The 60,948-nt window shown below is 31.4% G+C and overlaps 8 protein-coding genes and 2 non-coding genes across 11 annotated transcripts in view; 5 read left to right on the top strand and 5 right to left on the bottom strand.

Moving 5' to 3' along the window:
- Positions 1 to 1,458: 1,458 nt before the first annotated feature.
- Positions 1,459 to 2,166, top strand: LOC124942918 (uncharacterized GPI-anchored protein At3g06035-like). The gene is made up of 2 exons (XM_047483490.1): positions 1,459 to 1,582; positions 1,664 to 2,166. Exons 1-2 carry the CDS (start codon positions 1,486 to 1,488, stop codon positions 2,149 to 2,151), a joined length of 585 nt encoding a protein of 194 aa, XP_047339446.1. The 5' UTR covers positions 1,459 to 1,485; the 3' UTR covers positions 2,152 to 2,166.
- Positions 2,167 to 7,365: 5,199 nt separating this feature from the next.
- Positions 7,366 to 8,868, top strand: LOC124943686 (protein TIFY 6B-like). The gene is made up of 6 exons (XM_047484162.1): positions 7,366 to 7,497; positions 7,587 to 7,711; positions 7,797 to 7,890; positions 8,213 to 8,450; positions 8,557 to 8,617; positions 8,766 to 8,868. The coding sequence occupies exons 1-6, from the start codon at positions 7,366 to 7,368 to the stop codon at positions 8,866 to 8,868; spliced, it is 753 nt and encodes a 250-aa protein (XP_047340118.1).
- An 863-nt stretch (positions 8,869 to 9,731) lies between these two features.
- On the bottom strand, positions 9,732 to 13,869 carry LOC124944069 (ABC transporter G family member STR-like). Its single transcript, XM_047484528.1, has 4 exons — positions 13,516 to 13,869; positions 12,188 to 12,367; positions 11,832 to 12,100; positions 9,732 to 11,394 (listed from the first exon to the last, which is right to left on the bottom strand). Exons 1-4 carry the CDS (start codon positions 13,867 to 13,869, stop codon positions 9,732 to 9,734), a joined length of 2,466 nt encoding a protein of 821 aa, XP_047340484.1.
- Positions 13,870 to 16,245: 2,376 nt separating this feature from the next.
- LOC124943685 (phosphopantetheine adenylyltransferase-like) lies at positions 16,246 to 17,096 on the top strand. Its single transcript, XM_047484161.1, has 5 exons — positions 16,246 to 16,258; positions 16,481 to 16,545; positions 16,652 to 16,672; positions 16,758 to 16,837; positions 16,922 to 17,096. The coding sequence occupies exons 1-5, from the start codon at positions 16,246 to 16,248 to the stop codon at positions 17,094 to 17,096; spliced, it is 354 nt and encodes a 117-aa protein (XP_047340117.1).
- Positions 17,097 to 18,763: 1,667 nt separating this feature from the next.
- On the bottom strand, positions 18,764 to 18,995 carry LOC124944201. The gene has a single exon (XR_007099849.1). It is a non-coding gene; the product is annotated as a small nucleolar RNA U3 (small nucleolar RNA).
- Positions 18,996 to 19,983: 988 nt separating this feature from the next.
- Positions 19,984 to 20,222, bottom strand: LOC124944206. Its single transcript, XR_007099852.1, has one exon. It is a non-coding gene; the product is annotated as a small nucleolar RNA U3 (small nucleolar RNA).
- Positions 20,223 to 26,745: 6,523 nt separating this feature from the next.
- LOC124941849 (geranylgeranyl transferase type-2 subunit beta 1) lies at positions 26,746 to 30,819 on the top strand. The gene is made up of 10 exons (XM_047482210.1): positions 26,746 to 27,033; positions 28,146 to 28,200; positions 28,280 to 28,430; positions 28,521 to 28,637; positions 29,035 to 29,101; positions 29,189 to 29,337; positions 29,711 to 29,844; positions 30,046 to 30,144; positions 30,222 to 30,297; positions 30,473 to 30,819. Exons 2-10 carry the CDS (start codon positions 28,147 to 28,149, stop codon positions 30,559 to 30,561), a joined length of 936 nt encoding a protein of 311 aa, XP_047338166.1. The 5' UTR covers positions 26,746 to 27,033; position 28,146; the 3' UTR covers positions 30,562 to 30,819.
- Positions 30,820 to 39,024: 8,205 nt separating this feature from the next.
- LOC124941687 (ribonucleoside-diphosphate reductase large subunit-like) lies at positions 39,025 to 45,483 on the bottom strand. Its single transcript, XM_047482034.1, has 17 exons — positions 45,179 to 45,483; positions 45,039 to 45,100; positions 44,871 to 44,958; positions 44,377 to 44,640; positions 43,870 to 44,110; positions 43,310 to 43,386; positions 43,010 to 43,180; positions 42,484 to 42,576; positions 42,242 to 42,391; positions 41,787 to 41,873; positions 41,532 to 41,696; positions 41,314 to 41,433; positions 40,358 to 40,560; positions 40,133 to 40,282; positions 39,746 to 39,893; positions 39,452 to 39,538; positions 39,025 to 39,369 (listed from the first exon to the last, which is right to left on the bottom strand). Exons 1-17 carry the CDS (start codon positions 45,404 to 45,406, stop codon positions 39,241 to 39,243), a joined length of 2,463 nt encoding a protein of 820 aa, XP_047337990.1. The 5' UTR covers positions 45,407 to 45,483; the 3' UTR covers positions 39,025 to 39,240.
- A 7,639-nt stretch (positions 45,484 to 53,122) lies between these two features.
- LOC124941474 (surfeit locus protein 1) lies at positions 53,123 to 58,602 on the top strand. Its single transcript, XM_047481810.1, has 6 exons — positions 53,123 to 53,397; positions 53,483 to 53,583; positions 53,681 to 53,919; positions 56,519 to 56,696; positions 56,798 to 57,081; positions 58,238 to 58,602. The coding sequence occupies exons 1-6, from the start codon at positions 53,169 to 53,171 to the stop codon at positions 58,305 to 58,307; spliced, it is 1,101 nt and encodes a 366-aa protein (XP_047337766.1). The 5' UTR covers positions 53,123 to 53,168; the 3' UTR covers positions 58,308 to 58,602.
- Positions 58,603 to 59,903: 1,301 nt separating this feature from the next.
- LOC124943993 (serine/threonine-protein kinase 11-interacting protein-like) overlaps positions 59,904 to 60,948 on the bottom strand; it is a 6,568-nt gene continuing 5,523 nt past the window's right edge. For both annotated transcript variants that reach the window (XM_047484451.1, XM_047484452.1), the window contains exon 7: positions 59,904 to 60,948. This exon is cut by the window's right edge and continues 352 nt beyond it. The gene's annotated coding sequence lies outside the window, so the exon portion shown is untranslated.

Raw genomic sequence — 60,948 nt, 5'->3', positions numbered from 1 at the left:
AATCCGTACACTTTAAAAATTAAGCATTATATATATATATAGATTAGTTAGTTAAAAAGTTGAACTTATATTGTTAAAATGTCACACGTTTATCAAATTTTGAGTTGAATTTAAAATATAAAGTGTTATTAGCCTAGTTGATTGAAATGTTGGACTTGTTTTTGTTAGGTTACAAGTTCAAACCATACTTATAACATTTTTAACCGTTTTAAGTTTATGGGCGGGTCAACCCACAATCCGACCCAAGTATCCATTTACTCTCACATATGTCCAAATTAATCACAGCTCTTAAGCCGGTAATCCGGACACTTTAAAAATTAAGCATCATTATATATATATATATAGATAATAGATATCATTACAGAACCTAACAAAAAAAAAAAATAGATATTCAAGAAACTTTATTACAATTCTTAATATTTTAACTTGATATATATTTTTTTGAATTGATATAATATTATATAATAGTTTTTTTAATTATAATTAGCAAAATTAATCCATCTAATTGGTAGAGTTCAAATCTTATATATGAAGTTATTTATTTTATTTGTAAGAAGAATTATCCTATTCAAGGCTTGATCTATTAGATACTTTAGACCACCCTTAAAAAAACAAATATGAGGGTGAAGGAATTTGAAAAAGGAAATGATAGGTTGAAAAAAGAATAAAGGGTGATGAAAAAAAGAAGAGAGAATTTTTTTTTTTGATCAATTAGATTGCGCCACGTCATTCCCTTCTCATTTTCATTCCCTCTCCCAATCATTTCTCAAAAAAATAATAATAACAATATTTTCGGTACAAATTTGAAATTACTCCTAATTTTAAAAATTTTAATTTAATACACTATTTTTTAATTTTTTTTTAAAAAAAAGACAAAACTTACTTATATTCATTCTCGTTTTATACATAATTTTATCGTTATTTTTTTAAGTTCACTCCAACTCAACTCGAATTCTTGTATACGTCCCTGATTCTACCTAACTTGTTTCACCATAAACTTGTAAGTATTTAAAAAATGTGGCACAAATGGTTAAACATGTAACCCGCAAATAGACTTAACCATTTAATCAAATACAGAATTTGCCGTCTGACAAGTTCGAACTATGACCTCTAAAGGAGTTGAAAATATCCGATAAAAATTATGACCAGTTTAACTCTTATTGTTTAAGAATAATTATTTACAAACAAATTAAACCAGTTAATCAATAAATATATCAAAATTTGAGATTTTCTCAAACCGACATGTACATTTTACATTTATATATAAAAAGTTCATTTAAGAAAGAAATGGACAGGTGGTGGATAAGCACAAAGACAAAGGGAGTGCATGCATTTTGATATTGCTTTCTTCTTGCATGGCCGCGACGTGTACTTCGATCCATATTTTTACCATTTAATTATTAAACACATTCAATTCATATATAGTTTCATATGAATTCAAGTTCTTGAAGTAGAAGAAGAAGAATAAGAAAGAAATAAGCAAAAATGGTATCTTTAATCAATCTCCATTCATGGTTTCTCCTCTGTTTCACCCTGTTTCTTGTTTCATCTCTTTTGTTACCTCAATCTGTCACATGCAAGGGTAAGTTTTGCGATCATTCCTTTCTTTCATTCATCTCTTTTACAAAAATGGTATACAATTGATCTTCTTGTTAACATGTAGATAGCGACGAGGACGATGTTCTTCAAGGAATCAACAATTATCGACAATCACTTCAACTTCCCGAACTAACAAAGAACAAGAAAGCCGGTTGTCTAGCCGACGAAATCGCCGACCAAATGGATAAGAAACCGTGTCCATCTATAGTCACAATCACGGGTCAATCGCCGCTATCAACATACTCGACACTTGTGAACAAGTGCAAAATCGAACCTAGTTCCGCGACGGATGGCATTGTGTTGCCTGTTTGCGTGCCGAAACTCACATCCACACTTGTTTTGAGTAACTATACGCGATCGCCTTTCGCGAGGTATTTGAATGATAGTAAGTATACCGGAGCGGGGATGGGGTCGAAGGATGATTGGATGATTATGGTTTTGACGACGAATACTCAAAGTGGGAGTTTTGAGAGTGGGGTTGGTTGTTTGGGGTATTCGAAAGTTGGGTTGGTTATGATGTTTTTCTTGGTGGGTGGTTTGTTTATTAACTAGGGTTTGTGTTTATTTGGACTTGTAATGTTTGGTATTTTTATTTTGAGGATGTTTTAAGGTTGACACATTTTGTGTGGTTGTTTTGTTTGTTGGGAAGTATGTATTTTAAGATTTTAATAGATGATGTGAAAGTTTGGTGTCACAAAAGAAAAACTAACCTATTTAAATTATAAAACAAAAGAGCAAACGTCTCATTTTTTTTTTTTAACTATCTTGAAACATATTTAAACTATTATCTTCAAAATTTAATCCATAGTAATGAGATGAAATGAGTGAGGAAGTTATAGTATATGTGTAGCTTAAATAATCATTTTTTTAGTTTATTTAAGAAAAAGTTTTACAATATCAATACTTTACTCTACCATTCTTAAATGAAACCTTAAATAATAAGAGATATAGTTTGACTATGCAACTTTCAAAAGAAAATTTTAGAGAGAATTTTAAAAATAAATTGTGTATTTTTTTTTCTTATTTACATTTCAATTTATTTTTTTAAATATTCCTAAATCATTTATCTCTTAATTATTACATTTGTTATATATTTTCAATATTTAGTAAGTAGATAAGTAATTGAATATGTCTACAATTTTATTTTATATGTATTTAATCGGGCATACCTATAAGGGGATTCAGTACTCGATGTCTATACCCGAGTTTGAAGGAAGGATAGCCGAACTCAGAGTCGATGTCTATACCCGAGTTTGAAGGAAGGTCGATGTCTATACCCGAGTTTGAAGGAAGGATACCCGAGTTTGAAGGAAGGTCGATATCTATACCCGAGTTTGAAGGAAGGATAGTCGACCCTGAGTTTTGAAATGCACTAACCCCAAGTAAAAAGCAATGAAAAAAATTGGTTGCCCTAGTTCTAGTTTAAAAAAAATGTTTAAAGAAAAAATGAATTTTCATCTTCAACTACTATTCTAACTTTTTTTAGGTTTAAAAAAATAATTATTTTACTTAAATATTTTTTTTATTATTAAATGAGTTGCCTTAAAGGGTGGGCTGTCCTAGCCCATGAGTTTGCTGGGCTTACTCAGAGTCGTTCCTATGTGAACCTAGAGCTGACCCCGAGTTTTGTTGTTGCCTTAGGTATGGTTTAAAATATTGATAAAATAATTTGTTTTTAATGATAATTAAACTTATAACCAAATAAAATTTTAAGTTTATATTTTGAACCATTAAGATGCAACATTTTATGTTTAAAATCATAAATTTATATTAATATCTTATATGTTTTATTAAAGAGAAATGATTAAGTGAGGGAATTTGGCGAGGGAATTTGGTGAGGGAATGTCGTGGCATAATCTTATTCGCTGAAAAAATTAAATAATTTCTCTATTTTCTCTCTTTCCTCCCACTTTTACATTTTTTAACCAATGAAGGTGATGCCACGTCATTCCCTCACCAAATTCCCTCCCTCTATCACTCCTCTTTATTAAATAAGTTACCTTTAGAATCGACTAGTTTTTTTATTAAGACATTATGATAAGATAAGCTATAAATAACTTGTTAATATTTGTTGATATAAAAAAAGAAGAAAAAAAAAACTTTTTGAGACCCATTAATCCTTTATTGGTATTCAAACCATGTTGGTCAAATCGGTCAGGCTCAATTTGAGCGGTTCAGTGTTAATTTGTCCGGTTCTATTTTTCTAACTCTAATAAATATGAATAACATTCATGATAACTTATTCTATTTACATGTGGGGATTGTTTTTTCAGAAAAATAAACCTAAACTATTTATATTCCTCTTTTTATAGTTACCCTTTAATTTATTTATATTATTCATTAAATATAACTATTATCATATTAAGGTCAAACTTGTTAATTTTAGACAATCTTGTGTTAGTGCATGAACCTTCCTTTTTTATAACATGCGCCATGGGGGAGTACCTAATATTCTATTCTTTTGCCTTTTGAATTACTTTTTCAAAAATAAAAATTCAAATTAAAAAATAAATTACATGTACATATTGTGATTTAAGAGAATGTTCCATTTTTGAATGAGCCGAGAATATCGACTGAATTTGATTTATAATTTTATTTTTGGTTTTCGAATTAAATTTTAAACTAATTCGAATTTAAATATGGTTTTCGGTTTGATTTCGAGTTAGAGTTTCAACTCGAAAAACAAACCAAAAGCCGAATTCATTTTTTATTATTTATTTTAATTATATATTTTATTATATATATTAAATTATTTAAGTCGTTAACCCTTCTAAATCTATAAAACTCTATTCTCTAAAATTTGTTGACAGTAAATAAAAAATGTGTAGGTGCAATTATTATAATAAAGAGTACAATTGTGTAGGTGTATTACCGAATGTCCGACCCAATTTGAATTCACCAAATTCGAATTTTAATATACGGTTTGATTTTATTGAATTTTGCTTAAAAACAATAAAAATTCGAAAAACTCTAATTGAGTAACTCGAATAATACGAAACCGAATGGATGAATACCCATATTTAAGAGGTTTCATACCAAAAAAATTATAGTTATGATTTTCATTTTAAATATATTTTTTTTTAAAAGTAAAATTGAATATTTCTTAAATAAAACTCTTTTTATTAAATATAATTTGTGTGAAACTAATTATTTTATTTAATATTTTTAATTTAAATATTCATATTTTCAATAACCCAAAATCATTAAAGATTTTAACTAAAGGATGTCATTTTAAAAAATATATATTGCAACTAGTCCTGGCAGGCACGACAGATGTCTCCAGCATTTCTATATTAAACAAATAAGAAAATGACAATATAAAAAACCTTAATTGTTTGATTAATTTTTTATTTAGTTTGACCTGATGGTACAATCAATTCATTTTTTTATAATATATAGTCCCACAACCCACTAAATAATAAATTAATATTACATTAGGTTATTTAAAAACAATTTAAAATGAAGCATATTTAAATTAAAAATACACAAGTGGCTCATTAAAAACAACTAAAGATATAATTTATTTACATTTTAACAATGCATCATTTATAGAATTTCAAAATAACACCAATCTTTTTGCACAATTAATTTTTTTAAAATTAATTTATGTATATTAAATTTTGATAAAAATTGCTTAAACACAACAACAAAAATATTAAATAAAAAATCACAACATAGGAATATAAGAAAATAATATAAAAATGTTGTCTAAATATTATTGAGCTGGTGTTATAAAAATTTAGAGTTTTAGACGCAATGAGTAGATGACAATGATTACCCTACCCATCTTGTAATAAAGTACTCATCTCTAAACCTGATTTCTATTTTAATATTCGATCCCGATAGGTATCTTTATTACTATCATCATTCCTGATTCGTCAGATACCTGATACTCAATGGTAATTCAATACCCAATTAAATACTTATGAAATTATAAATTTAAGAAATAGAAACATAACAAAGATGTTGAAGAAGATAAAGAGACCTAACATACATGATTGCTTACATAAATTATTTAGTAGATATTGAAAAATATAACAATTTTGTTATTATTATAGTTGAAAGAAAATTTATGATTAAGGTTGAAGAAAAAAAGTTGTTAAATAACGTTTTGTTATTAAAAAAAAGTTGAAAATAGAAAAAAATAATGATTATTGAGAGAAGAATAATTGGAAATATTAAAAAATAAAGTTAGATATTTGTTTTGATATGATATGTGAAATGTAAAAAATGAGCCTTAATAAAAAAATATATTTTATTTATAATCTTAATATAATCAAGTATCAATTTTCGGATTTGAATTCTGCACACTCTTCGTCTCTATCTTAATTTCAATCGAGTACTTTCTCCTCTTATCTATGTCTGACCTCGAACCCGATTTAAAATAACTCATTGAGTACCTACGAATATCAAATATATCGTACTATTATCATTTATATAGTTAACGAACCATTTACATTTTATAAAATTAATATTGTTCAAAATTAATTGGCAAGTACTTGTTATTAAATCTAAAACTCTCAATCTTCATAATAACAACTATGACTTTAATAACTAAACTAACTGGATATTTAATTAATTAAATTGTTTTCAAGAATATCAATTTTTATATAAATAATATTTTTGTAAGTTGAAAAATAGACGAAAAAATGCAAACACCTATGTAAACAATTAAATATATTATTTGAATGTATCATAGACATTGATTTAAATGAGTGTCATGTGAACTTAAATTGTTGTGTGAGTTACATGTAAACTAATTTAGTTACAAAAAATTATATATAATATTTACAAATAGCAGTCAATATATATGTTACCCAAAATAAATAAATAATGATATTAAATAATATGCATCAGGTTCAATGTTTAATAATAAATAATTTAAAAGTTGTTCCACCATGTTTATCTCCTTTTCAACAGCTACATTTAGGGTTAGATTAGACCATATGAATTTTAAATTAAATTTTGCCTTCCAATAATTAATTCTTCTTAGATAATATTTTAAAAAACAACTTGTAAAAAACCGTGGGCATCTGATATAAAATAACATTTCTTATTTAAATTATTTAATTTATTAATTAAAATATTTTTCCTTTTTAATTTTTATAAAATTATAAAATATTAAAGTTAGCATATTTTTATCATTTTATTCGAATAACTTTGTTTGACATCAAATAAGATTTGTTTTTTCTTTCAAATAACCATAATTAATCAAATAACCTCAAGCTCACTAACTAATTCAAGGATCTTTGCAAAATGATGATTAAGGTTCATTTTAATTATACCATTTTGATTTATATCTTTCCCTCTTAATATGATAAATATTTATACTCCCTTTTAAAAATTAAAAATTCAACCCTCTTCGTATGATGGAAATATTAATACTCCTTTTATAAAATTAATTTTTTTTGAATAAAAGAAAATTAGTATAACACCCCACCGATGACCCCGCATAAACTCAAAACGTTTAAAAATTAAATTATTGTTTTCACTCTAAAAAATGGATCACCACATCACAGATATTATAAATAATAATTCAGATTTGATTAAACATGAGAAAAAATTTACTTAAAAAATGCATATAAAATAAAATAAAAGTCTTTAAATTTGGTTAGTGGTCCAATTCTATTATTTTATGCATATATACTTTGTTTTGTCAAATCAATAAATAACATTAATAATTCTCTTATCTTTAGTCTCTTATAAGTAATTCTTAGATCTTAGAGATCCTTAGATCTTAGAAATAATCTATCAACTAATTTAGCTATGGAATGGTCCTTCTCAACCAAGCCCTTCTTTAAGCCTTCACCTCAAGATGAAGGCTCTCGAAAGACAGGTTTTGAGTCTCTTCCCGGAGCCGAAATCTTGACGGTTTCGAGCCCCCAAGGATTTGTTCAGGTTTGTTTGTTCTTCGTCGTGGTTTCTTATAATGCGTATTCTAATCCAAACCCTAAACTTTTTAACTATATCATTGTTGTTTATTATAGAAGAAGTTTAGTGGAATCAATTATACGATTGAATCATATCCTATTCATAGTGGCGGCGATAACAAAGAAATCTCGAGCCAATTAAACCGAACATTTCTCCCAATTGTGGGTACTACTGATTTAAGGTTGTAAGAATAAAAAATCATACTATGTTATTTTCATTTATGAGAAAATAAATAGTCGATAACTCAGATTAATCTATTTTTTCAGGCATGATTTTAGGACTACCTCTAAAGTTCCGGCTCAATTGACCATCTTCTACAATGGCCAAGTGTATGTTTTTGATGACATATCACCCGAAAAGGTATTAATTACAAAATGAAATTGTTTTTAGCGACATTTTCTTACAACTAGTTTTATGTGTCGCTAAATTTAGTTGTAAATTTCATTGGAATTTACCATTAATAAAGTAACTATTTTTTCAAACCATTTTGCAACAAAAGTTTCTGTCCACATGCAATACTTGATGCAATTTGCAGTTTTTATTATTTTCAAATACTATTTTATGTTAAAATCTACAACTAAATTTTAAAAGTTTAAAACTAAAGTTGTTAAGTACATAACAAATTTTGTTTATTTTGGAAAAATAAGACATTTTCTAGGCTAACATAGTATACCTTTCTCAGGCTCGGGCCATCATGTTATTGGCTGGGAATGGTCATTCTATTTCCAATAAAATCGATATGCAAAAGATCCCCAAGTCGTCGCACTTCGATAATTGTGTAAAAGGCCAGACGCTCAATGTTTCAATACCATTCTGGAAAGAAATTGAAAATCGACAAAAATCTGTAGTCAATCTTCCTTTGATGTCTCCTAATGTCAAATTGGAGCCTACTAAAGGAAGCCAATCCCATGTTCCAATGGGTACTTAAATATGAATTTCTTTTTCATATTGATTTTTCAGTTTGCAAAAAATATGAAAAATATTCGATGAATAATTTAAGATAATTTTGTTTTTGTTTCTTGGTAGTAGCGGTTCCACAGGCTAGGAAAGCCTCCTTGGCGCGGTTCTTGGAGAAGCGCAAAGAGAGGTAATTTTTATTTTTGTTTTAAGTTGTGGATTCGTTAAATCTGTTAATTTATTACGTTGTTTCTACACAAATTTTATGCTCTTTAATCATAATTATTAGCTATAATATATTTTCATAAAGTCAAAAAATAAAATCTTCTTGTTTTTAGGGTACTGAATGCTGCATCCCCATACATCAAGAAATCTCAAGAATTTGTGTCTGAAGGCAAAAGCTTGTCTATGAACTCTTCATGGAATTCAACTAAGAGCTAGCTATGGAAAATAAAGGAAAATTGAATTGAAAATGATGAATAATTGTATAATCATTTTCAATTGGATTATTTCGAATTTTGATTATAAAGATAATTATGTTATTTATTTGTTCAATAGTGGAATCCTCTTTTTTTCTTTTTATTTAAATATGATTACATTAATTTAACTTTTCTATAAGTATTTTATATATTTTTATTATTATTTTTGAAATTATGTAATTTTTCTTCCCAAAACTTTGGTTTTAGCACAAATAGGAACAATGAAATATGAGTGTATGTGTTTGAGTCATTCTTGTTTGCTATTTAAAAACAAGAAAATGATTTAGGTTTGAATAAAAAAAAAGTTAATTTATTTAAAAAAATTGTTTTTTATAAATTTTTCATTTGAATATATTTAAATGAAACAATATTTTAAATTGTATATATATATATAGTAAAAAATTTAATAAACCCAACTCCAAAGTGGCTAGTCTCACCTATCTTTTTATGTATGATATTCTAATTTATTATATTAGTATTATTTTAACCATCAAAATGTTTATTTTTTTTTTCATAGAATATTTTTAGTTTACTTTTATTAATTTAAATATAAAAATGTTTTATTAATTTTAAAACTCTCAAATAACCCACTTTTTATTAAAATATTTAAAAAAACCCAAAATCAGACAAGCTCCTATAGTTAAAAAGAACAATTTATTCTCTTATGTTTTAAATAAAGCAAAAGAACTCAATTTACTAAAAACAATATTAAATATCATTGCTTTGAGTTTATCTTAAGAAAGAAAACACACACATATATGTAAAATTTCACAAACATCTATAAGCTAGATAAGTCCCTTCTCCCCAAATAAAATTATTCAAGTTTTATTTCCTCTCATTCTTAGAGTAAAATCTAAGAATCAAGTAGAAGATAAAACGATAAAATACACCCCATGCAAGCAATATGGCAATATCATACCATATGTTCTCCATCTTAATGCCCATTGTGGATAATATGTCTTCTCCAATCAACATGCATGCTTCCGGAAGATCATTCGCCTCGATATGCAGCTTGCTAATGCTAATGTCGCCTAAAGGCCCCGGTTGGAGCTCCGATGGACTCCCATTGTAGCAAGTTCCCTTCCCCTTGAACTCGTTCGTAAGCAATGCATCGAATGGGTATTTCATAGCCGAAATGTAATGCAACCACTTCCAATAAATGGGTATTTTTGATGCCTTGAGGAAGAAGCCACATGTGAGAAAGAAGAGAGCTGTGGTCGCGATGACAACCGCGTAGCCCGTGATGTAGCTTGGTACTAGAGCGCTTATGAGCATCACGTAAGCGTTGGTTGTGATGAGGGAAGCGTAGAGGATTAGCCAAAAGTAGAGGATGTTGCTCCTAAGATTAAGAATGTATTTGGTTATGGCTGCGAAAGTGAAACCTTGGATCGCGAAGAAAGGAAGGTAAACTATGAGGGACGAGATGACGTAGGATGATGCTCGGTAAGCGTTGTGGGAGGTCTCGCGAATGAAGATGAACCGCTCTTGGATGAAAGCTGGCACGGCGTCGTTTGAAGAGAAGAATATGAGGCTCAATGAGAATATGTAGAAGTTTAGAAGTTGGTTGATGTTTTTGAAAGTTGGTTGGTGGAGATTTTTGAAAAGGGAGGAAAGAATGAGACCCATCACGATTAAAGTAATCTCTCGAGAGAGGAAGAGTTCTGGCGTGCGAATCACGTTAAGTAAGTTACGCCATGAGAGAACCATGACTTCCCTTATCCAAGGATTCGCAAATTTCGACTCATGGTCGTAGGGTTCATCGAGTATTTCCATTTCAATATCCTCATAATAAGAAGACTCGTATTGATCTATTGAAGGGCTAAATATAGGTTCCGGAGTCTTCGAAGCTCTCTGAGGCGGTTGACGTGGCGTAGGGTTATAATGACCACTCCTTATTGCCGACATGGAAACCGACGTCATAGGAGTGCGTCCGGGTGTCATAGTCGGGGTCCACGATGGCGCACGTCGTGGCGTCCCTATGACACCGTTGTACATCCAAACGGAAAAGTCCTTGTAGAAATGGGACGCCAAACGTTGGTTATAAACACCACTATGCATGTTATTCCTCGGCGTGCGGGATACCTTTGACTTTCTTTCTAAAGAGTTGTCGAAATCTTCGTCGTCATCGTCGTCATAATTACTAAATTGTCCTGATTGTGATGTCTGAGGTGTTGTGCCACCGACAGATGAGTGGTGGCTACGGAGGTCCAAATGGTTTGGTACCGGAGTTTTTCCATAAGAGGCAACCGGAGTTCTTCCATAAGATGAGCGAGGGGTCTTTGGAACGGGAGTCATTGCAACTAGATTGGGCTTGATCCGATCACGTTGGTACAAGACTAGCGGATCAAGCCCAATCGTAGATTGATCGTATTCTTTAATCACGTCTAAGAGATATTCGAGACTATTCTCTCCATTAGGAACTGCCCTTCCAAACCCTGAAAGATGAGCCGGAAGAGCTGTCGGGCTTCCCATGTATATCAATCTTCCCCTACATAAGATATTAACTTAACAAGTCAAGACACAATGTCACATTTATTGCACCATTTATTGCACGATACAAACAATTACAAACCAAAATGATTATTAATGTAATTTTAGACTAAATATCTCGGGTTAAATTCTCATTAGAAACACTAATCATTATTATAAATGTCACGTTATTTACTTCCAAGACTACTAACATGTCACAAAAAAAGTATCAGGAGTTGAAATTCTTTATGTACCAAATATAAATGTTACAATAAGACCAAAAAATAATAATTCATTACACTTCTATCTAGCTAACTATCACAAGCCTAACATTCATGATTAGATTTATGAAAATCTCATAATAAAAATGAACTTGATGGAAGCAAAATCAAAACCCATTTAAAACAAATATGTATGATGAATGTTGAAAAGTAAATAAGGTGAGATCTAACAAACCTGGCAAGAACACTTATGCGGTCAAGAAGCATTTGAATCCTAAAGGAAGGTTGATGGATGGTCATAAGAACAATGCTTCCACCTCGGGCGATTTCCTTCACCTTCTCCACCACACTATAAGCGCTAGTTGAGTCCAACCCCGAGGTTGGTTCATCGAGGAACAACAAGGATGGTTTGTGGATTATATCGATCCCTATCGACACTCTCCTTCTTTCTCCTCCCGATACTCCCCTTCTTCCTTCGTCCCCAATGTATGTGTGTGTTGTACTCTATAATTTAGTTACCAAAACAAAGCCATAGTTAGCTATGTGATTTGTGTTGTTCTTTCTTGATGGTGAGTATAAATTTATATGTACCTGCAAGCCAAGTTGGTCAAGAAGTTCATAGACTCGCTGTCTCTTCTCGGGCCTCGAAATGGAAGGTGGCAGCCTAACTTCGGCAGCGAACATGAAGGTTTCAAAGACTGTGAGCATGGGGAAGAGTTGGTCGTCTTGCATCACATAGGATGATATCATCTTCATATAACTAGCCGTCACCTTTAATTTTAGTTTGAAAAGTGAGAAACTTTTTATTCATAAAAGGATGCATGAATTCACACTTTCCTATTTGCTTTGCATTACATGCATAGGATGATATCATTTAAGTTGATCTCAGTACATTGAGAACCTTGATCTAGGATCTTGATGTGTTTTGGGTGATTTTGTTTTTTAGTTTGGAATGTATTTATTAACTCATACCAACAAATGACATGATTTATACTACTATAGTTTGGTTCTTCGCAGCTGATCAACAAAAATATTATAGTTTTTAATAAGATTAACCATTCAATTTCAATTAGGTAAATAGTTCGAATATGAAAACTCAAAGTTATGACTATGAGAATATGAATTATTCTATTGTACCACTAAGATATGAGTTTCTACAAGATTTTGCTATTTTATCCCTCTTCTAACATAGTGGTAAAACGAGATGGATATTTCAGCATTCTTGAGAACATTGGTTCGAACCCGTCAGGTGGCACATCTGGTTAAATTGGTTGAGTGTATTTGTGGGCTATATGCTTAACCTGTAAGGATTAATCACACTCCAAAAGAGTTTCTAAAGTCAGCATTCTAAAAAAAAGATTGGTACTACTTTCGGTTGAGAATGAATGACTAACTTGAGAAATGGAACACTTGATTTAATGTTTTTGAAACAATTTTAGATCATAAAGAGTTTAAGTCTTGATACAAAATTTAATGATTAAGTTAGTCCGTAGGCAGGCCTGTCCGTAGGGACTATAGTCACACTCCAAAAGAGTTGCGAAAGCATCTTTCTAAAAAAAGATTGCTACTATTTCCTTATTAAGAATGAATGACTAACTTAAGAAAGGGAACACTTGATTTCATGTTTTCGAAACAATTTTAGATCATAAAGAGTTTTAAGTTTTGATCCAAAGTTTGAGCGGGGACTATAGTCGCACCCCAAAAGAAGTTGTGAAAGCTATCGTTCGAAAAAAAGATTACTACTATTTTCTATTGAGAATGAATGACTACCTTGAGAAAGGGAACACTTGTTTTCATGTTTTCAAAACAATTTTAGATCATAAAGAGTTTAAAGCCTTGATCCTATGATTGAGTTAAAGATAAGTAGTCATGTTATAACTTATATTGTAATATTTTTATCGGTAAGAGTATACACTTACATGCCTTCCATCAATCATAACCGAGCCTTGAAGACTTCCTTGAGCAATCCTACCGGCAAGAGCATCAAGAAAAGTAGACTTTCCAGCACCACTTGGTCCCATAATAGCCATAATCTCCCCTCTCAAAGCTTGCCCGGAAATATCATTCAACAAATAAGCCTCCTTTTTAATCCAAACCCCATCTTTCTTCTGCTTCTTTATCACACTATAAGACAAGTTGCTAAACTCTAAGCCAGTGCCTGGAATCAGCTTAGACGAAGCCTGAAGCTTGGCGCCATTTTTGGTCGCTTCGTCCATGTCTAACAAGCTCTCGAGTCTCCTATTTGTGTCGGTTCTATTCATTTTTGTGGCCATGTTATCTCGATGATCGCTAAAAGTGTTGAGAGTAAATGGGAAGATATAAAAAGAGAGAGTTCATAGGTATATGACAAAATATTGGACGGGTAAACTCAAAGGAAATGGCTATAGTTATGACAAATCTCTAGTGGCAACTTAACAATTTTAGTTTAATAAATAATGTTATAAAAAATATAAATTGGTTTAATAAATACAAAGGATTCTATAAGACTTGTTTGGATCATTACATAAAACAAGTTGCTAAATTTTTGGATGATTTTTTTTTTTATGATCTTGATAAAAGTGCCACAAACCCTATATATACCAAATTAAAATACCTTGATTCAAAATTTAAACAAAGCACTAACATATATAAATATATTTAGTCATAATAACAAACTTATTATTATTAATCATTATTATTTAGGTTTTAAAAAAATTTGAATCTCAATGGTTATTTTTTTCACTTTGGGTATTCCGAGGATTTTGCTTCGATTAATCCAAAGGATATGAAGTTTTTTGTGTCATTTTCCTCCTATGTATGCTTAGGAATTGACCAATTAAGAAGGTCCCACCTACTTAACTAAATTATTTATTTTGGTTTTTGTTTTACCATTTTCGGATTTATCTGGTGTTTTACATGTCTCAAAATTGAATTATTCTTACACTCATTCAACCTCTTTTCATCAAAATTCTAAATATTTTCTTTCTAGTTTTATAGAGAAAACTAGGATATAGAGATTATTCTCATTGGGTTTAAATCTTTATCTCGAACAATTTTCAAAAGAATATAAATAAATAAAACTAAGGAAAAGGAGCGTGGAGGAGATATATATTTAGGATTGACCGATAATTGGGTTTCTTTAAACTATCTTCTACCTTAATTTATTATTGTATTTTTAAAAAACAAAATTTGAAGCAAAGAGTTTGTTTTACCTCAATATCATGTCAATTACATCGATCCTCCGCCTCCACCTCACTTATTGGTTATTCAGACGCCGACTGGGCAGGCTGCCCAGATGATTTAATTTCACTCCTACGCCTTTCTGTACTAAAGGCTCGGACGGGAATCGCACTGATGTGATGGAAAGGAATCAATCTCAGAGATTCTCCGCCTATCGACCCTTACAAGAGAGCTAAGCCTTACCTGCTCCTGATATTGGAGAGTTTCCAGTAAAACGGAAAGGCTTAGCTCAAAGACTTGAAAGAGCTTGTTGGAGGAAATTGGGATGATATCAAACTCTTTTGCCATCGTTGAAGGAAATTGGGATGATATCAAACTCTTTTGCCATCGTAGTCTTGTTACGGACTAGACTAAGCATAAAGAGCCGTTTTTGGGGCGGGCCATGAAAAGCCAAAGCAAAGTCTATAATTACCTAGTGTGAGGTGTTTCTTGCCATTGGATTAGGTTTTATCTTTCGGGTAAGTAAACGGGTCAGGGTTTTCCATTATGAAAACGGGTCAAAGTTTTCTGTTATGAAAACGGATTAGAGTATAAATACATTTTTTGATATTTTCTCATAACATAATAAGGTTGAGGGAGAGTGAACAGATTTAGGGTTTTTTTCTACTTCCTTCTTGTTTTTTGGCCGATCTAGAGAGAGAAATTAGGAGAACTTTTAATTGTGGAGTATTTTAATCATTCTTAATGTAATCACTTCTTTACTTGAGAACATGACATGTGAGTTTTTACTAATGACATTTCTTTGATTTAGTGAAACTTATCCCTCCTGCGGACATAAGTCAATTTTGACCTAACCACATATATTGTTTGGTTATTATTTTATGCTATTTCAGTTTTTATAAATTTATTGCTCATTAAAGACGATTTCAAAACTAATTTGTCTCCTATGTTCTAACTTCTCTATGAACACTTAAACATCACATGTTCTTGGCTTATTATTAATATTATTGTATTTTATAAATTGGTTATCCATCATGTGCAATGGTTAGAGTTATGAGTCGCTCGATTGAGTTTTGGCCAGGCCAGGTCCGGCCTAAGTTGGCGACAAAAGAAAATTCAAATATTTTAGTAATTGATGGTTAGATGAATGGTTTTATATAAATAAAAATTAAGTAGATATTCTTCTCTAATCTTATATATATTTTTTTTTTACAATATTGTGAAAGTTTCTTTGAATGTATGCAGTTTTATTTCGTTTTGAATTTCACATATATATCTTATATTATTTAGTTTTTTTATTTATTATTACACACATATCTTCAATTTATAACTCAGTGATATTAGAGTTTTATTTTATAGTGAGTGGTATTAAAGCATTAATTTTTTTATTCTCAGACTCTATAATTTTAAAATGAGAAATATGATGAATGATATTACTTCGTTGAATTGCAACACTATAATTTTTATGTTATAATAAAATGCAAAATGTGATGGCTCATATAGGTTTGTACAAAATGTTGTTAGAATTTGACAAGATTCTTAGTTAGTGGATAACATATGAAAAAAGAGGAAAAAAAAAACTCAAAATTCTGTCTCATATTCACCTTTCACGTAATATTTTAGAAGAGGTTTTGAAATAAACAAATTTCATTGGGCCATTCCATGTTATGTTGTTACCGCTTGGAATATTTCACTTTGCTATCATTATTTTATAAAATATTATAGGCTGCAACAGAAGCCAAAGGATTGTAATTGGTATTTGTGATGGACCCAGGTTGGCTAAGAAGCAGGTCAGTCTTTAGTATCTGTTTCCTCTTTCAATCTTACATATTTATATTTTAGACATTCCTTTAAAAATAATTTGATTCTCAAATTCATTCTCCAATAAAGATGCAGATTGTAGTAGATAACATTAAGGTTAGTAACACCAACTTTATTATGTATCTTAGTGTTGTTGCAAATAATAATCATTATGATAGTTCAATTGGGGTTGTTAGTTCAGACTAATCTATCTAAGACTCTTATAGAAGACTCTAACGGTCCTTCAATTGTTGACGAAAAACTAGAAGCCATTATTATGAGGTTAGATATTCTATGTTCAGGAGTAAATATAATGTTTCATAAACAACCAACTAAAAGTATGTTTTTTTATTGGTACATGTATAGTATGAAAACGCAACTAGGCGGGCTAGCTGTCAACAAGAAGAGAGGCGAAAAAGGTTTATCCCAATTTAAGGTTGAAGTTGTTGATCTAGTATCTGAAGAAGGAACAACAACTGAAGAGAAGCTGAGTTCTTCTACCCTGAGGAGGCGCAAAGCAGAAAAGATTGAGAAAGATTAACAAGTATAAGTTATAAGTTCCTATTAATTGTTTTAAAGAGGACTATTTAGATTGGCTTGCTTGATTTGGAAACAACTATTCACATACAAGATTTGCACCTAGTGAAGCAATATCTGAGTTTTACGATACTACATAAAAGACCTAGTAAATGGTGAAGAGTTCAATGAAACAAACATACACAGGTAGAGAATTCAAAAGTGAATTTCAGAACTATTTGCAATTACCTGAAGCTTGCAAGAAGTGGTTGATGATAAATATTTTGTCATCTGATTGTGGAGTAAGTGATGAATTCCTTTGAGGTGAAATGAAACGGTTGGAATGGGACAGGATTACTGCAAAAAAGAAAACCGGGAGAATATTTAGTGCTGAACGAACTCAGTTCCTTGAACAACAACAGATAGAAAAAGGCTTACGGTCGTGGCCATGGGTATCCTTCCCATTCATATGATTAGCCAAAATGGCTATTTGCTACATGAAAGTGTCTCTGCACAAGGTTGATGAACATTTATATTTGCATCAATTTCCATTCATGGACAACAACACCAGAAATGAATTTGCTGTAAATCATAATAACAAAGTAACCTACATGTTTTGCAAATTAAGGACAATAGAGCTTCTATTGAAGAAAGCAGCTAAATATCTTAATTGTGAAACAGACAATATTACTAGATTGTTAAAACAATGGCAAATGTGAAAAGATATGATTTGTCCAACACAAACAAAGCCTATAAAAAGTGATACTACTAAATTAGATTATGAAAACAGTAGCATCTAACAAACAAACAAACAGATGGCATACCTCGGTTATCAGATCAATAATAATAAGCAAAGAGCAAGAAATCTTCATTTTAAATGTGCTGACTTTCAGATTATGCAAACCATCTCCGGCCCTAATGCTTATCTTACTCGGTGTGTAGCTCTCATCCAGTGTAAAGAGCCACCATCTGAGAACAATCTCATCCTTCAACAACGGTGCTTAAAAATGTCACATGAACAAGGATTAAACTAACTATACATACCTTTAGCATCACTTTCCTCTGAAATTGAATATTAATAAGGTGAGGCAAAATGCCAAATTATCAACACAATTATTAATTTATTACACCACATAACTTATCCACAAATAATCTATATAAATATTTACCCAAACAATAATACACTAAAATAACCCCAAATTAACCAAACAAACTATAAAGAGTTAAAGAGAAAAAACTGTGATAGAGTTAAGATTTATACTAAAAATGATTTCACTAGTAGGGGGTAAACTTTTCATATTCAAATACTCTCTCCTATATTATATTGTCTATTATTATACTAGCTAGCTTACAAACCCCCTGCAGTGTGCTTACAGTTTCCGGCCATCTTTTTTTTCATATTGCTTTTTATAGTTAGTGTCTCCAAATTGTTGAACCAGCTGAAGATGGTTATAACTAGATTGACATGCAATCTCAGAAAGTGTTGTTGCCATAGGAGCTAGAAACTGAATTCAATACTTTCTTAAAGTAAATATATATATAATCATTAGCTTTACTTTCACCTTCTTCAAATATAACCTCTTTTGCTAAGAAGGCCTCAAAATTGAAAAGGTTTGGGATCAAGTAGCTAGGCTTAATCATGCTCTAGTGTGCATTCCAATAAACACTTTGCAGGCATAAAAAAATTATGTGAGCCTGTCAGACAACCGCTAGACCAACCCAGCCGGGGCCGAAGCACCGACTGAGAACGATCCTCTACAGCAGTGTGACCACAAGCCGAAAGCAGGTGTGGTCAACAGCGCCGTTAATCACGCTCTGGTTTAGCAGCAACATCTCATCAACCAGACATAGATTCCTGTCTCCTTAGAAATCAAGGATACAGATGTACGAGCCTATAGAACAGATCCTGTTCAAGTAAGGTCGTGACTGATATTCTCTAACATTCTTAATACATACTACAGAAACTTTGGTTACCTGGTCAATGTGGGACATAAACATCAGATAACTCAAGGACTTGTTTGGAATATGGTTAAATTTAATTAAATAAAATGATCAACACAATTATTATACCATAATTTATCCACAAATAATCTATATAATATTTACCCAAACAAGATTATACTAGAAATAACCCCAAATTAATCAAACAAGCACCAAAGAGTTGAGAAGAAAAAAGTGATAAATAGGGTAATAAAGGACAAGGAAATGAGTTAATCATGAAAGATATCATCAGATGCTGGAATTAGTTAATCATGGAAGGAAGATAGTGTAAACTATAAAATTATTTCATTAACAGGGGGTAATTTTCATAATCAAATGCTTGGAAAAATCAGCCTCCGTTCAAATAATTTAACCCCAAACCAAACTGTGATATGTCCTGTGAGATGATAGAGAAATAAACTTCAATGATAAAGCTGATCACTGATAGGATCAATCAAAATGAAGGTCATATCTTTTGATGATGGATTTCACAGAAAGTTCTTCTGAAAACCAAAGAATAGTCAATAATGGAATGCTAAGTATGCACAATGGGTAGCGGGTAGCGTATCTGTATTTGAAGGATGCACAATGAGGATAGCATACCTATATTTAAAGGATGCACAATGAGGATAGCATACCTATATTTAAAGGATGCACAATGAGGGTAGCAAACCTATATTTGAAGGATGCACAATGAGGATAGCATACCTATATTTAAAGGATGCACAATGAGGGTAGCAAACCCATATTTGAAGGATGCACAATGAGGGTTAGCATATATATATTTGAAGAATGCACAATGGAGGGTAGCAAACCCATATTTGAAGGATGCACAATGAGGGTTAGCATATATATATTTGAAGAATGCACAATGGAGGGTAGACGAGCACATTTGTTATTTGGACTAATTGTCTGGCAAAAACTCATGCCTATATCTTGTCAAAGAATTTGCAAAACTCTAACATTGCTCACATATCAATGGATACATCCTCTACAGCAGTGTGATCACAAGCCTAATAAGCAGGAGGCCAACAACAACAACGCTGGTTTGTTAATCACGCTCTGGTCTAGCAGCAACATCTCATCAACCAGACATAGATTCATGTCTCCTTATTAATAAAGGATACAAATCTACGACCCTATAGAACAGATCCTGTTCAAGTAAGGTCGTGACTTGTTTATTCTAAAGTTTTTAGTAAATAGTGTAGAAAGTAATATCTTGTAACCAATGTGTGATCACCAAGTAACAACATGTGAGTAACTTAAGGCCTTGTTATGGATTGGAACTTATAATATATATCATCCTGCATGTTCCATGATCCCCGAAGCAGCCAGCACATGAAGAATGAATTCCATGTATACAAAGAATAGGTGACTGACTGACTACCAAGACATTTGTGCAATGCAGACTAAAATTACGACACATCAAACAGTGCAAAGACAAAACCCTAGCCTATTGCGTCAATCTAAGGGAAGAAATCATGACTTACATTACTACAATCCGAGAGAGCTGATGATGGAATTTCCGTCGGAGAAACTGAGTGACTCGTACTTCTATCTGCCGATCGTGGTCAGTCATCCTCTCATAGAACTCGACGCTACCTTAGGCGGCCATTCGACGGAAGAGAATCCATTTCCGGAGGCGTGGGACCATCTTGTAACCGGTGGTACATCTGGAAGGTGAAATTCGACAAATGCTTCGACGAAATGACAAAATCCGCAGAAAGCAATCAAGAAGAAGAAGAAGATGAAGCGGTGCATTTCGATGTAATCTCGTTGAAGCAGAACTTGAAGTGAAATGTGAGCGAGAGAAAGAGTTCTTCATAACTATAAATTTGGCGGTTGTTGACATGACAGAAACTCAGCTCTTCTGAGTTGACTCACTTCGTCTTCAAGAATATTAATAATAGCACCCCGGAAATTAGTATAATATACAACTAAGTCTGCCTTCAAATTTTACCAATAATGTTCTAAGTTTGAGAAAAAAATAAAAAATAATCAGTTTTGACACTTTCAAGGACAATTTGAAACCGTCCCGCGAAAATCGAACTGAATTGTCTAGTTTGGGACGGTTTTTCCTCGAAGCTGAATGGGGATGGGGCGGGGATGGTATTTGTGTTCTCCGCCCCGATTCTACCCCGAACACCATAAACATAATGAAATATATTAAATCACTGATATATTTATTTATTCATTATATTATAAGAGTAGTAAAAGTATTTCTTTATAATACTATAAATTTTTAATATATTACAATATATATTATATTAAAAAATTCGTTTATATAATTTTATTGTATAATTTTTATTTATTTATATTTTAAAAAAAATATTAACGGTGTCCCGCGGGATTTTTCGAAACAAAAAAAACGAACGGGACGGGGATGGTATTAAAAAAATCCTCGAAATTAAAACGGGACGAAGATGGTAAATGTATTTCCCGCCTCGAACCGCCCCATTATCATCCCTAAACACTTCTTCTTAATTAGTATGTATTAATTAATGATAAGTTATATTTTGTTAACTTTTTTTTTTTTATTTGACAAACAACAAAATGTAACCATCTATTTTTGACTACCCTATATTTATTGATATTATATTTTTGTCTTAATTTTTTTTGAAAAAAAATTCCATTATTCTGTTTAATTGCGGGCAAATAGTAGAAAATAAATATTTAAACCATTGAAATCTAAACATATATCATTAAAAAAATCACACTTTTAATATATATATTTTTTATTTTGTTTGAATTGTGACTCCTAACTTAGATTAAAATCAAACTTCAACTAAGTTACATATTTTTATATTTTATTTTTCATGAGTAGAGATGACATAACATATCACCACACTTTCATTTAGATGGAATGTTCATTAAATTACAATAAACATAAAAAATCATTAGACGCTCATTAATTAATCATCAAGTCAAGAGTACTATATCTTTCTTTTTGAGGAAGAGTTTAATTAGTTACTTTTGTGAGCTTTAATTCAAAAAAGGAGCTTATAAGTGATATAATTTGTTTAATGAGTAACGATAGAGATAGAGAGCAAAATAATGTGGCAGCACATGCTTGAACTTGAAAAATAGAATTTCTCTCTTCGGGAAGAAGTGGGCTAACAAGACTGTTATCGTCATCATAGAGAAGCCCATAGTTAGGGGGATTTCTCCATTTTTGTCCATTTTTTAAAGTCAATGACATTCTTTTTTAGGATTGTCTCGGATGTTGTCTTGGTATGCTCGTATTCCTCTTGCAAGAGCTTCCTCAAGGACAATGATTCTACAAATGACTTCAGATGCAGAATAATGTTGTTGTCCATCATCAGGATAGCTCGAAATTCTTTTATGGTCGGGCACATTTGCCTTTCTCCTATAAAGTATACCCGTCCCACGGGGCTCCACCTCCTTTGGATTTACATTATGAAGGTTTTGTTTATCTTGAAGTTTATGAACCTCATGATGGGGGTTAGTCCATAGTTCCCATGGTTCCACTCGTTTTCATGGAAGCTATCGATCCATGAAATAAGGGTGATATCCTTCAGCATGGACATTGTCTGAGATTGAAAATTCAAAACATTTACAAAAATGTGCTTGTTTTGAAGAAGGAACATATTTGAGATGTTCACTTAGACTATAGATACATACGCATAATACATATATAGTAGTCACGTAATGGTTGTAGTTACGAGGTTTAGTTGTTTGGGCACGACAAACAACCGGTTTGAGAGAGAGTATTTAGTTTTTTTTGCGCTAAGGAGAATCACAAGAGAGTATCATTTACCGATAGTTGAGGAGGTAAAACCGTCACCATAAACCAAGGAATACCAACTCAAGCGGGAATCTCACCCCCACTTCCACAATCCTACGTCCTATTGGATGGCTCATCGCCAAAGGGTGAGGTCGATCCCATGTATTCTAGTTTTTCCTCTCGCAACATCACTCGTTTTGTAACAAGTTGTCGTTCCTCATTGACAATCTTTGTACATATGTGTGTAGAAGTACTGATTCCAATCGTGTACTTCTTGCAAGTAATGTACCCTTTGCAAGTATAGACATTTAGTAGGATAAAACATATGCACCTTTTGGGATATACCTATTAAATTGAAAATGTGATACAAACATTTTTCTAAAGCCAAGTTTATGTTGAGTTAAACATTTAATTCCCAGCAGAGTCGTCAGAAAGCTGTAATCCCAGAAAACCCTTCTCCTAGAAAAACTTGAGGTTCAAGAAATTTCAACATCAGTATGTGTGTCAGAAATCTTTTTAAAATAAATATTATTTTTAAAAAATTCAAATAAATCTTGACGGCTTAAAATTAATTATAAAAATAATTAATTTGGGTTCAGTTTAAATAATCTTTAGATTTTTATAATCAAATTAAAATCTGTTTTTTTAAAATCTGTGTTTAAATTAATTAAAAATAATTAATTTAAAAGATTATTTATGTGTTTAAATTAATTAAAAATAATTAATTTATAAGATTATTTAGATGAAACAGAGTTACCTATTGATTTTTAAAATCAATAAAAGACATACGTACAAACATATTTTTCACCAGAGTTTCGTTTAGTTCGAAGTTATGTGATACTCGGAAAATGGCTTTTGTGCTTCATCCTTCGTACTCATTTTAAAAATGTTCTCTACTTTATAAAGTCTTGACTTTTGAAAATTGGTTATATGAGGTTTTATTTAACCAATTATTATTCTAGTCCTGGACAAGCGCAAATTTTTACGTATTTAAATAATTGTAATAAAAATATTTAAATGTTAGTGTATGTTGTTCATTATAATGACTGAAGAGTAATACACCTGAAAAAACATCAGTATTTAAAGCCATTAAAATTTAAACATAAATTCCAAATGATCCTTATCAAAATATTTTTAATGGAAAATATTCTAAAAATATTTTGAAATTATTTTCTATTTTTTTGAATTTTTAGAAAATAGTTTGAAGTCCAAAATTTAAAAAAAAATACTTTTGAAAATTGAAAAGTGCAACCAAACAGGCCCTATGACCAGTGTCCTCGGTCCTGGGTGCATTTTCATCGGTCGGAGGTTAAGACCATCGGTCTTGGATTAGGAGTCCCTCAGTCGGGGTTAGGATTCTCAATCGGGTGCGGAAGTCCTTCGATCGAGGTGCGGAAACCCTGGTCATGGGTTTAGGAGTTCTTGGTCGGGTGCGAGACTCATCGGTCTCAAGTTCGATTTATCGGTCGGATGTAAAATTCTCGATCTTGGCTAAGAAACCTCAGTCAAACCTCTCGGTTTTGGCTGAAAAGTCGGACCTCTCGATCTTGGTCGAACCTATCGATCCTCAAGAATATCAAAATTGCAGGTTTTGCAATTTTGATACAGGTTTGGATTCGTTAATCAAAGGGCCTGAATAGCTTCACAAAGCTCCCAGGAACATTAGAAACATCATCACAAGGTATCATTCGACCTAGGTGATGTTCAATTTGTTCAAAACAGTTTGAAAGCCAAAAATTGGGTTTTTGGTTTAGAGTTAAATGAAGTGTAAGGAGCTTTGACAATAACTTTCTTATAATTCATATGATTGATTGGTACCAAAACATGAACACTAACTGTTTGTTTTGACTAATTCAATAATTTAAAATTTTCATTTATTTTGAAAATTTTGATTTTGATCCAACGTGACTGGGGTGGATCAAAATGATCCAATTAGATGTCTAACGTCATTAGAAATATGTTGGGAGCTTTCTGGGCTGCTGTTATTGAGGATTAGCTCAAGAACATAAAATCCGATTTTGGATTTTTCGTTTTAGATCGATTGATCAATTATAGCTTTCACATAAAACTTGTAAATAATCCTATGATCGTTTTTCAATCAAAAAATTCAACAATCATACAATATACAAACTTATGAAAACTAAAATATAAAATTTTAATTTTCAAACTGAAAGATTGAATTAAATGATGATTGGAAGCATAAAAAGGATTGGAGAACACTCCTTAGACCTTAAAAAAGTTTTTATGATGCTTGAAACCAAGTTTTAAGGCCTAGTACAGAATTTTGAAAAATCCAGAAACTTGAAGATTTAGTGGCAAATTTTCGAAATCTTCTGATTGAGAGATGATCTCTTGCCTTCGGATTTATCAAATGAGGCTATTTACAGCCTCCCGAAGTTGGTTGATTATCCAAGTGGGCTTGAATCAGTCAAACACTCATGATGATATTTTGGTTGTTCTTTCGGCCAATTGACAATATAGGTCGAATTACGATCCTAGATGTAGGAGAAATGATCACCAAAGTAGGGTGATCATTTCACTTTTTGAATGAAGTCAAACCATCCAGAAACGACAGAGTTCCATCTTTGAGAAATCAAAGATGGCTGATGTTCTTATCCTCTTGGCGTTGCGATGGAGACGACGATCCAGGGACGAAACATCGTCGTTTGAGGAGAAAACGCGAACACAGAGCGTTCCATTAACGTCCTATCTAGGTTTCGTCCGCCACCGAGTGTTCGTTGCATTTCAATTAACGACGCGTTAGCTGCTTCGCGGATGCGCGTTCTTTTCGCTGCAGTGGGCGACGTGGGCAGCGCTGGGGCATTGAATGATAATCCAACGCTTATCCAATGATTGTGTTACTACTGCAACATTTCTTCCGAATTTTGGCCACACAAGATTACATATTTTATTTTTTATTTAAACTTTAAGGTTTATTTGAAATTAATTTTGGCCACACAAGATTACATATTTTATTTTTTATTTAAACTTTAAGGTTTATTTGAAATTAATTTTTCTTTCATCCTTTTGGCTTTATTTTTAAATCTGTGAAATATATAAAATATTTAAAATAAATAGGATATATTTTGTCAATTTATTTTATTTTCGTATATTTTTGAGTTTAATAAAAAAATTATTTGGGATAAAATGAATATAACATTCATCCTAAATTATTTATTTTAATCCCTTGATTTTTCCCAAATTATTTTATTTATTTGATATGACAATTACCCTTAATTAATTTAAATTTTAGTTATTACTTAATTGTTTAATTAGGCTTTGATTTATCTTAATTATTTTGATTTTATTTATTAAAAAATAATCAAAATAATAATTATTTTTTATAAATTTAAAATTGGTGTGTAGAATTTTAATGTTTAAAGAATGTTCCTTTGAATCAAGTTTGAATACACAAACCTTTTTTTTAACTCAAGTATGACATTTAAAACCAAGTTTTTGTTGTCTAATTTATATCTAAGAGTGATGAAAAGATAGAATTTGTAGCAAACTATCTTCGTATAAAAATAATCATCTCCTAAAAGTGTCAGCGCAAAAAAAAAGTGTTGGCGACACTTTTTATTTTTTCAGGACGATTTTGCCGATGTCGCGAGATAGAGACGTCCACAATCGCGAGAAGCTACCAGCATTCGCGAGACGTAACCGGCATTCGCGAGACGATTTTTTTTTTAAAAAAAGAAAAATTTGTCTCGCAAATGCCGATTGCGTCTCGCAACAGAGGTATTTTTTTATGAACTTACACATTTAACCATTAGAGACATCTTTAGTGTCATTTCAATTTCCCGTAAAAAAAATATCACACATCAGTAATTTTTTATTGAAAAAATAAAATAAACTATATAATTATTATATATATTTATTTATTTGAGATGAATTGCAGAGAGTATTTAAGAAAGTTTCTTCCCCATTTGTACAATTAGAGTATTTTGACAGAACTAGATCCACTGGATTCTCCTTCTTCTTCTTTTCTAGACTGAGGGCGATAAAGAGGCGATTTCCACCTCGAAGATTCCCGATTGGAACTGTAGGGCGAGAGTTGGAGGAGGGAGGGAAAGAGGGTTTTCAGAGAGGAAGAGACTGAGAAGAAAATCGCCGCTTTCCAAACCGGAATACGCCGACCACCATCAAACGCTGCCGTCATTTCTAATTGCATCAACTCTAGTCACAGCCCTCGCCCTCTTTTCTCGAAGTTACATTGCTAATTTCACCTGTAATTCAGGTACCAAATCTTTTCTGTCTGTGTTACTAATACAGGTTTAAATCTGATTGAACACTCTGTAGATGTTTTGGACTATTATAGAGGTTATTTGCCGAAGAGATTGATATTCCAAAATAGTTTGCCTTCATTTTGAATTGTCTGAAACAAGTCGATCATGGAAACTCATGAACTATGGCATGTATGTGTGTATGATTGTGATGAAAATACTGTGAAATGTTTCTAACTCAATTCACTAGGAGTCATTTTTTTATGAGAATTAGTTAACTAAATTGATTGTTGCCTTGGTTTAGAAAATTGAGATGAAGTTAGTATAGCTCTTAGGCTGTGATTATGGAGACTTTGGAGAAACGGATATAGAAAAATGGTTTATAATTAGACTCATTTGGATATGAGTTAGGAGAATTCCAAGTTGTCTTAGAATAAGTTTTATTAATGATTGATATGATGTTCATAGTTGTTTCATTGCAAATTTGACTTGATGTTGATGAATAATGATTCGGTATGATTATGATTATATGATAGAATATAAATCTTAGTGTCTTTTGATGATAGGATGAAGATTATATGGATTCTTGTATCTCATCCATTATTGCTCATTCTTTACGATATTAGATTCTAATGTCTCGTGCACATGAATGTGACATCTATTCTAAATTCAGGCGAGATGTGTGTAGGAGTATTAAAGCCTAATTCATAAAAGTATCTGAAAAATAAAAAAATACATGTATAAAAAAATCACAAAAGGTGCATAGATGAGATTGAATGATGAGACACTTGTGCCCAAAGCAAAATCAGTGGTTATCTTTTATTTTTGTTTTTTTCATTGTACATGCCAATGACTTTTTTATCTATTAAAATACGACTCCAGTCTTCCAAAAAATAAAGCAGTTAGGTGGTTCACAAATGAATTAAATTGTTGCAGAGTTGGATCACTTGAAGAAAGCGAGAGAGAGTTATTAGGTGTTTATTTTGTTTGTTCTGATTTGGTTAGGTAGAGAAATATATGTAAATGAATACCACTATATTCATTGTAATGCACATGATTTTAAATTGGGTTTCTTGGATTATATATGATTTACAAGATATCTTCTATTATGTTAATGCGTTCACAGGATGGGGGAACTGAAAGTTGAAAAGCACATCCGTTATATTTTATCAGTTGAAAAGGTGTTCAACAATCTTACTTTTCAACTGTTGTTATCTCTGTCTTAGAGAAGGATTTTAACTTTGTTTCTTTGGGTTTCAGAAGAAAGATGGTTTTGAGTCTGTTATAATGGAACATATACGACTTAATGGAGCATATTGGGGATTGACCACTTTGGATCTTTTAGGGAAACTTGATGTAGCTGACACTGAGGAAGTTGTTACATGGATTATGAAGTGTCAACATGAATCTGGTACATTAGTTTTGTTCTTGCGTCTAATTTTCAACATCTTTGATTTATATTGGTCAATTAAATTGTCAGAATCATATGTCTTAAGTGCAGGTGGTTTTGGTGGCAATGTAGGACATGACCCTCATCTGTTGTATACTCTTAGTGCCATTCAAGTTCTAGCACTTTTTGACAGGGTGAATATACTTGATGTTGACAAGATCTCCAATTGTATCCTTCTAGTTAATATTTATTGTTACAAACATCAATATTCCCCAAACACAAAGTGTGTCTTACCCATTTACAAAGTTCACAGGAAGAGTAATAAATAGAAAGTAGATTTCCAAATACAACAATGAAAAGCGAAAAAGAAAGATATCCACCATGCTGTGTATTGCAAACATAAAGCTAGAAATCTTAGGTTATATTTGGATAAATCATAAATTTGCAATTCCGAAGTGATATGGGTGAAATTGAAACTTGTAGGAATCGTATATGTTTCAATTCTTTGAGAATTATAATTTCGGTTCCTTATTTTATGTAATCAAACAAATGTCCAACTAGACTGTTGCATGGCTAGAATACTGGACTTCTAGAACTCCTTTGTTATACTTAATCTGTGAGATAGACATAGCTAGTTTGCAGAATGAAGATGGATCTTTTTCAGGGGATATATGGGGTGAAGTTGATACAAGGTATTAGTTAAGCTATTAAGTTCTTTTTTTATCCCTTATTTGTTATGTACTTGATTAAATGAGTTTCTCGAGGATTTTCATATCTAGGTTCTCTTACATTGCCATATGTTCCCTAGCCTTATTACATCGTATGGATAAAATCAATGTGGGTAAAGCTGTTGAATATATTGTAAGCTGCAAGAACCTTGATGGTGGATTTGGATGCACACCTGGTGCTGAGTCTCATGCAGGCCAAAGTATGTTCTACTTGGATAAATTTATATCCTAATAAATCAAGTCATTTTCGTGTAAGACTTTTTTGAAATGAACTAATATTTTCTTGTTTAATGAAAAAAATAGATTATTTGGGTTAAAATATTCCATGTATTTAATATTTAAAACGTGATAAAAAAATCATGTAAGGGTAATAGTATTTTGATTGATGATGGGTTAATCCAAATAACCCCTCATCAAATTAGTCCTTAGTCATCTTTCCATTACCTTAGCAAATATTTGTGTGAAACAAGGCATTAGTCTCATCCATTTGAAGGATTTCAACTAATCATCTTAATTACATAACTTGGCAGTTAATTACTGATAATTGACAGTGGAATGTCTCTTCTGCTGCAGTTTTTTGCTGTGTGGCCGCTCTTGCTATTACTGGTTCTCTGCATCATATTGACAAAGACCTCCTCGGTTGGTGGTTATGTGAGCGACAAGTTAAATCTGGAGGTCTAAATGGGCGACCAGAGAAACTTCCTGATGTATGTTGGTCTCGCTTAAGGCCTTGTTTGATCTCTGCTTATTTCTAGATAACCTTGTTTCATGCAGGTTATAGGAATCATGTTATTTGGGTATTTTAGTTGAAGATTTGAATGATTTGATGAATAGTAGATAGATTGTTGATAAGATAAATTTCAAATAACTCACATCAAACATATTAATTTACATTTTCATTATTAAAGGTCTGCTATTCGTGGTGGGTCCTTTCAAGCTTGATCATGATTGATCGAGTTCACTGGATAGACAAGGAAAAGCTCAAGAATTATATTTTGGACTGTCAGGTTATATTTGGTTAAATGCGTTACTTTCGGAGTTATAGTCTTGTTTGGTTAATTTATATTGTGAAGAAATTATACAGGACAAAGAAAATGGAGGAATTTCAGATAGACCAGATGATGCTGTTGATGTCTTCCATACCTTTTTTGGAGTTGCCGGTATTGCAATATTATTCTTTTCTGTCTGCTTTTTGCCTTGTCATGAGTCTACACGATATCAGATCAAGTTTGGAAATAGAACTTTAGCTAGACACAGATTCAAAAATTTATTGACGATTCTCATCCGGAATGACCCCATTTGTTGTATCTTTTTTGAAACTCTCGTTCATTGCAGGTCTTTCGTTTCTCGAATATCCGGGTGTTAAAGCTATAGATCCTGCTTATGCTCTGCCTATTGATGTTGTGAACAGAATCTTTCTTTAGAAGAATAATAAACTATGCATCATTCTTCGAACGATGAATTTGGTCTGGTAAAAAGGTAACTAATTGTTTTACAGTTATAAAATATATGGCACCCATTTAGTTTCTATTTGATTTGGTGGGATATTGTAGTTTTTCATAAGTTTGGTAATGGTAACTATTTCTTGTATTACTAATTGCACACTTAATTGTTCCAATACAAGTATTATGTTGAGTTTCTATTTGATGAAAAGAAAATAATAGAAGTTAAATGTTAGTTCTTGTCTTAGTTGTGAAAGAAGAGAGAACTCTTCCATTAGGAACGGTAAGCAGTAAGTCTTATTCTGTCGGTTTGTATCCCAGACCGAATGTGTATGTTTGTCTCGGAAGGATGATTTTATTTACTATCCAACCAGATGATTGGAAAAGAAAGAAATGGTTAATATATTTAAGATAATTACGTATGGTTAATATATTTAAGATAATTACGTATTTACAACATACCGTCATATTCAGGATGTGATATGGTTCCAAAAGATGAACCGAGTAGATGTGATATGGTTCCAAAAGATGAACCGAGTAGATGGGTGAATATGTGCCTATTTGAGGTGTTACTCTTGCCTTGATTTTTTTTATATGAGTGGTTATAAATTGTTTCGAAATATTTGTAAAGTGGAGAACCGCAACTTCAAAGGTGGAAAACTTACCACAAGTAGCGATTTTTTCATATTTTTGTTTAAAACTCAAAATTGAATAAAAATAAAAAGTTAATCTATTATTTGTGTAGGTAGATAGTCAAATTGATAATTTAGAGTTTACTTTTAAATAATATTAGTTATACATTATAATTATTTATATATAATTAAGAATTTGTATAGATTTATTATTTTAAAGAATATGTATAATAATGTATTAAATTAATTAAAAATTAATAATTAGGAAATGACATTATATAAAAGGTATATTTATAAAATTATTTATATTAATTTATTTAAATAACTTTTTTCAAAAGTTAATAAATATATTATTTTTTTTTTAAATTAATAAAAAATTAAAATTATTTATAAACTCGTAAAATTTTGAATAGTTTAAATTCGAGAATTTAATCATATATTTTTTTTTAGCTTAATTAGGAAGATTCTGTACGAATAAAAATATAAATAAAATAAATTTAATAAATAATAATAATAATAATATGTATTGAGTATTTAAAATTCTTAATAAATTATGAATAATATATTAAAATAAAAAAATGAAACGCTCTCATTCCACATTTTATTCGCTTCGATAAAATAACTAATCTTTTCACATATCTCATCACATATTTTTTTCCCGAATTAACCTCTAATCTTGTGATCTTACACTTTGGTCAATAAAATATATTATTCATATTTTTAACCACTTTCAATTGATATCGGTCTATTATCTCTAAGCAAACCACATCTTAATCACACTTATATTAAATGGTTATACTTGTTTTGTTAGGTTGCAAGTTCGAAACATACATAAAATATTTTGAATTTTATTTTTAACTGTTTTAAATTTATTGGCGAGTCAACCAATAATCCGACCTAAGTATACATTTATTCTCACATATATATATATCCAAATTAACCACAACTCTCGACCCAACAATTCGGACACTTTAAAAATTAAACATTATATATATATATATATATATATATATATATATATATATATATTAGTTAGTTAAAAATTCAAATTTAGTGTTGAGTTTAAAATATAAATTGTTATTAGTTTAGTTGGTTAAAAAGTTGTACTTGTTTTTGTTAGGTTGCAAGTTCGAAATATATCTACAGTATTTTTAATTTTATTTTTAACAGTTTTAAGTTTATGGGCGCGTCAACCCATAATCCGACCAAAATATCTATTTACTCTCACATATATATCCAAATTAACCACAGCTCTCGACCCGACATTCCGGACATTTTAAAAACTAAGCATCATTATATATATATTAGTTAGTTAAAAAATTAAACTTATATTGTTAAAATGTCCCGCATACATCAAATTTTGTGTTGAGTTTAAAATATAAAGTGTTATTTGTTAGGATTTGCATCTCCCAAATCCGACCAGCTTGAAACAATCTGTAAAAATGCAAGAAAGAAGAACACAAGAAGACACAGATTTATAGTGGTTCACTCAAATTGAGTTACGTCTACTTCAGCCACCACCAGATTTCACTATGAAGAAAAAAGAATACATAGTTTTTTGTCTCACACTTTATCTCTCTAGAATTCTGTCTACCCACTTGTAAACTCTTAATAATCACATATTTATAAGGTAAACATTCAGGTAATAAACCTAAATAACTTTGATCAGGCCCAAGCCCAAAACCAAAAAGAAACCTAATAAACTATAATTCACAATGTACAATTTATTATAAGTGTAGGCTCCATAACTCAACAATCTCCCACTTGGAGACTAACTTCATCATCTCTCGATCGGTAGTGGCTTTTCATCTAGTGTCTTAATGAAGAAGACCAACTAAAGTTGCACACAACTTCAGTTTCTCATTTGTCACAACTTTCGTCAACATATTAGCTGGATTCTCACTCTCGGGAATCTTCTCAAGAGCTAATACTCCATATTCTAAAGCTGACCGGATGAAATGATAACGAACCTGTATATGATTTGTTATGTCATGATAAACAGGATTCTTTGCCAAATGAATAGCACTCTGACTGTCGCATCGCAACACACTTCCCTCATAGTCTTGACTCAATTCTCGCAAAAAGGGTGTAACCACATCATCTTCTTAGTAGCCTCTGTCACAACAACATACTTTGCCTCACAACTAGAAAGAGCAATAATCTTTTGCAATTTTGAAATCCAACTAATTGCAGTACCTCCCGGAGTATAAATGTACCATGTTGTGCTCTTCCTACTATCAACATCACCACCATTGTCAGCATCAACATATCCTTCCAAACTCATATTAGACTTTCGAAAACACAAAGCGAGACCCGTACTTCCTCTTAAGTATCGTAGTATCCACTTTATTGTTTTCTAATGTTGTTTAACCGGGTTGCTCATGAATCTACTAACAACTCCCATTGCATGTGCAATATCTGGTCTTTTGCAAATCATTGCATACATAATAAAACCAATGACAGAGGCATACGGAACAGTGGCCATGTAATTTTTTTTCTCCTCTGTTGAAGGCGACTGATCTTTAGATAGTTTGAAGTGACTAGTTAAGGGGGTAGTAACTAGTTTTGCATCATACAAGTTGAACCTGCTAAGAACTTTCTTCACATATTTTTTTTGTGAAAGCTTGAAAACTTCTTCATCCCTGAAAATTCTCATCCCAAGGATTTGTTTTGCAGCACCAAATCCTTCATTGCAAACTTTTCAGACAACTCTTTCTTAAGCTTGTTAATCTCATACAAGCTTTCTCCAGCAATCAACATGTCATAAACGTAGAGGAATATAATAATGTACGATTTATCAAACCTCTTGATATAGCAGCAATGATCAGTTTCACACCTTAGAAAATTGTTAATTTTCATGAAGCTATCAAACTTCTTGTACCATTACCTTGGAGTCTGTTTCAAACCATACAGACTTTTCTGAAACTTACACACAAGCTCATCTTTTCCTTTGATTTCAAATCCTTCTGGTTGTCGCATTTAAATCTCTTCATCTAAATCACCATGAAGAAAAGCAGTTTTGACATCCATTTGTTGAAGATGAAGGTCTTCTTTCATAACCAAACTCAAAATAGTTTTGATTGTCATCAATTTAACTACTAGAGAGAAGATCTCATTGTAGTCAATACCTTCTTTCTGTTGAAATTCTTTCACAACCAATTTTGTCTTGTACCTCATGATTTTATCATGTTCTTCTTTAATCTTGAAGATCCATTTGTTGTGAAGTGTTTTTTTCCCTTTGGTAGCTCAGTGAGTTCCCAAGTCTGATTCAACGGCAAAGAGTCCATCTCATCTTTCATCACAGACTCTCACTTAACCGATTCATCAGATTGTATTGCTGCCTCATAGCATTCAGGTTCACCTCTATCTGTCAACAATATATATTTCAGAGATGGAGACCACCTCTCGACTGGTTTTCGATTCCTTGATGATTTTCTCAATTGTATAACCGGTGTTTGCTAATTTGCCTCTGGGGCCATGTTCTCAATGATTTCATCTTCAACAACACATTGTTCTTCTTCGACAGTCGGTATATATTCATCTAAAAATTCTCTCAAATCGACTGTACCAATATTTTCCAACTTGAAATCACCATCTAATGACTTCCCAACACAATCTTTGTAGAGAATCTGTTCATTGAAGATAACATTTCTGCTACGAATGATCTTCCGAATTTGATTATCCCAGAAACAATAACCAAAGTCGATATCACCATAACCAATAAAAAAACATTTATTAGACTTTGGATCAAGCTTGCTCCTATAACATTCATTAATATGAACATATGATAAACAACCAAACACTTTCAAATAAGAAAGGTTTACCTTTTTATTGCTCCAGGCTTCTTCAGGAATTCTGAATTCAAGAGGAACAGAGGATCCCCTGTTTATCATGTAGGCATTAGTATTTATAGCTTCTGCCTAGAAGGTTTTAGGCAGCCCTACATGCAATCTCATGCTTCCAGCACGCTCGTTCAATGTTCGATTCATTCGTTCAGCTACTCCATTCTCTTGAGGCGTTCGGGGAATATTCTACACCATACTGATCTCATTCACAGCACAATACTCTTTGAAATCTGAATTGATATATTCACCTCCGTTGTCGGATCTCAAGCACTTAACTTTCTGATTTGTTTCATTTTCAACCAAAGCCTTCCATTTCTTGAAAATAGCAAATACTTCAAACTTGTGCTTCATAAAATATACCCTTACCTTTTTGTCGAATCATCTATAAATGTCACGTAGTATTGTGATCCGCCAATAGAAGAAAGAGGTGCAAGTCCCCACACATCAGTGTGTACCAACTCTAGCCTTTCTTTCTTGAGCTCCTTCCCAATTTTTAAGAAACTCACCCGTTTCTTTTTTCAAATAATGCAATTTTCACATAACTGATGTTCAACAGACTTCAGTTCTGAAATCTGTCCATTCTTCAAAAGAATTTTCATCCCCTTTTCGCTCATATGGCCCAACCTGCAATACCACAGCTCACTATTTTTCAAGTCATCAACTACAACAGCAACCGTCTCTCTACAAGTTGAAGTCGTGTATAACATTTCAGTTTTGTGACCTCGAGCAACAACTATTGCTCCTTTAGTCACCTTCCATGCACCATTTTCACAAATTAAATTGTGATTTTCTTCATCAAGACGTGTAACAAAAATCAGATTGCGCATTAAACCTGGAATGTGTCTCACCTTATTAATCTTCCAAATAGAATCATTTTCCATCTTCAATTTGATGTCCCCCATGCCAACAATATTCAGTGGTTCACCATCTGCAAGATATATTTTCCCACTATTTTCAACCACATAATTCTCCATTAATTCTTTGTGATCAGTGGTGTGGAAAGACGCTTCTAAGTCCAAAACCCATGAATCTATCGGGCTATCAACAGACATAAGTAACGCATCAGTGTTGCATCATTTTTATCATCACCGTTTTTCTTCAGTGTTTTGCAGTTTCTCTTTAAATGACCATGTTTACCACAATTACAACACTCAAATGTCTGCCCAGACTTGGACTGACTCCTCATGCTCATTGACATAAATCTGCTCTTACCTCGGTTGAAATTTCTATCATTACCTCTACCCCTGTTTTTTACATTCAGAGCAGAATCTTTGAATGTTTCACCAAAATCAATTTTACGAACCTCTTCAGTAAGAATACGATCTCTAACTTCAACAAATTTCAGTTTAACATTTCCAACTGAATTACTAATTGTTGCCCTCATAGGTTCCCAACTATTTGGTAGAGATGCTAACAAAATCAGGGCATTAACTTCATCCCCAAAATCAATCTCAACAGATAGCAATTGATTCACAATTGTATTGAATTCATTCAAATGAGTAGTAACAGAAGTACCATCAACCATTCTTAAGTAAAAGAGTCTTTTCATTAAGTGTACATTGTTGTTAGTAGATGGTTTCTCATACATATCAGAAAAGGCTTTCATCAGACCCATGGTGGTCTTCTCCTTTGTTACATTGTGAGCAACCGTCTTGGCTAGCGTCAATCGGACAACTCTCAAAACCTTTCTATCAATGAGTTTCCATTCAGCTTCATCCATCTTATATAGTTTCTCACTCAAATGAACATGAAGCTTTTTTCCATAGAGATAATCTTCAATCTACATTCTCTAGAAGGCATAATCTGTCCCATCAAATCTTTCAATCCCATGTCATATACTATTCTCACTTGCCATCATTTCCAATGCTCAGATCGAGCCTAGCTGCTCTGATACCAGTTGTTAGGATTTGTATCTCTAAATACGATCAGCTTGAAACAATATGTAAAAATGCAAAAAAAAAGAACACAAGAAGACATAGATTTATAGTGATTCACTCAAATTGAGTTACGTCCACTTCAGCCACCACCAGATTTCACTATGAAGAAGAAGAAGGAATACATAATTTTTGCCTCACACTTTATCTCTCTAAAATTCTGTCTACTCACTTGTAAACCCTTAATAATCACATATTTATAAGGTAAATATTCATGTAATAAACCTAAATAACTTTGGTCAGGCCCAAGCTCAAAACCAAAAAGAAAATCCAATAAACTCTAATTAACAATGTAGAGTTTATTATAAGTGTAGGCTTCATAACTCAACAATATTAGTCTAGTTGGTTAAATGGTTGTACTTATTTTGTTAGGTTGCAAGTTCGAAACATACTTATAGCATTTTTAATTTTGTTTTTAACAGTTTTAAGTTTATGGACAGGTCAACCCACAATACGACTTAAATATCTATTTACTCTCATATATATCCAAATTAACCACAGTTCTCAACCTGACAATCTGGACACTTTAAAAATTAAGCATCATTTTATATATATAGATTTGTCTCGAATTTTAGAAAAATAAATTCTAACAAATATATTATTACACGTCTAATTACAATATATTTTAAAATGTTAATTTTTTAAAATGCATTTTCTCGTTTATTATTTTAAACATAATCTAAAAATTGATGACAAGATGTATGTAAAATTAATTTAATTTTTTCCCTCACAAAGTTCAACTTCAAATCTTATTTTTCCGCTTTATAATTTTGTTTTTGCTAGTCTTATTTTAATTATAAATTTCATAAAAAAAATTATTGTCACCATTATTAAAAAAAACAGGAAAATTTTCGTGCGATTCACAGAATAAGAATAAAAACAAAATAAATTAAAAAAAATTATAATAATATCTATTCAATGTTTAAAATTCTTAATAAATCACGAATAATATATTAAAATAAAAAATATAACGCTCTCATTGCACATTTTATTCACTTCGATAAAACAACTTATTTTCTCACATGTTTCATCACATATTTTTTTCGAATGAATCTCTCATCTCGTGACTTTATACTTTCACTTTGTCAATCAAATATTTGATTCATATTTTTTAATAATTAGCATTTTGATCTCACACTTTGGTCAATAAAATATTTGATTCATATTTTTATAACCACTTTCAAATTATACCGGTCTATTATCTCTCGGCAAACCATTTCTCAATCACACTTGGTTAAAAGTTGTACTTGTTTTTGTTAGGTTACAAGTTTGAAACATACAAATAGCATTTTTTATTTTATTTTTAATCGTTTTAAGTTTATGGACGGGTCAACCCACAATCCGATCAAGTATCCATTTACTCTCACATAAATATTCAAATTAACCACAACTCTCAACCCGACAATCCGGAAACTTTAAAAATTAAGCTTTATTATATATATATATAGATTAGTTAGTTAAAAATTTGAACTTTTATTGTTAAAATGTTTCGCGTTAATCAAATTTGATATTGAATTTTAAATAAGCTAAAAGGTTGTACTTATTTTTGTTAGGTTACAAATTCAAAAATGTTATTTAATTTTATTTTTAACCGTTTTATTATATATATATATATATATATTAGTTAGTTAAAAATTTGAACTTTTATTGTTAAAATGTTTCGCGTTAATCAAATTTGATATTGAATTTTAAATAGGCTAAAAGGTTGTACTTATTTTTGTTAGGTTACAAATTCAAAAATGCAAATAACATTTTTAATTTTATTTTTAACCGTTTTAAGTTTTGTGGACGGATCAACCAAAATCCGACTTAAGTATCCATTACTCTCACATAAATATCCAAATTAATCACAGTTTTCGACCCGATAATTCGAACACTTCAAAAATTAAACTAGACTATTTCTTTCTCTATTTGGTGGAATATGATTCATATTATTTTTTTTAATAATAACCCAAATTATATTATAAATGCCTTATAATAATTATAACTTTTGACAAAAAATTTATAAACATATGTAGACAAAACATTAATAAATAAAACTAAAAAAATATCCAAATATATAAGCATAAAATATTGTTTTTTCAATCCTCCCTATTTCACAAATTACCAACAAAATCTAGTAATAATACTAAATATCCAAATTCTCCCAAACTGATAAAATAACAATACAACCATCACTTAAAACCTTGTAGCATTGACGAGTACATACTATACAATAAAAAGAACATTAAACCCAGTTTGTTTGTTGGTTTAACTTCCACAAGACAAGCATTCATCGCGGTTTGTCAAAGAACATACCATTGTAGACATATTAGCACTCAATACATCTTCTTCTGTAGGTGCTTCAGTCTTGGCCTCTCCCACCATTTTTACCTTTTCCTGCAGCATTACCATTTATTTACTCAATTTTACACATTGAAAACAAATGCAAAAAAATGATGATATTGATTCAAGTATTAACCTTCTTTAGCATAGAGGTATCGACGGTGAATTTTATTGCATCTGCAGCTGCACGCGATCGTAGGTAATACATCCCGGTTTTCAGACCCTTCAAGCAAAACCAAATAAGGGTTAAAAAGGTTTTTTTTTAAATAATCAAATAACCCAAGATGGGATGATGATTCTCATCATCAATCAAAAATAACAAATTTTAGTCATTTAACCCAAAAATTCACTTATTTTATCAAACAATTTTGTTTTCCAAAAAACCCTACATCAAACAAGTTCTAAACCATATTATTGAGTAGAGCCTAACCTTAGACCAAGCATGGAAGTGAAGGGATGTAAGTTTTCCAAAGTTAGGCTGCTCCATATGTATGTTAAGGCTTTGACTCTGGTCTATGTAACATCCGCGATCTGCCGCCATATCAACCAATGTCCTCTGTTTTATCTCCCAAACAGTCCTGAAATGCAAAAATCCATAGGCTGGTCAAATATTTGCATTTTTTTAACACATTTTTTTCACAAAACTTATCATTTATTTAGTAAAAAACATATTCAAAAACCATTTTGATATTAAATAAAATTGATTGATAGGATTTAGTTGGAATGTGTCTCCCAACCAAACCCTTCATCAAACAAGGACTTAGTTCTTTTAGACTAATAAAACTTAGAGAACATGTAAATATTATTAAATACATACTTGTAAATCTCCTTTAGATCTTGAGGGATTTCTGAAATATTCTGAACAGAACCATCTTCATATATTATCTGATTCTTAAGAGTAGGTGACCAGAGACCCATTTCAGTTAAGTCATGAAGCAAGTGTTTATTTACCACCACAAATTCACCGCTGCAAAACAGTTACAAGGTAAAATTCAGTAGGCTGCAGAAATCAATGTTCATATATAAAGGTTAAAACACACACCTTAGAACTCTCCGACTGTAGATATTGGATGTGTATGGCTCAAAACACTCGTTATTTCCAAGAATTTGACTGGTAGATGCAGTTGGCATAGGTGCAACAAGAAGTGAGTTTCTCACTCCACTCTTTGCTATTGTAGCTCGAAGGCCATCCCAATCCCACCGACCTGAAGGTGTTACACCCCACATATCTGGTTGTAAAATACCCTGCCAAGCACAATCATATGAACTTGAGTATCACTTTGTACATAAATCTTTTAAGAGCTTGTTTGATTGATATAGGTCTTTTCTTAAATCTATTTTCTAAAAAAATCTTTCATGCAAATAAAGAGAAATATTTGAGGTTATATTTTAAAAGGCTACCAAAAAGGGTAGTTTAGGCCTTGTTCAATCTTGGTAGGTTATTCAGCTTTGTTTGGCACAAGTTATTAAAAATTGGGTAATTTGGGTTATCAATATATTAAAAACATAATTTTTAAAAAGACGATAGGTTATTTGGGATGAAATTCAAATAACCTAGATCAAATAAGGTCATTGTACTTAAGTTGATGATTTGAATAATTTGATTTATGAAAGAATTATATAAGATAAAAATAGAGATTAATCTCAAATGACCAAAAATAATCTCAAATAATCCAAATATCTCATCGCCAATCCTTCCATCATACACATAATTTTACTTTCATACCAAAATACTCTTTGTACCCTTTATTTCCACTTTTCGACTAAGACCATATTTAAAAGGGCAATTTTGTAAGAGAACCTCAATAACCCAGTTATTTGAATGTGCACACCAAATAAGTTATTTTCAAATAACATGTCAATTATTTAGCATTGGATTAAATCCAAATAACCAAACAAGGCATAGATTCCACATGTATCTAGATATATGCGGCGAATAGAATAATTAGATAAACTATCATGGTGAGCTACACATCCTATTCCTAACCCCTACCATACCTTGCTCACAGGACTACCATTGTAAGTCTGATAAGGACCTTCTTTTATTGCCAATTCAGCAGAAGCTTTCAAGGCATGGTAATATATGGTCTCAAAAATATCCTTATTCAGCTGTTGTGCCTGTCATTTTTATGGTCAAGTCATTAGAAAACTGAACATATTAAGAAGCCTTAAGGACTCAATTCTTCCTAGGAAAAAAAAAGGATTCAATTTTTTACCTTTGGAGAATCAAATGGCATGCCTAGCAAAATGAAGGTATCAGCAAGACCTTGAACTCCAATACCAATGGGTCTATGCCTCAAATTTGAATTTTTTGCAGTTTCAACAGGATAGTAATTAACATCAATTATCTTGTTCAGATTTGTAGTCACTACCGCAGTAACCTATGCCAAGAACATAAAAGGAAAATCTCAATGAGGATAAATCCTAGTGTTTGCTAAGAAACGTAATTGAAATATATTATTAAAATTGACCTCTGCTAGTTTCTCAAAATCAAAATAGCAATTCTTGTAACCTCTGCTGCCTATAAGCTTAGATGGATGTGATTCAATTAGGACACCCTACAAAAATGAAGATCAAGTAAATCAAAACTGCAAAAAGGAATATGAAAACAAACAGAAATGAGCTACAATCTTTCTGATCTTATTCGTCATCCATCAGATTAATTTTTGGATAATGATCAAGATTAAAGTGTGTTTCTTGTTTTATCATTTGGTATATAAATCATTTTCTATATCATGATCCAAATTGTAGTAAGTCTTTTGCATCATTTGGTATAGAGATTACTTTTTGGAACATGATTAGATTAATTTTTATATCATTATGATTTTTTTTGCAAATATAACAAATGTAAATTTTTCTAGATTATAATAACATAAAAAAGATCTGATACCCAAACTAGATTACAACTGAAACCAACAAGGCGTACCGTTTCCCTAACGAATCGTGGTAAAGCAATTGATGCTAGATTGCAGACAGCAGTTTCTGTTGGACTTGTGTATTCAATAATCTCAGTGCACAAGTTTGAAGATTTAATTGTTCCCAGATTCTGCTGATTACTTTTTCTGTTGCATATGTCCTGGAACAATAAAAATACTCAAGAAACTGTACAATAGATAAGCTTTAATTAAAATCAAGTGGCAAAAAATGCACTTGTTACATGCGACTTACCTTAAATAACATGTAGGGAGTTCCAGTTTCAATCTGGGCCTTCAGTATCTCAAACCAAAGAGTCTGAGCTTGTACAACTTTCTTTGCCTTTCCCTAATCAAATTAGGAGCTTGTTTAATGTAGGGTTTTCTCAAAAAAGGTCTTGTTGGAGTGTTTGATAAAAAAGTGGACTATCTGGATTAAATGACTAAAATATATTCAATATTTTAAAATTTTATAAAAAGTAAATGTATTATATTTGATGATTGGATTGACGAACCTTTTATCAAACAAGGTCTAGGTGTCACTAACACCAAGGCCTTGTTTATTCTAGGTTATCAAAAATCATGTTATTTGGAGTTATGATATTAGAGGTATAAATACATAATAAAAATTAATTATTTTCTTGTAAAATAAAGGGTATTTTGAATGATGTGATTTGATAGTAAGTTATTAGAAATTAATCTCAAATTAACCACATCATCATAGACTTCACAATCTCACTCAAAAAATGTATTACAATGAGGAATAGGATAATCATGTTTACCTCTCTCTCATACTTAGTATATAGGGTGACAAATTCTTCACCCCAACAATCAGCCAACCCTGGAGCTTCATTTGGGCAGAACAATGACCAATGTCCATTACTTTGGACTCTTTCCATGAAGAGATCAGGTACCCAGAGAGCATAAAATAGATCCCGGGCACGTTGTTCTTCCTGCAGATTTGAAAGAAAATGTAACCTATCAATCGTATCAAAATAAAATGCTCTTAACACAAAAACCAGCATAAAGAACCTATAGTCATATGCATATGCTGAGTATATATAAAACAAAAAAAACAATACCTTTCCATGGTTCTTCCTCAAATCCAAAAACTCAAATACATCTGCATGCCATGGCTCCAAATATATAGCAAACGCACCTAACACATGAGAAATACATTATAAGGAACTCCAATCATTAGGCCTTGTTTGACAGGATTATTTGGTTTTAATCAAATCATCAACTAAAGTACTTTTGCTTTATTTATTTTATAATATTTTAAAATATTAAATACAAATGATATTTTAATAGATCAATCCAAATATTATTTGGGAAAAATTACATCAAACAAGTTCAAGGCCTTATTTGATCTATGGTCATTTGAATAACAAAGTGGTTATTTTCATATAACCTTGGTTGATGAAGGTTAATGAAAAATAGATTATTTGTGGGACTATATGGATATGAAGATATTAGAGGTATAAATACATAATGAAAATTTTATATAATTTTTAAATAAAACATATTTTGGTTGAATGATGTGATTGCTAAATAGATTGTGATTGAACAGTAAGTTATTTGAAATTAATCTCAAATAACCCACCTAAACAAGGCCTAAAACACAAACAAGTAAGAAAAATACCCTTTCTCTTGCCACCCCCTTGGTCAACATAACGAGCTGTATCATTAAACACTCGTAGCATTGGAAGAATGCCATTGGATGTACCATTTGTTCCACGAATATAACTGCCAGTGGCACGAATATTGTGAACAGACACCCCAACTCCTCCAGCTGACTTACTAATAACAGCACACTCTTTCAGAGTATCATATATTCCTTCAATACTATCGTCTTTCATGCATACCAAGAAACAACTACTCAACTGTAAGAAAATACATAAGATTGTCAATATCACACTAGCTTCAAGAATATGGACGAAATACAGTTTGACCATATTATGCTACAGTCCAAAATAGTGTTTAGGTAGTTTTCCACATTTACCTAACATATCAACTAGTACTTAAAATTCACATATTTTCTTTTTGGTTTATTAAGTAATATTATTTTTTAAATAACTAACTGACCACATAAAACTCATTATTCAACATTCACTTTTATTTTTCAATTTAAGGTCACATTTTTGCATACCTGAGGCCTTGGAGTTCCTGCATTGAAGAGAGTTGGTGAAGCATGAGTGAACCATCTCTGAGACATTAAATGGTATGTCTTGATGGCAGAATCAATATCATTTTTGTGGATCCCTACAGCAACCCTCATTAACATGTGTTGAGGCCTTTCCACTACTTTTCCTTGGATTCTCAAGAGGTAAGACCTCTCAAGTGTTTTAAATCCAAAGTAATCATAGTCAAAATCCCGATCATAAATGATCTCACTGTCCAGTCGTGAAGCATTCTGAAAAAACATATACATATTAATAAGTCAAAAGAACCCACAGTCAACCTAGCTTATTCAAATATAATGGGCATCAAATGATTGTTATGATAATCAAAGGGTTTAATGAAGAAAGGTTTAACAAATCATTTTCACAAGTTCATTTTCTAATAAACATATCATAACAGCAAGATCTATAGAAAACCCACATCAAAAATCAATAAAACATTACCAAAAAGCACAAAACATACCTCCATGATAATTTCGTAGATATCATCAGCAATCAAAGGAGCCTTCTGACTAGATCTCTCATTAACATGATAATACATATCCTTAATTCTGCAAAAAGCCAAACCCATGTCAAAAATTATCAAAACTTACAAAACCCATCAACTAAAATGCAAAAATAAACCACATACGTATCCGAAAACGATTTCTTCGTATTCTTATGCAAATTCGAGACAACAATCCTAGCAGCCAACTGCAATTCATAAAATTTCAACAAATCAGCACTTAAACTGAACGAATCACACAACAAAGAGATAGAATATAGACTAACAGATGCATAATCAGGATGATTCGCAGTCAAAGCAGCAGAAGTTTCAGCGGCTAATTCATCAAGCTGACTGGTGGTTACGCCCTTATAAACACCTGCACATACTTTCTGAGAAACTAGAACTGGATCACAGTGGTCGCTGCTAAGACCGTAACTTAACTTTTTGAGACGTGCAGTAATCTTGTCGAAATGAACAGATTCCTGACGGCCATCTCTCTTGATTACATACATGTTGAAGCAATTGATGATTCAATGATGGAATAGGGTATGAGAAAGATTGAGATTTGAGAGATATTAGGTGTTAAATAGGAGAGAGATTGAAGAGTACAGGACAAGAAATAGGGTTTTGGTGATTCAATTTTCCCGCCAATTTGTTGGAGCGGCGGGTAAATTGAGGAGAAATAGGGACCACCTTATCACTTTGTACTAAAAGCAAACGGCGAGATTTTGCGGAAAAGCTTTATTAAGAGCTTGTTTGAAAGAAAAATCTATTTGTCAATTTTATTGTAATATTATTCTTTATCTTTTTAATAATGGTAAGAATATATTTTATTTTATATATTATATATTATATATATATATTTTTTTTTATTTTTTTTTATCTCATTTTGATTTATCTTATCATTTTACTTTTAATGATTTAAATATAAATTTATATAATCTCTCTTTATAAATTATTATATATTTTATATATTATTTATATATTCATGTCCATATATTTATCTTTTTAATAATGGTAAGAATATATTTTATTTTATATATTATATATATATATATTTTTTATTTTTTTTATCTCATTTTGATTTATCTTATCATTTTAATTTTAATGATTAAAATATAAATTTATATAATCTATATATATTTTATATATTATTTATATATTTAGGTCCATATATTTATCTTTTTAATAATGGTAAGAATATATTTTATTTTATATTATATATATATATATATATATTTTTTATTTTTTTTTATCTCATTTTGATTTATCTTATCATTTTAATTTTAATGATTTAAAAATAAATTTATATAATTTATATATATATATATATATATATATAATATGATGTTTAATCTTTAAAGGTCTGGATTGTCGGGTCGAGAGCAGTTGTTAATTTGAATATATATGTGAGAGTAAACAAATACTTAAATTGGATTGTGGGTTGTTTCGCCCATAAACTTAAAACGATTAAAAATAAAATTAAAAATGTTATAAGTAGGGGTGTTCAATATTTAGTCTAAACCGAATATCCGACCGAATTCGAATTTACCGAATTCGAATAAACCGAATTCGAATTTCATTTTCGGTTTTTGAATCGAATTTCAAACCAATTCGAATTCAAATACGGTTTTCGAATTGGTTTTCGAGTTTGAGTTTCAACTCGAAACCAAACCGAAAACCGAATTCATTTTTTATTATTTATTCTTCCAAACTTAACTTAAGAATAAGTTCAAAATAATCAAACTAGAATGGTGAAATAATCAAACTAAAATAATCAAAATAATCAAATTATCCATGACCGCGTCTTGATCTGTAAGAATGGTTTTTGGTTTTTCCCACGCATAGCATTGGTGAAAGTATCAAATAACCATTCAAAAGTCATTGCAGTTTCATCATATAATAGAGCTGCACCAAAAATAATTGATTGTTTGTGATGATTCACACCTACAAAAAGCGCAACTGGACGACCTTCCTTATTCTTCTTGTAGGTGGTGTCAAAACTGACAACGTCTCCGAAGTATGAATAATCAGACCGCATGTTGGAATCACACCAAAAAATATTCGTTATCAAATCGTCCGCATCAAGTTGAAAAGCATTATAAAAACCAGGATCATTTGATTGTTTTTTCTGCAAACACTCTAATACACCCCCTGTTTCCCCAAAATTACAGTCTCTGGTTATTTTCGTTCGCAGGTAATTTTTGTAATCCTCAGGAAGAAAACCTAGATTCTCCCTTCCACCGATTTGTTTAGACATTAAAGCATGTGATGCCTTAGGAGGAATTCCCACGTTAGTGGCCATCTCGATATGTAAGCCTGCAACTGTAGAAATATTCCTATGGCATCTATACATGTGAGTTTTCTTTGGACTTGCAAGAGGATGACAATGCTCACTAATAAAATTTACCACTTGGAACTTTCCATTATCTGCCCTCTTTATCCTCAATTTCGCTTCACAATCGAACCCATCAAAGAACGGCTACGTATGACATAGACATCACGTTTGTCTTTTACCCGTTCGCCCTGTGCACTACAACAAAAAACTCTATCCAGTATTTTACCATCGTTGTCAACATGTTTTGAACTGCGCCTTATACCAAATCCTATTAGTTTAGCGTATGCTAAGTAGAATACGTAGCCTTCTTCTTCACTCTCAAATTCCCTACCTAAATGTGGAATTAAGTTGGCTTCGATGTCCTCCAAAGGTTGGCCGTTTCCATCGAAATTCAATTGTCGACGACAACTAGCAGATTTGCTGTTCAATTTGAGAACACGTGGAAAATAAAGCTTCAACTAACCAAAACTTGTAGATGATTGTAAAATGAAGGCAATATAAGCGAAGAGCGCTTCACTTCAACATTAATCACATTGTAATATTAGGCGAATAGAGTTTCGCTTTATAAGCTATTATCAAAAATCTTATAAGAGAAGATCTCTTCGCTTACATATGAACCAAGAAAATTAGATGAGTTAAGCAATATACTTTATATCATTAATATCATTCTCGTTCATATCATTCTCGCTCATGTGTATTCCTTCCTGATAATCAACAAGAACACAACATTTCATGTCCAGTATTCAAAAAACTTAAAAAACGTTGTGACGAAAAGTATAGAAGGTAGATGACCACGTATAAAGGAGTTAGACGTTCTCGTCTAACTACGCATCCCTTTAGACCGCGTCTAAAGGAGTTAGACGTCCTCATCTAACTACGCATCCCTTTAGACCGCGTCTAAAGGAGTTAGACAACATCGTCTAACTATGTTTCTCTTTAGACAACGTCTAAAGGAGTTAGACGTCCTCGTTTAACCACGCTTCCCTTTAGACCGCGTCTAAAGGAATTAGACGTCCTCGTCTAACTACGTTTCCCTTTAGACCGTGTCTAAAGGAGTTAGACGTCCTCGTCTAACTACGTTTCCCTTTAGACCACGTCTAAAGGAGTTAGACGTCCTCGTCTAACTACGTTTCCCTTTAGACTGCATCTAAATGAGTTAGACGTTCTCGTCTAACTACGTATCTCTTTAGACAACGTCTAAAGGAGTTAGACTACCTTGTCTAATTACGTTCCGCGTCTAAAGGAGTTAGACGTCCTAATCTAACTACGTTTCCCTTTAGACAACGTCTAAAGGATTTAAACGTCATCGTCTAACTACGCTTCCCTTTAGACAACGTTTAAAGGAGTTAGACGTTCTCGTCTAACTATGCTTCCCTTTAGACCGCGTCTAAAGGAGTTAGACATCCTCGTCTAACTACATAAGACGTTTAAGACAGTCTGCTAAAGTAGTAGAGTCTTATATATTTGTGCCTGCACAAAAAAAATAGACCACTTAGTTTGAACGTAATAACATCATCAAAATTATGTTCCAAAATATAAAAGACTTTTATATTCTTTTAAAGTTAATTAAACTATTTCTTTCTTAATTAACTTTCTTAATTTTTCCCAACAAATAATCACCACACTTGTGATAATAAACTATTCCCTATTTGTTTGGATCTATAGGAGCGAGAAACAACAAACATAAAAGAAAATATAAATGAAACAAAAATACCAAGAATTTAACGTGAAAAATCTCCTCAAATTAAGGAGTAAAACCATAAGACTTTTGTCCAAAAGAAGCTTCACTATAATTAAATGTTAAACACGAAACAAATGAAGATAAGAGCTAAATAAAGAAGAGATCTCACTATTTCTCTATAAGTGTATGCTAGATAACTTTCAGATGTGTTTAATAAGACCACTTCCTCCACCTTTTATAGCATAACAAGGACAACTCAAAAGTCTTTTTCCAATAAGACAACCATGCCCTTATTTAACACAAAAGGACTCTTGAGCTTCTAAACTTCTGGGCTTTTAAAAATAGGTTGGGGTTTTTATTACATATTTGGGAGCCCAAACAAATAATCCAACAAACTACTATGGAAGGATTATTGTCAAATTAGCGGTTGAACAACAAAACTCGAACTTGCCTTTTGGTAGTGTTTTGGTCAGCATATCAGCGCCATTATCATTTGTATGCACTTTTTTTAAAACTAACAACTTTTCATCTAGAACATCACGTATCCAATGATATCTCACATTAATGTGCTTCGATCTAGAGTGAAATGTTGAGTTTTTCGCAAGGTAAATCTCACTTTGACTATCACAAAAAAGCACGTATTTATCTTGCATAAAACCAAATCCATATAATAATTTTTTAACCCAAATCAATTCTTTACAAGCTTTAGTTGTTACAATAAGTTCAACTTCAGCGGTTGACAAAGCAACACATTTTTGAAGTATAGATTGCCAAGCAACAATTCCACGTGCAAAATTAATCAGATAACTAGAAGTAGATTTTCTCGAATCAACATCACATGCCATATTAGAGTCGGTATAACCAACTAAAGCCGGACTCTCATTTCCAAGGCAAAGTCTCAAACTTGATGTACCTCGAAGATATCTCAATATCCATTTGACATCTTCCCAATGTTCTTTTCCTGGATTGGAAAGGAACCTACTCACAATCCCAACGACATGAGCAATATCTCGTCTTGTGCTAACCATGACATACATAAGACTTCCAACAACAGAACCATAAGGAATATTCTTCATATCTTCTTTTTAATCATCGTTTGAAGGACAAAGTTCAGAGCTCAATTTAAAATGTTCTGCAAGAGGTGTGGAAACAATATTGGCATTTTCCATATTGAATATCTACAACACTTTTTCAATATATCATTCTTGAGACAACCATAATTTCTTTGTCTTTCTATTACGATTGATTCTAATTCCAAGAATCTGATTCGCTGGTCGAAGATCCTTCATCGTAAATGACTCCCCTAAGTCTTGTTTCAACCTATTAATTCTCACATCACTTTGACCAATAATAAGCATGTCATCAACATAAAGTAAGAGAATAATAAAGTCATTAAGAGAGAATTTTTGCACAAAAACACAATGGTCGAAAGTAGTCTTCTTATAACCGTGTTCCTTCATGAACAACTCAAACTTTTTTATACCATTGTCGAGAAGCTTGTTTCAAGCCATACAAGCTTTTATTCAATCAACAAACATAATTCTCTTTACCCTTGACCTTAAACCACGAATTATAAATGAAACAAGAACACCAAGAGAAACTTCCTTAAATGAAGGAGTAAAAAACACGAGACTTTTTTCCAAAAGAAGCTTCACTATAATCAAATGTTAAACACGAAACAAGTGAAGATAAGAGCTAAATAAAGAAGAGATCTAAATATCTCTCTACAAGTGTATGCTAGATGACTTTCAAATGTGTTTTAATAAGGCCACTTCCTCCACTTTTATAGCATAATGAGGACAGCTCAAGAGTCTTTTTCCAATAAGACAATCATGCCCCTATTTAACACAAAAGGACTCTTAAGATTCTGGACTGGGTTTCTAGACTTCTAGGCTTCTAAACTTCTGAGCTTCTTAAACAGGTTGAGATTTTTATAAATAGTTGGGAGCCCAAACAAATAACTCAACAGCTTCATATCTAAAGGAAGTTATGCATGAGAACCCAAGGCCTCTAAAAAAATAGAAAAATATAAGAACTTGTATTAAACAAGATCATATTGATTGAGATATTGAAATCACCACTAGTTGTCCAACCTAGACTCTTGTCCGGATTGTTAAACGCAAGAACAAAAGTGTATCGATTCTATCAGATATACCTTGGTCATATGAAAAGAGATGGTGAAAAAGAGTGTATTGATTATATCAAATATTTCCCGAGTATGTCTAAGAAAAAACACTTTAAGGCCTAGAGTTCAAAACACATAACTTCTAGAAGAGAAGCGAGATATAACCTCATGTTACGTGGTTGAAAGATTAAATTTGATGTGAACTTCAAATATTGATGTTCGAGCATATAATATCCTTCAAGGAAAATTAATGCTACATTTCATACTATAGTTTGAATTCATAATTAATAAACTCTGTGTCAAAGAAATTCACTTACGTAGTCTCCTTCTAAATAGTCAAAGAGACAATGTACTAAACTAGTTCTTGAAGATGTCTTGATTCAACGTCATCAAAACGTGAGAACGTAGAGGCACTCAAATACCTATAAGGTTAAGAAGGTGTACATTCCATTTCTAAAATTTGGTTGACTAATCAAGTGATGAAAAATAAGAAACCCACTATACTGGGGGAATTTTTATTAAAATAAAATAAAAAAGTATTTAGTTACATAGCTTAAGAGGACAGGCTAAACCCTAGATTAAATGATGAAGAGTGTCAAATACTTAGCTTAGGTGGACAAACTAAGTCAAACACATAATATTTAGCTTAAGTGGACAAACTAAGTATTTTAAAATTTCTTAGTTTAAGTGGACAAACTAAGTAAAACGTAAGGTTTTCGTTTCGTAGCTAAAGTGGATAAATTAAGTCAAACACCATAACATTTTTAGTTCTTAGTTTAAGTGGAGAAACTAAGTCACAGTTAGGATTTTAGGAAATAAATATAGATTTTTTTATTTATTTTTTAAAAACCTTCGTAATGACATAAATTTGTGTAATGTCTACTAATTTAAACGTAATTGTATTTAAATTAATTATTTTTCGAGATATACGCATTCAAAACTATCGAATACAGTTTGAATATTTTTTTTTAAAATGGGTAATATATATGGAAATAATTAGAAAAATCGAAAAAAGTATTGTTATTTTATTTTTTACAAATGTTAAATTAATTAAAAAAAAATATTATGTTAAAATAAAAAGACGGAGTGTGTTCATGACTTCATTCGTTTGTAAAAAAAACTTTAAATGAGTTAAATTGTGATAGTTTGAGCTCATAGACACAATTCAAAGTTTGAGCTATATATATGACACAATTCTAAATTCAAGCTTCATTTGATAAAATAAAATAAAATAAAATTCAATCCAAGTTCAAGCTCCAAAACAACCTGGCCAAAATCAAACTAACTACCAGTTATAAAACTTAAAACATGGTGGTAGCTTGTGAAAAAAAAGTTTTATCTATTAAACCATGAGTTTTAGATTTAATTTTAATTAAAAACAGGGGTTGGACGGTAAATCATGATTATCACCCGAAAATAAACCCGAGTAAAAGAAAAACACAATTATAAAACAATTTACACCAATATATTAAAAATAATAATCCAGTAAAATATATTTGAACTTACACAATTTTACAACATTATTATTTTTATAAAAATATTTTTCATGCTACATCAACTATCATTTCAACAAATAAATAACTTAATACATTAATAAAATCCTAAAATAGTCTTCCTTAATTGTTTATAAAATTTAAATACAACTTTTTTTTTTTAATTTTTAGTTGTTTTAATGTAAATATTTTTAATTTTTGTCATGTAATTGACTCAAACCACCTTCTTTTCTCAATATAAGAATTCTTTAAAAATAATAATCAAATACAAAATTATTTATTTTACTAATCAAGATTGCACGAGTTTCAATTATTTATAATATCATTTTAATCAAAGTTCACATATTTTATAAAATATTTATAATTTTTTTAATACAACAAATTTTGCCACATAACTCGCAAACACATTTAACCAATTAATCAGATAAATGAGACGTAAATTTGTTGTCTCACATGCTCTGGAACCCAGAATTTCTGAAGAGGCAGAGAATATTCTAACATTTTTTTTTGTTTGTAGGTAGACTATATATTTTGATTTTATATTGAAGTCTAAAATGTATTTTATAAAAAAATTAAAATAAAAAAAAAGTTGGAAAGAATAGGCAAAACACAGATCATAGGTTACAGAGTTTTGGCCATGAACATGGTGACCAAAATGACTACTAAAGCTACAGCTTCCATTTCCAAAACCCTAGCAGCAAAACTCAACCTTGTTCATCGGAGTGCCCTCGCCTCCTCTTCATTACAGCGCAATCCTCTTCAGTCTGATTGTAGTTACTTTTCCACATCCGCCGTTCTTGATTCGTCTTCTTCTCCAATTGTCGAGCCTCCGCTACCACCGCCACTCTCAGTTTCTCCACCCCAAGGTCTGTTTTACTTCGATACAATATGGGTTTCTATTGATTATCGTTTTATTGGAAAAACTAATTCGAATAACTTGATGTTTATTAGAAAACACGAAAGGTTCATCATGGTCAAAATTTCTCCTTTATGTCCCTGGCGCGATCACTTTTGGCCTTGGGACTTGGCAACTCTTCAGAAGGCAAGAAAAGGTTGGGGGGATTGAATTCTTCATTATTTATATCTTTGTTGACTTTCTGCAATACTTAGGTTACATTTTTGGGATATTTGTTTTTTTTACATGTATAGATCGAAATGCTTGAATATAGTCAGAAAAGATTAGGAATGGAGCCGTTGAATGGCAACCAGTTATCTCCATCTGCAGACAGCTTAGATGAGCTTGAACTTAGAAGAGTTGCTATCAAAGGTGTTTTTGATGATAAGAATTCTATTTTTATTGGACCACGATCGAGAAGTATTTCTGGAATAACTGAAAATGGTTACTACGTAATTACTCCTCTCATGCCAGTACCTGGTTATCCCGAGAGGTATGAATTGCTGATTTTATTTTATCACCATTGTGTTTGATCTTGTTCTTGTATGTACCAATTGGTGTTTGAGGGAAAGGTTACAATAGTGAAACTACTATCAATTTAGAGTTGGAACATTCAATCATGTAGAACATTAAAATGATTCCTCTGATTTAAATGATAAGGTTGTGCGCATTTGATTACTGTATTATATACATTGTTTTATATTTGGAAAGAAGTTCATTTTGCTTTCTCAATTTTAAATAATGGCTCAAATTACTTATCGTCGTCATTTCTTGGTTAACTCTGTTATTGTGTTGATATGCACTATAGAAAGAAACAATTATTTTAGTCAAGGATTAAGATTAAGGAGAAGCGGAAATTGTGGGAGATGATTTTAAGAACTTAACGGAGTTAACCAATAAATAACCGGAAGAAATTTGAGCCATTTTTAAAGTAGACAAAGCAAAACGAGCCCGACACAAATTGAGAAAGTAAAATGTGCATTTTATGCAAGTTCATGAAGTAAAATCAATGTCTATCCTGTATATTTCAATGTGCATGAATACCTTCTTTGTTGAGCATCTCTTTGAACTGGTAAGGATTGATGTCGCCACCAATGGAAAGAGAATCCATTTTGAAGTGGGAAATCAACAGCTTTGAAAACCTTGATTTGGAGCATTAAGTTTGTATATTTTTGTTGCTTCTTTGATGTGGGTTAGGAGTACTGATGATTTAAGAATTGCTTATGGTAGAGAAGAGTGAGGGTTGATAGTATGTGCCAATGGTTATGGGATATGTGAGGGTTGTGACTACTTGCTTAATTGGACCATTCCCTCTCATTTTTGTGTATTTTTCTGTGTTCTGCTTTAGTGTACTTGTAAATGAACTGTATGTTACAATGGTTTTGTTTTAATACCATAGGTCTTTTGGTTTAAAATAAAAATGAATTGAGAAGGGGCAACTGACCTGGATTCAGACTTTCAGAGGTTATCTAGATATATCATACTCCTTCATGCAAGTTTTCTATTTTTTATTCCATTTTTCTTGTTTGCATTGGGCTGTTTTGGTATGCATTATTTAATTATGATCCGGAAAAATGTACATTTGTTATGTTTTCCAAAAGTGATCTAGAAAATCATGTGTAAGACAAAAGTCTAAAATACCAAACGAAAACAAAAAATACTTCCGACACCAAACGGAAAAAATACTTTCAGTTTTAACTTTGGCTATTTTCCATTGGAATCGTTTGTCAAGGATGATGACAAAATAACAGTTTCCAAATAGGCAATTAGATGAAGTTTGTTATTTTTTTTCATCTGTATTAACATCCTCAAACTATCTGAAGTTTTCTGTAGACTCGGCAATTAGATGATCATCATAATCCTGTTAAGTTATTTGGTCAGCAAGATTTTATTATGGCCGTTCTGTTCTGATTTTCAGTTCAATTTTTATGAAACATCTCAAGAAGATATATGATAGACAAGCCTGTATTATTTTGAACTTATATTAATACTTCATGAAGAATCAATTGTTAGATGCTTCTAAGATCATATAGTTATGCCCTTGTGATGTTTGTCCACTCCTGCTTCATGAGAAATGCTATCTGACAAAGTTAATGGTTCATCTATCTATTAATAATTTTGGGTTACCCACTCTGGGTATCTATTAAAGATCCTTGGACTAAGGGGTTTGGTCTCAGATTCGATGCTCATTGAATGCGCTATTGAAGTGAGAGGTCATGGCGAAAGCTGGACTGGGCACCCTGGTTACAGAAAATAAATTAAATAGATAAATTTGGGGTTGTTTCACTTGATTTTTCCTTCTATCTTTGAATCTGCTTTCTCCATTGGGAATTGGGAGTACTAGTTTTCAATGCATCTATTGATGAATAAAAGTTAGTTGTTTATGTATTATGTTAATGTCATCTAACCCTTTAGGTTGGTCAATGACATTTTTTTTTTCTGACTTTATGTGTCTTTATCGATTGCATGCAGTAACTAACTTTATTGGTGGACAATAGTTATCTTCTTGCTAGGTTTTAGTCTGGGTCTGTGTGTTTCAGATAGACTTGAAAGTGATTTCTTCACTTTTCGAATTCTTTATTGATGCGGTTGCCTTTTGCATGCATTTTGCCTCTTGCAAGTGTTGTTTGGCGATTTATTGGGCTGTTTTGGTATAATTTTTTTTCATGATTATGATCAAGAAAAATCAACATTTGTTATGTTTGTCAAAATCACATCTAAAAAATAATCTGATCATGATCCATTAAACAATTTGATGTCGATTGAGAAAAATATCTTTATACCAACTAATTAAAAAATACACTATAATTTTATCGTGATATAGAAAATATTTGTAAACCAATTGAAGCAACAAAAGTCACATTCATCTGATCATGATTCAAACAAAATCTTTACCAGTCGAATATCACTTTCGATTTAACTTTGACAAGTCGATCAGAAGGTGCAGAAATAGCTAGAACTGAATGCCAAATTTTCTAATGAAATCATGGTTGTGATGACAACTAGTTTTCAAATAGGCTCAATTATCTAGCTTGTGTGCGATTGTTGATTTAACTTATGTTCCTCAATCTAACATGCCGCTACTTATTTAGTTTGCAGTTCCCAGTTCTTGTCAACCGAGGGTGGGTCCCACGTAGTTGGCGAGAGAAACATCTCGAGGCCCTGGAGCATGATGACCAACCATCAAATTCCTCCTCCTCCTCTTCTGTCCAAGTTGGTGAAAGAAGTTCATGGTGGAAGTTATGGTCAAAGAAACCCAAACTAGTTGAGGCATGTATAATCTCATTCAACTTTAATTTAACATTTAAAATTTCTCCCTTTTTATCAAAATTGACTAGTTTATATATGTTCTGCAATCCTTCACATTTTAGGAAAAAGTTTCGGTTGTTACACCTGTGGAAGTTGTTGGTGTAGTTCGTGGAAGTGAGAAGCCAAGTATATTTGTTCCCGAAAATGATCCTATCTCTTCCCAGTGGTTCTATGTTGATGTTCCTTCAATTAGACGCACGTGTGGAGTTCCTGCAAATACTGTCTACATTGAAGAGATGAATGAACACGTCAATCCTAGTAATCCATACCCCGTTCCAAAGGATGTTAATACATTTATCCGGAGCTCAGTAATGCCACAAGATCACTTGAATTACACATTCACCTGGTATGCTTTTTAATCCATAACCTATATATTGATAATGATAATTCCATTTAAGCATGTAGTGTTTGTTTGTCCTAAAATTGTTTGACGATATGAAGTTTAAGCTATTTCAATAGTAAAATGAATGTTGACCAATTCATTTTGGAAACACTTATAATTTAAGTTTGTGTGTATTCAGTTTCAGATTCACATGAGTAGCAACCAATAAATTTCTGAATCTATGTTGACTAAACTTTGTTATCCAAATACATTTCTAGATCCAATTTTTTTGTATCCACTTGCTTTCAAATGAGGTCAATGTTTTAGGACATTTTTTCTTGATGAGAAGGAAATGTCACCAGTTTTAGTAGGCTATATAACTTGTGCTATTGTGGTTGTTTATGGTTTTCAAATATCAACACCTTTAAACATCTTAAGAGTTTGTTTGCTTTGAATTATATTATGAAGTGATTTTGTGATAATTTAAAAAAAAAAAAGATTAACTAACATGTTTAGATTATTTTGTTAATTATAAATGATAAAGGTTGTACTCCTGGAACTTTCTTTCCGTTATTTAGTTGGGGTTAAATGTGGAGAGATGGAGTGTTCACGGGGAGGGCGGTGTGTTAAGTTTTTTTGCACCCGATAAAAGAGATCACAAGTATATTTTAACTTTTTAGGTGTTCATCTTTATATTTTGTACTATCCTAAAATTAGTGGTAACAAGAGCATATTTCATAAAGGTAGTTTTGGGGAGAAGTGAATTCTAGGGAGAATTTACTTCTCCCCAAACAAGCTCTTAAGTAAAATGAATCTTTGTTAGGTCTTTGATACATACCCAATTCAGAAATAGGGTTTTAGAAGGAGAGAATTGGTCTAAAGCCATAAGAGAGTGATACTTGGGAAAAGGATGAGAGAATAAAAAAACTAACTTCTCAATTCATTTGACATACTTCTATTACAACTCACTCTACTATTTATTTATCTATATATGCATTCTATCTAACCCCCTGTATTATATCTATCACTATTTACTAATATGCCACCCACTACCTTATATATGTTTCAGCCACCTTTCCAATCCTCCAGAAATTATTGGAATTCCTTTTATGCAACATTTGTGTTGTGCAGTATTGTAGTTTTTTTTTCCTTCTAAATATGTAACATTTGTGTTGTGCAGGTATTCTTTGTCTGCTGCTGTAACATACATGGCTTATAAGAGAACAATACTGAAAATGCGACGCAGGTAACAAGGCAAACCGGTTTATTAGGGAATTCATTATGATTGCTTGGTTTTGGCTCTCATCCATAAATTTCAGTTCCAAGGAAATTCCATTGGGGTTGGTTGACATTGTCAAATTTGTAACTTATTTGAAGCTGAATAGGAAATAATGGTCATCTGTTTTTGCTTGAGGGGAATTTGCTTAATGTCTCAAAATCTTTGCTTTTCAGTTTTCACATTAGAAGTTGCTGCTTATATATATACATAAGCCATGTAGAGTATTTTTTATGACACTTGATAATCAAGGACTTAATTTTTGGTGATATTACTCTTTGTTTCTTATCCAGCTAGGTTGAACATAACTGTTAGCTATTTCTTGGCTTTATTTGGAAATACTTTTGTAATTTGGATTTAACTGAAATTCTGTCTATGAAATTTTGGTTTTCTAAAAGTGTTGTTGATTTGGTTCAATATACTACACCATATATGGTGCCACTTTGGACGAATCACTTGATTAATAGGACATTTGGATAGTTTGTTGTGTAGGTCCAATTGAACACCCCCTTCGGCTGGTTCATATCATGAATGTTTGGAATCCTTATTAGGCACAAATATATTGTTTTTGCTAATTCGAATTGAAGATTTCGACACCATATTGGAAAATAAAACAAGAAAGGCTTTCATACAAAAATTTGAGTTAATATGTTAAACAAATGGACCTGTTATCCAGCTGTTTCGAAAATAAATATATAATTATTAATCCATTAAATAATCTTTTTAACATTTATATTTGTTCAACTCCGTTTAAATGTTTTTGTCTGAATCCATTTATGTTTATTTGATTTTGACTCGTTTAACACATGTTTAATTTAATTATAATTCATTTAATATTTTTTTTATCAACCACTTTTTTTACTCTAATTAATATAATTTTAACTCAATTAATATTTTGACAAATTAAATTAAGTATTTAATCATTTATTCTATCATAAAATAAATTTAAAAATAAAATATAATTATTTTAAAACTATAATTTTCTTATAAATGAGATCATAATCCTTAACCAACTAAATATTACATTCATACTTTTAAGTCTGATCATAATTGAGAAAGATGTTTAGAAAAGAAATATGATATAACATTAAAAATAAATAAATTTTCTTTTATTTTATAAAAAAACGAATATTAAAGATCTTATAAAAAAAAATAGAATGGTAAAATTAAATAAAATTTTCAGTTCCGATACTCTGTAGAAGTTATTTCATTTTGTAATAAAATTCACGCTTTTATGGTGGGTAAAAAATTAAGTACAAACCAATTTTGACCCAAAAATTTTGGTTCCTGATTTACCCTGTTATTTACCCTGTTTGCGACAACTATTAGCCAATGGGTACCCAACGTTAAAAAGAAAACAAGATTATAAAAAATGAGATGATATATACTTTTGATCAAATAACACTACTAAACAAGTAACATTTATACAACATAAATAAATATGAGAACTATTGTGAAGGCATGGCCAATGATCTTACTTCCTTATCTTTGAATCAGAAGAGTTCAATAGCTCTAATAACCTTCTTTCCATTTATTATTTTTTTTAATATGGCACTTACAAAAGATAAGCAATTATCAAATTTTAACAAAATAATAGTGAAGGCTCTATAGTCTATATACACAATGTACCAATCAAAAACAAATGAGGGGTTAAGTATTCCACCTTTCAAACATAAGCACAATCGCCAAATTTGCACCAACCAATCCTAAGAACATCGAAAGAGAACACCAATTCATCTCCTATTATGTATAATAGCCTCGATTAAGGGAAATCGCCCAACTTCTAACATTGCTCTTCATTTCTTCTTTTATTCTTTCAAACCTCTCATGCCGAATCTCATATGTTTAGATTAATCTTTAAGGACTGAGATTCTCGTAATCATCATACAATTCATATAACTTTTATTTTATCCAAGATAGGTTTGGAGAACCTACTTTTTATCGATATAGTTATAACTTACAACTGTCTCTTGATATGGTATGCCTCTTTGAATGCTTAATCTATACCCTAATAAAAAAAAAAGGAGTTACTTTATTAGGCAATTAAACTACTTGATTACATATATCAATCAAGAGAACAAAGGAAATGTAAAGTACAAACTTCTGCTTTGGAATAACCAACTGTGTGAAAAAACCGACTCAACCAAACTGTTTACAACCATAAATCCACGAATTCACTCTTTTTATACAAGACATTGTTTATTTTGGTGATGATTTTAACCATAATAAAATGAGACTCTTGTATAACTAAACAAAGAAAACATGATAAAAAAAAATTACGATATTTTTTATATTTGTCCTTACTTTCCCCCTAAATTAATTTTAATATAATTCAACAATTAAAACCTTCTTAACAGATACTTTTTGTCAACCTACTAAAAATACAATAAATTCGTACCAAAATTTGATACAAAAATAGTTGGCTCGCATTTTGGACTAGTGTTCCAGAAATTTCTATGTAATTTTTTTTTTTAAATCTAAATATAAAATTGGATAAAAAAAATAGCCTTTTTTCTATTATAATTCCACCACATCATCATATCTAATAAAAAAAAAGCAATTCTTTTTTGAACAAGTCAGTCTCTTGCCAATTAAGCTAAGAAATATCATCCTGA

Source organism: Impatiens glandulifera, chromosome 6 (assembly GCF_907164915.1).
Source record: "Impatiens glandulifera chromosome 6, dImpGla2.1, whole genome shotgun sequence".
In the NCBI taxonomy this organism is placed as follows: domain Eukaryota; kingdom Viridiplantae; phylum Streptophyta; class Magnoliopsida; order Ericales; family Balsaminaceae; genus Impatiens; species Impatiens glandulifera.
This window is presented reverse-complemented; position numbering and strand designations above follow the sequence as displayed.

Bases quoted from the DNA above. Each gene is read 5' to 3' on its own strand.
- LOC124941474 (XM_047481810.1), top strand. From the start codon at position 53,169: ATGAACATGGTGACCAAAATGACTACTAAAGCTACAGCTTCCATTTCC. The intron at 53,584-53,680 runs GTTGGGGGGATT...TTACATGTATAG, and splicing joins TCTTCAGAAGGCAAGAAAAG to ATCGAAATGCTTGAATATAG. The intron at 53,920-56,518 runs GTATGAATTGCT...CTACTTATTTAG, and splicing joins GTACCTGGTTATCCCGAGAG to TTTGCAGTTCCCAGTTCTTG.
- LOC124944069 (XM_047484528.1), bottom strand. From the start codon at position 13,869: ATGGCCACAAAAATGAATAGAACCGACACAAATAGGAGACTCGAGAGC. The intron at 12,101-12,187 runs GTACATATAAAT...ACTAAATTATAG, and splicing joins TTGACCAACTTGGCTTGCAG to AGTACAACACACACATACAT. The intron at 11,395-11,831 runs GTTTGTTAGATC...TATCTTATGTAG, and splicing joins CGCATAAGTGTTCTTGCCAG to GGGAAGATTGATATACATGG.
- LOC124942918 (XM_047483490.1), top strand. From the start codon at position 1,486: ATGGTATCTTTAATCAATCTCCATTCATGGTTTCTCCTCTGTTTCACC. The intron at 1,583-1,663 runs GTAAGTTTTGCG...GTTAACATGTAG, and splicing joins TCAATCTGTCACATGCAAGG to ATAGCGACGAGGACGATGTT.
- LOC124941849 (XM_047482210.1), top strand. From the start codon at position 28,147: ATGGGGGAACTGAAAGTTGAAAAGCACATCCGTTATATTTTATCAGTT. The intron at 29,338-29,710 runs GTATGTTCTACT...CTTCTGCTGCAG, and splicing joins TGAGTCTCATGCAGGCCAAA to TTTTTTGCTGTGTGGCCGCT. The intron at 30,298-30,472 runs GTATTGCAATAT...CGTTCATTGCAG, and splicing joins TACCTTTTTTGGAGTTGCCG to GTCTTTCGTTTCTCGAATAT.
- LOC124943686 (XM_047484162.1), top strand. From the start codon at position 7,366: ATGGAATGGTCCTTCTCAACCAAGCCCTTCTTTAAGCCTTCACCTCAA. The intron at 7,891-8,212 runs GTATTAATTACA...TACCTTTCTCAG, and splicing joins ATGACATATCACCCGAAAAG to GCTCGGGCCATCATGTTATT. The intron at 8,451-8,556 runs GTACTTAAATAT...GTTTCTTGGTAG, and splicing joins CCAATCCCATGTTCCAATGG to TAGCGGTTCCACAGGCTAGG.
- LOC124941687 (XM_047482034.1), bottom strand. From the start codon at position 45,406: ATGTATGTAATCAAGAGAGATGGCCGTCAGGAATCTGTTCATTTCGAC. The intron at 44,641-44,870 runs GTATGTTTTGTG...ATGTTTTTTCAG, and splicing joins TCTACGAAATTATCATGGAG to AATGCTTCACGACTGGACAG. The intron at 42,577-43,009 runs GTAAACATGATT...TAATTTGATTAG, and splicing joins ATACTAAGTATGAGAGAGAG to GGAAAGGCAAAGAAAGTTGT.
- LOC124943685 (XM_047484161.1), top strand. The intron at 16,546-16,651 runs GTCAGTCTTTAG...ATAAAGATGCAG, and splicing joins CCAGGTTGGCTAAGAAGCAG to ATTGTAGTAGATAACATTAA. The intron at 16,673-16,757 runs GTTAGTAACACC...TTGTTAGTTCAG, and splicing joins TTGTAGTAGATAACATTAAG to ACTAATCTATCTAAGACTCT.